This window comes from Olea europaea, chromosome 11, assembly GCF_002742605.1.
Source record: "Olea europaea var. sylvestris chromosome 11, O_europaea_v1, whole genome shotgun sequence".
NCBI classification, from domain to species: domain Eukaryota; kingdom Viridiplantae; phylum Streptophyta; class Magnoliopsida; order Lamiales; family Oleaceae; genus Olea; species Olea europaea.
This window is the reverse complement of record NC_036247.1, coordinates 13,369,836-13,431,349: the sequence shown is the minus strand read 5'-3', so window position 1 is coordinate 13,431,349 and position 61,514 is coordinate 13,369,836. Positions and strand designations below refer to the sequence as shown.

The 61,514-nt window shown below is 35.0% G+C and overlaps 4 protein-coding genes and 1 pseudogene across 8 annotated transcripts in view; 4 read left to right on the top strand and 1 right to left on the bottom strand.

The window, feature by feature from the left end:
• Positions 1-1,016: 1,016 nt before the first annotated feature.
• LOC111403473 (general transcription factor 3C polypeptide 5-like) lies at positions 1,017-7,895 on the top strand. Of its 2 annotated transcripts, none has more exons than XM_023031991.1 (8): positions 1,017-1,964; positions 2,090-2,188; positions 4,222-4,290; positions 4,795-4,933; positions 6,334-6,494; positions 7,131-7,243; positions 7,382-7,421; positions 7,620-7,895. In XM_023031991.1, the coding sequence occupies exons 2-8, from the start codon at positions 2,122-2,124 to the stop codon at positions 7,769-7,771; spliced, it is 741 nt and encodes a 246-aa protein (XP_022887759.1). In that variant the 5' UTR covers positions 1,017-1,964; positions 2,090-2,121; the 3' UTR covers positions 7,772-7,895. The 2 variants fall into 2 exon arrangements, with proteins under 2 accessions (XP_022887759.1, XP_022887757.1); XM_023031989.1 differs by having other exon boundaries at positions 1,028-1,964; positions 6,296-6,494.
• A 5,234-nt stretch (positions 7,896-13,129) lies between these two features.
• Positions 13,130-20,811, top strand: LOC111403472 (type I inositol polyphosphate 5-phosphatase 12-like). The gene is made up of 12 exons (XM_023031988.1): positions 13,130-13,882; positions 14,774-15,128; positions 15,543-15,795; positions 16,008-16,809; positions 17,804-17,928; positions 18,067-18,151; positions 18,444-18,609; positions 18,699-18,739; positions 18,831-19,098; positions 19,292-19,415; positions 19,500-19,860; positions 20,135-20,811. Exons 1-12 carry the CDS (start codon positions 13,367-13,369, stop codon positions 20,489-20,491), a joined length of 3,453 nt encoding a protein of 1,150 aa, XP_022887756.1. The 5' UTR covers positions 13,130-13,366; the 3' UTR covers positions 20,492-20,811.
• An 824-nt stretch (positions 20,812-21,635) lies between these two features.
• Positions 21,636-23,850, bottom strand: LOC111404904 (polygalacturonase). Its single transcript, XM_023033632.1, has 3 exons — positions 23,413-23,850; positions 22,163-22,452; positions 21,636-22,089 (listed from the first exon to the last, which is right to left on the bottom strand). The coding sequence occupies exons 1-3, from the start codon at positions 23,848-23,850 to the stop codon at positions 21,636-21,638; spliced, it is 1,182 nt and encodes a 393-aa protein (XP_022889400.1).
• Positions 23,851-39,436: 15,586 nt separating this feature from the next.
• On the top strand, positions 39,437-52,613 carry LOC111404488 (annotated as a pseudogene).
• Positions 52,614-54,305: 1,692 nt separating this feature from the next.
• LOC111403471 (integrin-linked protein kinase 1-like) overlaps positions 54,306-61,514 on the top strand; it is a 9,281-nt gene continuing 2,072 nt past the window's right edge. For all 4 annotated transcript variants that reach the window (XM_023031986.1, XM_023031987.1, XM_023031983.1 and 1 more), the window contains exons 1-10: positions 54,306-54,960; positions 56,594-56,668; positions 56,754-56,858; positions 57,259-57,344; positions 59,233-59,353; positions 59,959-60,038; positions 60,239-60,301; positions 60,421-60,539; positions 60,740-60,825; positions 61,451-61,514. The exon at positions 61,451-61,514 ends at the window's right edge or, in 2 of these variants, runs on beyond it. In XM_023031986.1, the coding sequence (XP_022887754.1) occupies positions 54,538-54,960; positions 56,594-56,668; positions 56,754-56,858; positions 57,259-57,344; positions 59,233-59,353; positions 59,959-60,038; positions 60,239-60,301; positions 60,421-60,539; positions 60,740-60,825; positions 61,451-61,514 (1,222 nt within the window). In that variant the 5' untranslated portion in view covers positions 54,306-54,537. The remainder of the gene's footprint in view (positions 54,961-56,593; positions 56,669-56,753; positions 56,859-57,258; positions 57,345-59,232; positions 59,354-59,958; positions 60,039-60,238; positions 60,302-60,420; positions 60,540-60,739; positions 60,826-61,450) is intronic.

Here is a 61,514-nt window from a genome sequence, read left to right as displayed (position 1 = left end):
TTTTATATTTCTTGTAATTTTTTCTAGCCTTGTAAATATTTTGTTCGATTGCATGCTTGCCTTTGGTACTCTGGAAAAGCAAATTTTGATTGAACCCATATTTACTCAATGGATACAGGAAAACTTAATATGGGTTCGGTGAATTCTTACTGCTTAGCTTTCAATTCGCCTCTAACCATGAAATGTGAATAAGCTGTCCTCATACAGTATTCCGAGTCATAATAGGTAGATTTATTTTGAAGAATACTATTTATTTGACTTTACCCTCTCTTTCTTTGTCTTTTTTAGCCAAATTGAAGTGGTGCACCTATGTTACTACTGTCAGATTTCAATGTCCTAAAATTGGACGACTCCCTCTTTTTTCCAATCTAGTTCCTTGCGAACCCTAGTTAGATTAGGCATGCTACACTTTACTGTTCTTGGGAGAACCCAAGTGAGTCTCTTTCAGATCCAGGAATCGTGCCTCTCGTGCTTTCAAGATATTTTTTGTTCTAGCAATCTCTAAATTCCATGCTTGTACTTGGGTCGGGCCGTGATGGCTTTAAAAGATTTCTTACTTGACAAAAATATAAACTTATCAAAAAAAAAAAATCAGTCAACTTAGAAATAGAATACTAATTATTTTCGTATCAACAACAACAATAACAAAGTGAACCTTAATAAAAATGGGGTTGATTACATGGATTCTATTTCGCCACTTTGTGCAGTTCATTTTAATGTTACATCTACCCAAAAATACATCGAAATCAAATCTTTGCAACCACATTAGGCCATGTTAATTTTGTAATTTGGATGCATTTGTTTTTGGAAAACAGGAAATGATTTGTTAACCATTTGTTTCCTATTTAATTCACTATTATCTCAATAGCAATTATAGATTTCAGTCTTCATGCAGCTTAACATTATTGACCTTCTAAATCTCTTTCTTTGATCGATATTCAGTTTCATCATATTATTCTTGTCCCCTTTAAAAAAAATTCTTGATTTTTCATTTTCATGATTGAATGGTGAAAAAAATTTCTTTGCAAATTCATATCTTTGCATCGCTAAAAATTACTTTAGATTTCCATAGAGAACATTTTATCCATAGATTCACCTTTAATATATAATTGTTATAATCATTCTGGAATTTGGTAGACATCTTTAATTTCAGTTCATAGACTGAGTATGTAGAATTGCCCTAAAGTACCACCCACTTCCCTCGTCCTTGAGGAACACTTTGATAAGCGACGTCTATTTTTATGTTGTTTCCTCTATCTTTTCTATGAAACTTAACTCTGTAGAAAGTGAAGCAAATTTTAGGTACCTTCAGAAGTTTAGAAAAGCGCATCTTTCATTTATCATTATCTTGTCGTTGGAAGAAATGGAACAATTTAGAAGTATATCTGATTTTTTCCTGACTTTGATTCCATTATAGTAGAACGAGTGTGGCCTTAAAGGTTTAAAGTTTCTTATAACTTTACTCTTTTAGTTTTTGGAAAATCGTATGAACACAAGATATTGGAAGTAAAGGGGAAAGATTATATCAATCTTATCACAGTATTTGACATAGTTGAAGTACTGAAAGATAGAAGGTACTTCATGAGGACTTCGAGTAACCACAGCTTCACTATCAAAAGGATAGTGGATCTTATATCTTTATGATGTTCAGAGTATCTGCTCCAGCAGTTGAGCATGCTTACTGCTGGACCTTGTTGATGAGTTTTATATGACTTTTAGGTGGCGGCAGATTGGAAGATCTGAACGCTTGTATTCTGCAATGCCTTGAATTGTTTACACTTGACATTCATACAGATTCCTAAGAAAGTAAATTGGGAAAAATTCATATCTCGAGACTCGGATCAGTGGAAATGGCAGACAGCTGTATGTGAATTGTTTGATGAGCGTCCGATATGGGTCAAAGATTCATTGGCTGAACGTTTGCTCGACAGAGGCCTGACTTTCAAATCTGATATGCTTCGGAGGTAGTCTTTGTGTTCACTGCATTGTTATATAACTAATGTTGCATAGATAGTATGTGATGAAATAAAGATTTGTAAAGAAGGTGGTCTTTCTCTTTTTTTATGTTAATCCATTTAACTTATTGCAGGCTTCTTTTCAGAGCAGCTTATTACTTCTCTAATGGGCCATTCCTTAGGTTCTGGATCAGAAAAGGATATGATCCTCGCAAGGACCCTGAATCTCGCATGTTAGTGTACCAACCAAATATACTATCTCATCTTTAACTTCATTGCAAGTTCCATATTTTAGGTGTGTGCACAGTTAGAGGTGCTTGACTGAAATAAGTTTGGCTTGGTACTTGGGAACAAACTAGCAGCAGCAGGCTCATCTTTTATGAGTTTATTTTATATTTTTCTTTGACACCACCCCTCACCTGAGTGTAGGGGAGGCATTAGGTTGGTTGTGAGAACATTGACAATTACAGACTCCAAACCTTTTTTTTTGATATGGCCTTGCTTTGTCTGGAGAAATCCACCCATCACAACAAAAAGCCGGTGACTATTTGACCATGGAGGAAGAGGTCATCACATGAAATGAACAGGATGACTCTGGTCTCTTGATTATGTATCTTCTAAAACATTTCTTTTGTGAATTCAGTTTCTTCATAATCGTAAGGGAATTAATGAAGTGGAAAGTTTGCTAAGTGCCTCAATCCTAAAACACTCCTCACTAATATTTTTGTTGTGATTATGATGTACCCAAAAGCTATAGCTGATGGGGGAAGTGCAATCCACTATATACTACGAGAACCAGGCCGAGGAATCCACCTCAAGCCCACTCCATTTGGGTGACACTTCAAAAGACACCTTACAAAGGCACAATTTGGCCATTTTCAAATAGCGACAGCACGTCCACTCGCATTTTAAGCATGCTCATGTATTACACACCCACTCCATAATAATGCTCCAGCATTGACTTGAACAAGGGATGTCTAGCTCTGATATCAACTGATATCGAGAGATGTGGTTACTTTGCTCGAAAGCTATAGATGTTGGGGAAGGTGCAATTAACACTATATCACCCAAAACGAAGCCCGGTAATCCACCCTGATCCACTCTGTTTGGGTTTCACTTCAAAGGACACCAAATGAATGTACTAGTGGGCGATTCCCAAATAGCAACAATAGACGCATCCCATTTCAAGCATGCTCCTGCATGAAATTAGGCAAAACAATTAGCCCAATCCCATTTTTTCTTGCAGTTCACTTCTGCTAAGGAATCTGGTTGAGGCTGTTTCTGATATTTGGGGGTTTGTTGTCCTCTGAATTTTTGTCCAATATATGCCTATAAAGTTCAGATATTCTGGAGTTAGGAAAGAGGTGAGAATTCTATGACTATGTTATAATGGCTGTAATATGGTTTATATGGCTTCAGGAATGCTAAATCTTTCACGATCATTCCTCTAATGTTTCACCATTTTGAGGACAAAATGGTGTGTTCATCTTCCTTGTCACCTAAGCAGCAGGCCTGTCTGCCTGCCTGCTGTTTTGGCTTCTTCACATCTACAACCGGTTGGAAAAATATACTCCTTTAGTTTTGTTTTCCCTTACATGCATTTGACTACTCCTTGTCCTCTACCTTTTCATCTCCATAACTTAAATTCTTTGTTTCACAAAAAATAAAAAAATAATAAATAATTAAAAAAAAATTGTAAATAAAGAAACAAACATCCAGATTGATTTATTAAAAGACCGATTTTATGGTTGTGATGGCAGAGATTTTTTATGATTTTTACCCCTCTAGATACTGCCTCTTCTATTCCAAATTGAGAGTTGTGAATGTGATTTAGGTAAAAGTTGGAAAAATTGTGTTCATATAGTTCCATGTACCTTTCTGAAGATCATTTGAATGCGAGAAAGAGGACATTTAGTTGGAAATGAGAATAGAAGAAAAATGAATCCACTCAGTTTGGGACCATGGGAGTGCTAAGCCTTGTTATCCATTGCAAATAAAAATAAAATATACGAAACTCTTTAACTAGAATTTCTTTCTTTGAATATGTTTGTACTAGAAAAAGTAATAGTTGTACTGATGTTAAGAGGATATTAATGTTTAGACTTTATTTCATCTCAATGTAATAGGTAGTTGTTGTCTTATTACAGTGGGTGATAGTTATGTTACATATTATGAACTCTTTTAATTGAATGGTATTCTTCCTTGACCAAAATGTTTAGTATATTGCAATTGACCTATTCTAAACTTCTGTGCTTTATTGGAATAGATATCAAAGGACTGATTTTCGGGTACCACCATCCCTACGAAGCCATGATGATGCTAATGTTGCATCTGAGTAAGTACTTACACAAATTCGTACCTTGTAGATATATTAGGTTGTCTCAAATATAGCAGCAAAATAAGCCAAGAATCACAATATCTACTTCTCCTTTCGTGGGTTATTAAGTTGAAATCAAACAATGGCCGACCTTGGTGCACTAAATATTTAAGTTTATTTTTGATTACCATAGTACATCTCATACTTATTGTCAGGAACATATTTTAGATTTTAAAGTTATGGAAAGTAACAACGATAACTTCAAATTATACATTTTCCTGACAGATTCTTTTCTACAATTTGACCAAGCTTTTATCATCAAAGAAGTATAGTTATCTGTTTCTGGTGTAATATTCTCAATTACTAAGAATCTTACCATCTGCTACTGGCGTCTTATTTCTGTAATATGATAGCTGAAATTCTTTAAGCATGGTGGGAAAACTACATTTCTGTAAGTAGTGATAAGCATTTCCCTCATTTCTTTCTGGCTCTACTGTACTTGTTAATGTCTCTTTTCTGCAGATCAAAGCTCAGATGGGAGGATATTTGTTCCTTTCGAGTTTTTCCTCATAAGTCCCAAATCTCATTGCAACTCTTTGAACTTAAGGATGATTATATTCAGCAGGAAATCAGAAAACATCCCAGTCGAACAACCTGCAGTGTATGTTAATTCATTTCTGTTTCTATTGTTTCGATGGTAGTTTTTGAAGTTTCGATTTTTTTTTAATTTTGTAGCCACTTTGTATCTGGACATAAGATTTTAGGACTTGTCATGCGAAATGATGCATAAACTATCTATTTTGAAGTGAGAAACTTTTGCATAAATCCTCAAGTCTCGGACTCAACTATGATTCTATGCCTTTGATGACGATTATGTCGTTTACTATGTTTAGCTGCTTTAGCTTTTCTACATAAATTTGATGTCCCTCCTCAGTTTGAAGTTATAATAAACGAAGTTATATGAAGTTATCCTACCTGTAATAAAAATGTGAGTAACCAGAAAGGGGAATAAACAAGAATCAAAATCAGTTAGTTATTCATAAAAAAATTTATCTATCATAGACAAGGATTGGATATTAAAAATTGTAAATCTGTTATGCATAGAATGGCTATTTGTTTTACTATATTAAAAATGAGGTTCTTTATTCCCAACCAACACACTTGTAGAAAGGGGGTCATTGAAAGCCTGAATCCTGATTTCATCATTACATGCTTTGAATAACTAAATTAATATTTGTGGTCAATTTAATCTTTCTTTAATCATTTCATGGTATTTGCATACTACTTAATGTAGCTTTGTCTCTAATTCGTACTGTCCTTCCTTAGGGATGAACATGAATTGAGGTGAGTCAGCTGCAATTTAGCCAAAAAGTTGATCAAAGTAACTCTCATATTTTGTTAAATAAAAGGATTTTGGATGTGGTCCAAAAATTATTATATAAGAGAAATTTTTATTTTTTAGCTTGACCCAACAGACGAAAGGAAAGAAAATCTGCCGAGCTTTCTAAAAATAGTATTAGATTTTATGATCAGGTGATTAAAACAATCCCTGCTATATCTACTCATATAACATATTCTTTATCGAATGTTAGACTCAAGGAAAATAATGTCTGGTTGGACTTCGTGCATAGCTTTAACAAAATAAACACGTCGATGCTACAAAATTTTTCTGTGTGCGCCATTATGTTCAGTTGGATTGCTTCATTCTTTGTTAATAAAAGTCTACCAAAGGGAACTTACTTGTTCCAAACCTTTGAGAAGCCCAAGTACTTCTTTGTTGGGAGATTGGATAGTTGTCAAGCTTTCTTTCCTATTACTTTCATATTCTTCTGCATTTTGCCTATTTCCATTTCTGTAAATTATTTCTGTACATGTAGTTCTCTCTCTCTCTCTCTCTCTCTCTCTCTCTCTCTATATATATATATATATATATATAGACACACACACATATACATACATACATACATACATACATACATACATATATATACATATGTATATTCTGACTTCATTTTGTTTATAGTTGGCAACTGGATGGTTTTCATCACGTGTGATTGATAGGTTGAGATTGTGTGTTGCGGTGAGGTTTCTGTCAGTGTACCCTAAGGATGGTGCAAAATCCTTGTTGAGATCTGTTTCTAATCGCTTCGAAAAGTCAAAAAGGATGGACATCAATGTGAAAGACAAGCGAGTTGATGAAGAAAGGCAACAGCCCGATAAAGGTGTGATTCAATTAGAAGAATCTATATTATACTTCGCTGATTCTTTGTGAATTCATTTCCATAGCTTCTCCTTGTTCTTGAGTTATTTTCAACGATGTTAAACATATTCTCATTTTTTTTTTCAATAAATTTGTGGAGGGTAGGGCATGGTGAGTATGATGGTAAGGCAAAGGACTAAGGCCATTTGCAACATGATCCTGCTGTCTGTGTATGCTCACTTGTTGAGCCGTCCTTTTTAAATTAAAAGTTTGTAAAGCTATAAATTCTCGCTGTTGAGTCTTTGACATTCGCCAGCTTTTTCTACAGTTCTGAGTTTATTAAGCCCCTGTTTGACAACCATTATCTGAAAACACTTTTTTTTTTTTTTTACATACTCATTTTCAACCATTATTTTCATAACAAAAATTTTCTGCAAGAAACCCAAAAACTTTTTTCTACTTTTTAATCACACATTCTTCTAAAAACCACTATTCAAAACATTGTTTTTTGAAAAATAATGGCCAACAAACAGGGGCTAAATTATTCAGATCATGCTATATATATAACTTTAAATTTGACTGCCATCAAGATATTGCTGCTATTAGCCACTCACATCTTTATCTGCTAAAATACCATTTGATGCATCTTAAATCACAGAAGTGATAGATAATGGAAGCAAAGAACCCAACGACGATGGTGATAATGAGGAAGATGAAAATGAAGATGACAATCTTGGAGAGGATATGGATGCAGACGAGCCATTTGACCCGGTCGGTATACCTTCTCTTTTTATGCTTTTGCCTTCTACTATTGTGCGTATGCCCAGTTACATTTACTAGTTCTTTGGTTCGTTCTTTTAGCGTCAACCATACAACTTGACACCTAAAGTTTCAATTTCATGTTTCCAGGTCAGTCTCGAAAGGAATTTATCGCTACAACCACGTACATGTATCCTCGCACCATTCTCTTTTTTTTACTCCATTTTTCTAAATACTTTTATTTTTGAGATATATATAAGAATGTGCTTCTTCCGTTCACTATACCCTCGAGAAATAAGGAGAAGAAAGTATGTTTTATGAAAGCAAGATCCATAATGAGTAAAAACAAACAAAGACTGCATATTCCTTTCCTTTACACGTTAATCAGATACAGATAATGAGAACGTCTCAAGGGACTACCTTCAGGACCTATTTGGTAGTTTTCCATTTGGTGTAGATCAACAAGAAGAAACTGCCGGGGAGTATCAGATATATGAACAATATAGCGATGACAACTATTCGGAAGATGAAGATTACTGAAGAATTATTTTAATTTTTAACAGTTTATTTCATATAAATGTCTATATACACGCCATAATCTCTCTTTTACCTGTAATTAGAACTTTTGGACTAGTTTTATTCAAATACATTAGAATTTTAGCCCCCGGTTGTTTTTCATTATTTATCCATTAAAATGAAAAATATGACTGTTATCCATCACATCAAACCGTCATATTTGACTTTCTATCTTTCGTGTGGAGTCCGTAACGACTATATTTTTCATTCTTATTTTCACATTAATTTGTACCAAATAGGGCCTACTCCTTGTCATAGCTGAAGATTTGGCCATCTAACAATTGCTATAAGACAAGAAACTTATTTCAACTGAGATGAACAAAATTGAACCAGTAAATATATGCAGTGCCAACCATTTAAACACGTGGGACAGTAGAGCTATTCGTATACGATACAGGAGGGAGTTTTATGTCCTAAGTTTTGATATCATCTTGATGAAATTGGAGCATGAATCAAATGGGAGCTGTCTTGTATTTTCCATCTTCATCCTAAACCTAAACCATCACATTACGCGGCAAAACTAAGATGTAAAATATGGAACTCAAATTTTTCATCCTTTCATCCTTCAGTCTCGAAATAGGCTGTGTCGAGACTGCAATTATTACTAGATAATCGTCCCTGTGTACAACTAAGAATCTTCCCCTTCCCCTTCCCCTTCGCTCTACCCTTCCCATTCATTTGGAAGGAAAAGGAAATCATTCATGAATTGTTATAACCCAACTTGTCGAACTCACACTTTACCAGATCCTCAGTTTCTAATCTCATTGCTTATCAATCAATACAAATGAGGAGTGGAAGGATGCACTTACGTAGTGCTTGTTTGGATTCATTCCACCATTTACTCATCTATCACTCATTTTTATCTATTTATCTAATTTTTACCTAAATCAAATAAGGGCTTAATAAATATGCCTGCTACTACAGATGTAACATTCCATTACTTTTCCACTCCCCTCTTGTATTGTAACTAATTTGGTTAACCATTTGTGTTGAAGAGAAGTGATCCTTTGCTCCAATAAGAATTTTGATGAGTGAATGTCAGTTTTGTCATTGTCGTTCTGACTTTATCCAACGAATTAGTAAATTATCAAAAATTACCAAACTTGCTAGAATTCTTCTGCTCAAACAGGGGCCTTTGACAGCCCCTGTCACAGGGGCTGAGGTGTCAGCATTTCAGATCAGGGCCTGTTAGTGTAGCCTCTCTCTACCGGCTATGGATGCTGTTATCTCAAATATGGTTTGGGGACATCAATCCTTCTCAATTTCACTGTGAGATGAGTTTATGCTTATCTTATTAATTAAAACTAAATATGACTTACTAAATCATATGTTTCCAAAGCCTGAATAAAATCTTGATAAATTAATAACTTTGATCAAATAATAAATTTTTTTGGTCATGGATCAAACATGTGTACTAAATTAATAATCTCGTTAAATACATAAAACGATTATTTTATTTACAATCTTGTAGGGTCCAATGAAAATATAAACTATTAATTGATTAAATAGGTGAAATTTGTTATGTACATTTGTTATGCGTAAACTATATTGCAAGTGCACGGTTGTCAAGTTTTATAATATAATAGGGAAGTTAGAATGTTGAACCCAGAGAGATTGATAATCAAATTCTTATTAAGTATTATGATTGAAATAACCTTTGTTTTATCTAGACGACCGAACTAATACAAAGTTTCAGGTGAAAGTATTTGACTAAATCAACAATTTAAACGCAAAGTTTTAAGGATTAAGCAATATGAGATAAACCTAGGGTTTTGATTTCATTTAACTATCAATTGTGTTTCTAAATTCTCTAATTATCTTCAATTGCTTTTCTCAAGTTTGTAAGCAGGAGCCCTAATATAATTCTACTCCCTCCCTTGAGTGCCGAGTGAAAACAATTAATAGAATTCAATTCCTGTTCTGAATCAAAAATCTAAAAATTATCAAGTTATATAGTTCTTCTTGGAAAAAGCTTCAAAGGAAATATACTTTCTCTCAAAATCTATAAAACCTAAGTTGTGTTATTCTATGATCAAGTCTGAGGTTCCCTCTCTTGACTGTCGAATCTTAAACATTAACTCAATCAATTAATGGTTAGTTAATTGAAAGCATTAAGAATAAATAAAACAAATAAACTCAATAGATATACTTCAAAGAAATAATTTTTGAAACTCAAAACATAATCTCAAGTTTAGATTCCTTGAAATCCTAGATGAGAGATTTAGTTCATAATTAGAGAATAAGATAATCTATAATTCATAATCAAGAACATAAAGAAGAATAGAGAAAAACTATTTTAGAGTTCGATTCAATCTTCTTTTCGTTGTTGCCTTCACTCTCTTGTTTTTGCCTCGTCGAAGTGCTCTTAAAGTGCCCAGTTGTATTTATGCTTTCTTGAGGTGCTAGACGAGTTGGGGTTGAATTGAACTAAAAAAAAATAGAAATCCTAACCGACGAGTAGCTCCTAGGCGCCACATAAGATTTTTTGCTAGCGCCGAGGCGTCGAGGTATGGTGGCTGGGCGCTAGCAATCTGAAATTTTCCAGCAATATGGCGGCTGGGAGCCTCATTTTTGGCGAAAATCTGCTTTGGCCTTTGGATGTAGCACCTAGTAATGTTTTCTTCATTTTTCTTTAACTTCGCCTCTTTCTTTGCATGATTTTAGTTACTCTTTTCCTAGGTTCATATCGACACTATTATTTGGTTATTTCTTTCTCATTTTTCACCAATTCACCTATTCTATAACACAACTCGAAAACATATACCACAATGTTTTAAAACTCTTAAGAACAAACAATTTTTCAAATTTGAATGATACTGAATGCAAGAATTACGCACACATCAATATTAATGAAAATTTTTACTTGATAACCTCTTTTTCTCAATTCAATTTTTTTTTTTTTTAATATGCACATAAAATTGCTTAATTTTCAAACTCGATCTTGTCCCTAATTTTTCTTTATATCACATTTGCCCTTTTTTTTAGAGAAAAAATGTTTGAGAGGCTTTTTGTGGGAGATGATTAGTGAAACACAACTATCACCTAAATCATGATAATAATTTTTAATAGTATTCAATATCACCTGAATAATCTCTTTGTCAGTAGGCATGCCATTATCTATGATTTTTATTAGGATAATTCAAGATGCGCTTGACACCTGTCACATTTTTGTAACTTTAATATTTATGTCTTTTTTTAGAGAAAAAATGTTTGAGAGGCTTTTTGTGGGAGATGATTAGTGAAACACAACTATCACCTAAATCATGATAATAATTTTTAATAGTATTCAATATCACCTGAATAATCTCTTTGTCAGTAGGCATGCCATTATCTATGATTTTTATTAGGATAATTCAAGATGCGCTTGACACCTGTCACATTTTTGTAACTTTAATATTTATGTATACTATCAATAAAATAATAATTATTCATTTATCAATAAATTAATAACTCATGTTAAGTAATATTTTTTAAGATCTCCATATTATTATATTATAGAGATTTTAGTGCAATTGCATTTCCTTCAAAAGTGTGGGCATAGTCGACTCTAATGACAAAAATGTATTGAAGTAACCTTAAGTTTAATTTTTGCACATCAAGTTATAACGAATCTTGACAATATTTTTTATTTGGATTCAATATAATATCTAGAACTAATTTATTAGACAACTAATAGATAAATAGAGATTGATAATTTGACATTTAGTATTCCTTTCTTTCATTTAAGTTGTCGTGGTTAATAATTGTATTGATGCTATCAAAAATTACTTGGGCTGGCTTGATCTTTAGTTAGAAAAGCACGAGCTAGCACGAATGGAACATGTATAATGAATTAGACATGAGTATATATAGTGAGAATAAGCTGTTTAATTCTACAAGGATTGAAACTCCCTTGAGATAAAAATGAGTAGACCATATAGAATTGGACTTTTGATAGTCTTAGAACTCCCATTGGGACCAGAGAGTAGGAGTCATAAATGAGTAGACCATGTCAAGACGGTGAACTCCGAGATGAAACCTTATTTGGTCGGGGATCTTCGGGATGAAGTGAGATAGAGTCACGGGGCTGATGATGAGATCATGGTCGTATTGAAAGTGTCCGCCTCGAGGATCAAGACAAAATTAGAAACTATAATGCGCGTGTTCGTGAACTTGGCACTTCAAGTCAAACAAGAAAGTTATGATATCATCAAGTATTATCAAACTTTGATGTTGAATATTTATCTTTGTCATCTTTCTTACAAACATTTAAAAAGATTTTGTTGAGCCTCATTTTTTGGAGAATAGATATTGTAATAGTGATTTTATGTAGAATGTATAGTTAAAAAGTAGAAAAAAATGGATTTGAGTGTAAAATTATTTTATTAAAAAAATGTGTCGTTGAAAATGAATTTCTAAAGAATTAGAATCAAACATGGGCTTAAATGTACATTTTTCAAAGGAGTTGTTAAATGAGAAATAGAATTAATAAATTATAATAATTGAAAATCTGATTGAGAAAAGAAAAGAAACAATCAATTTATCTTGAAATAAGAGACGACAAGATTGAATTTTTTTCGTTGGTTCTATAAAATGTTTTGACAATAAAGACAAGTATTTAAACTATAACATTTTTAGAAAAATATAGTATATCAGCCTTCTCGTACTAAAGTAGACAATAGTACACATAACGGGTCGAGGGAAGAGCTCAACGGAGTTAGACCTTGCCGTCCCTTTGAGTTGAGAACAAACTAAAAGCAACCCCTTTGTTAATTTCATGTTGCATATAGTAATTACAAAAACTTTTAATGAAAAGTTGATATGTTGTGAGTCCATACAAGTTATTGAAACTAGCTTTTCATAGTAATTTTCGAAAGAAGTAAAATACGATTACTACTCAAAGAAAGTACAACTGGTGGACTAACTACTTAACAATACATTCCATACCATAGTGGTGGAGCGATAGAATTACATGCTAAATCGAGAGTAGTTAGAGTTGGCTTCCGTTGATAATGTCGCACTTGAAGGAGTCCATGAAGAGTTATACATGCGCAGAGCATTCTCCCTTTCTCGATTTAGTGCCAAATAATAGTCGCTTGATCCTTTGCACCATTTCAAATTAATTTTGTTATTGAGTTTATTGCTATGCCTAATACTCCTTCAGTGTTTGCTAAAACATTTTTTCATTTGCATTATTTTCTTATCGATATCAGACTGTTACCTACTGATTATTGTCTCAGGTTCAATCTTTGTTAACCCTATTTTTTTTAATTTCACCCTCGCATGAAAAATAAAATTTATTTTAAATGAAAATTAAAATGTCACAATACACACGCTTCACCTTGGAAACTCAATACATTCCTGTCCGTGCATTGCCAGCATCTTTCGCCTCTCTCCTCGCACCCCACCTCTCTCCCATGCCACCTTACCACACACCAATGGTTTCTCTCTTTCGAATATTTCCTCTCATATTCCCATTTTCTTTCTCTCCCCAACATTGATGCTTTCTCTACGAATTTCTTGAATCTCTGTTATCACGTTCCAAGAATCAACACAAAATCTAATCAGAAATTCAAAATAATGGATGAACGTTTAGAAGACGATGATGGGACGGTGCTAGCGGGGTTATCCAACGTGCCTCCACGCCGGCAGGTTCACTCTTACAGCCACCAGTTGAGAACCAGCACCGGCACCCACCACAAGCGGCGGCAGCACCAGCTTCGCAAGCACAGCCTTGATGAAAACCACATCTTGAACAAACACGCAAATAATAAAAACAGTGAATTTTATTGCGATGGGACCAACGATTCTTCTGATGATGATGGATTTTATCCATATTTTACCACTAGTGCTAGTATTGCAAGTAGTGGTGGTGGTATGGGGTCCGTCAGCGATCACCGCGTAGATTACAGGATTGATGGGATGCCAATTGGAGATGGAGGGGATGAGTACCAGCAGCAGTTTCAGCAATCAATGCCGGAGTTTATGGGGAGTGGTGGAGGGGTGGGGGTATTTAAGGCGCCTAAAAGGGCAGCTGTACATCCCAGCCGGCCACCTTTTCTCGAGCTTAGGCCTCACCCTCTAAGAGAAACACAAGTATGATGAACAGACTTTTTTTAATTTCTAATTTTTTATGGGCCTTTGCAATATTCAGCATGTACGGTTCCATTTTTGAAGTTATGAAGATGTGTGTTTTTTTTATCTGTTCTAAAAGATGGCTGCCACAGGAAGAAGTGACATTTAAATGCAGTATGAACTCTTTCGCCTCGTCTGCGATATAGCATATGTGCCTTCAAGAAGCATATAGAAACTGTCATATAAAATGTGTACCGTCAATTAATTGTGTGTTCTTCATTGACTGAAATGCGTGAATTGTATTTTTTGCAAGTCATTAGAGATATTGGAAATGTATGCAGGTGCGTGTTTTTGTTACTTTGCTTCCCTTCGAGTCCCCTATTTTAAAACTCATTTTCAATCACATATTCTTCCAATAAATAAATTTTCACATAAATTCAAAACTTCTCTCTCTAGACTTTTTTATTTATGGGCTTTCATTTTTGCAAAAGAAATCAGATTTTAGGATAATTAGATTAGGGGATAATGAGGGTTGTATGTCCCTCGGGGCGAAATGAATTACAGAATTACTTTAAAGTTTATTTATTTATTTTATTTTATTTATTTTGTTGTTTACTCTTTTTCTTTTATGTTCTTATTGATTTCTACCTTTAGCGTGGTTTTGGGTATCAACTGAAGTAAGTTGTTCTGTAGTTGTCGTTATTTATTTATCAAAGTTATCAGCTTTAGATAAATTCCTCTTGTTTTTTGCATAATTATTTAGTTTTTCTATATGAAATAGATTTTTTTCCTTTCGATATTAGTTCTACAGCAAGTTCTTGATGACCAGTGACCACAGCATTACTTTGTTTATGTACTGCGTGTAATCATCTAGTTTAAGACATCAGTGAGAATCCTTTAATGTTTTTACAGGTAGGAAAATTTTTGAGGACTATTGTCAGTACAAAAACACAATTATGGGCAGGGCAAGAATCAGGGGTAAGAGTATGGAACTTTACAGATGCATATGAGCCAGGAATCGGGGTAGGAGGAAGGGCACGGAGAGGGGATGAGGATGCTGCTCCATTTTATGAATCAGCGAGCACATCTTCCGCAATATGTTTGATGGTTGACCCTGGAAGTAAGTTGGTTTGGAGTGGGCATAAGGATGGTAAGATTAGGTCTTGGAGGATGGACGAGCCTTCTAACAAGGATTCCACTTTGAAGGAAGGCCTCTTTTGGCAGGCTCATCGAGGTCCAGTTCTTACCATGACAATTTCTTCTTATGGTAAATCCCTTTTGACTTGGCCAAAAGTTTTATCATTTCTGATATTATAGATGCTCAACCATTTTATTGTGTTCAATGTTTAAGGTGTACATTTCTGTGATGATAGATGTTTAATCAATTGTATCTTTCCATAACGATGTCTTAATCCCACTTGATTATCTTTTCGGATGGAACTGTTTTTCTTCTGATAAAAGATGCGTTGTTTGACAAAAAAACTATTTCGTAATGTTATTTACCATCCCATGTTTTTATTCTGAAATGATATTCTGCAAGCTAGCTACAGACTTGCTTGGCGTGTGCTTATTGCATATTCTTTTGACATGAAATACAATAAACGTATGCTTTCAACTCTTCCTTTAATCTGAAATTTGTTTAAGTGTTGCCAAGTTTTAACTTTATATGGTTTCAATTCAGGTGATATTTGGTCAGGTTTTGAGGGTGGTATAATAAAGGTGTGGCCATGGGAAGCTATTGAAAAATCTCTATCTCTATCACCAGAGGAAAGACACATGGCTTCTTTACTAGTGGAGAGGTCATTCGTTGACCTTAGGAGCCAAGTTACCATTAATGGTGCTTGTAACATTTCATCTTCGGATGTTAAGAGCTTGTTATCTGACAATGTCAGAGCCAAAGTGTGGGCAGTTGGGTCGTCATCATTCTCATTATGGTATGTTTGTCAATTTTCTCACTCTGCAAACTGATTTACTGTTTAAGTCTACAACTTTGCTTTAGCTGTCATATTTATTGTTTATGAATTATCATTGAAATCTCAATTTCTCAATGTTTCTAGTTCAAAAAAAGTGGGAAGATATTCTTTTTGGGGGGAATGCCATGTTTTGGTAGTTATTGCTAATAATCAAGATAGTTGGGAAACTGCAGGGATGCTCGCACAAGAGAACTTCTAAAAGTATTTAACATAGACGGTCAAATTGAAAATCGAGTCGATATGCCATCAGTGCAAGACCAAGCAGCTGAAGATGAGAATCTTAAGCTCGTCTCCAAGTCAAAAAAGGAGAAATCCCAAGGCTTTTTGCAGCGGTCACGTAATGCTATAATGGGAGCTGCAGATGCTGTGCGCCGAGCTGCAACAAAGGGATCAGCTTATAATGAAGATACTAAAAAAACAGAAGCCCTTGTTCTAGCATCAGATGGAATGATATGGACTGGCTGTTCCAATGGCTTATTAGTGCAATGGGATGGAAATGGCAACCGTTTGCAAGATTTCAATCATCATCCTTGTGCTGTTCTATGCTTTTGCACTTATGGGTCAAGAATATGGGTTGGTTATATAAGTGGGATGGTCCAACTGCTGGACCTCGAAGGAAACTTAATTGCTGGTTGGGTTGCTCACAATGGTCCTGTTATAAAATTAGTGATTGGAAATGGTTACGTTTTTAGTTTGGCAACTCATGGCGGTATACGGGGATGGAGCATTGCCTCTCCAGGACCTGTGGATAACATTTTAAGGCTAGAATTAGCTGACAGAGAAAACATGTATACAAGACTAGATAATGTTAGAATATTAGTTGGCACATGGAATGTAGGCCAAGGAAGAGCATCTCAGGATGCTCTTATCTCATGGCTAAGCTCTGCAGTATCGGATGTCGATATTGTAGTTGTTGGGTTACAAGAAGTGGAAATGGGTGCAGGTTTTCTTGCAATGTCTGCAGCAAAAGAAACTGTAAGTTGTCAATAAACTTCTCTTATGTAATAATGCGTCCATTCATGCCTACAAGAACCTCAATTTTGTTGTTTGTTGAAGACAGCATTTAAATGTATACATGTGGCACCTCTCTATCAATCTAAGTTTTTAAATGACGTGGTTCAAATGATATCAGAGTTTGGAAAATTCCTGAGATCAATAGTCACCGCTACTATGAAAATTGTGCATATGTCAACATTTGATAAAAAAATGTATTCGGTTTGGATGTCATGGGGAATGTTGAAAACAAGATTTAAATCATATGGATGGCCCCTCCAACAACGTAAGCTTTTACATGAGATGGTTAACTTTGTATTTGATTGCAAGAAAAGGGGAAAAAAAAAAGTATGAAGAAAGAAAGAAGAAGAAAATCAGGTGCTTTAAGCATGTCCAGCTGTTTATTCTTTTCTGGTTTTCTCTATTAATTCATCTTATGATACAAGTTAGTGTTCATGGACTGCCTTAAATTCAAAACATGCAATTTTGATGTTGCAGGATATCCATATGTAGCATTAGATTTTTTATTTTTTTCTTTTTTTTTTTATCATATCTGGGTAATTCAATTCAGAAAGTTATGTATTCTGAAGGAGTATTTGTACTAAAAATGAGAAATATAATTCTTCTTGCTGTCCAACTCTTACTCTCCTGTGCTAGTGCTCTTCGAAATATTTCTCTCCATCACCTGCGCACATGGATATTTATGCAGATTAAATTGCTACTTAAACTTTAAATTGCTAAATGATTTACATACAATCCTTAAAAAAATGTTTAATTTTGGAAAGTGAGATCTTCGTTCTCGATTTTTAAATCATTATTTTGACAGGTGATAAACTAGGATCTTATTTTGGAGATGCCTATTTTAGTTTTTAACGTAGACTTTAAAATACATTCCCATATTTAAATTTTTCCATTTCCACATCCGCGCAGGTTTCATTCATTTGACTTTCTACCTGCTGTTGTGTATCCATTGCAGGTAGGACTTGAAGGAAGTTCTATTGGGCAATGGTGGCAGGAAAATATTGGCAAGGCTTTGGATGAAGAATTCACTTTCGAACGCGTAGGGTCCAGGCAGCTGGCTGGTTTGCTCATAGCTATCTGGTAAGGTCTTTTATTGGGACTACCGTAGTTACAAATTCTCATCCACTTTTTCAATGTCAAAACTCCACGATCTGAACTGAACTTCTCAATCCTTTACCTAACATACATTTTGACAGTTTGTTAATATCCTTCATTCAGGGTGAGAAAGACAGTTAGAACACACGTTGGGGACCTGGATGTTGCTGCAGTTGCGTGTGGTTTAGGTCGTGCAATTGGGAATAAGGTAACCAACCGATTTGTTGCAAATCTAAGGCATTGGGCTTTGACTGTTTAGTATTGTTTTTGTGATAGTCCCCTCTACCCAAAGTTGGGGTTATTGAATAATATTGTCTTTGATCCCACCTATGAGATTGGGTTGTAATGCAGTCCTAGCTCATTCACTATCGATTTGTAGTATTTTCTTGGATACATTTGTAGTATTTGATTTCCACAGTAAGTTTCATACTCAAAGTCGATCAATCTGCTTCCTGTCATTTCCGCATATCGTGATTTACATGGCTCGATTTTGTATGCAGGGAGGTGTAGGCTTGAGGTTGAGAGTATTCGATAGGATAATGTGTTTTACAAATTGTCATTTTGCTGCACATTTGGAAGCAGTTAACCGCCGCAATGCTGATTTTGATCATATATTTCGAACCATGACTTTCACCCGCTCATCTAACCTTCTTAACAATGCTGCTGGTATGCTGTCATTCCTGTTTTTGTCTTGCTCTCTTGTCTTTTCTACATATTTGTTTTGGTTGCTTTGTTATTCTGGCTTCTCATTGCAGCTGGTGTCTCATCTTCTACTCAGACGCTTCGTGCTGCAAGTGTATGCATTTGATTCAGAATGAGTTGTTCAAATATGTTTTTTCTCATTAGACTATGTCTCTGATTTTATGATGGTTCTCTTGGCCTAACAGGTTGCTGCATCCAATCCTAACGAGGGGAAGCCTGATCTTGCTGAAGCTGATATGGTCGTCTTTTGTGGTGATTTTAATTATCGTCTTTTTGGCATATCTTATGACGAAGCAAGGGATCTTGTTTCCCAAAGAAGTTTTGACTGGCTTCGAGAAAAAGATCAGCTTAGGGCTGAAATGAAAGCTGGTAGAGTTTTCCAAGGAATGCGCGAGGCACTCATCAAATTTCCACCAACTTACAAGTTCGAAAGGGGAAAACCTGGTTTGGGAGGTAATATCGTAACTAATAACAACACATGCAAATCTGTTACTTGATTGTTTCATTGAATGTATTTCTAGGAGGTACATCTGGTTTCTCCTTGAACACGATTTTGACGAGTAACTTTTTTTTATTTTTTTTTAAGGAAACCTTTTGTCTATGACTCGTGGATAGCAGTAATGACTTATGTAATTCCTTAATTTAGGTTACGATTCGGGGGAGAAAAAACGAATACCGGCTTGGTGTGATAGAATCCTATATAGAGATAGCAGGGCTGCTCCAACAGATGAATGCAGTTTAGAATGCCCTGTGGTTGCTTCCATAATACAGTAGGTCTCACAAGATTATTTTCTCTGTTAGTCTTCCTTTTTCATGTTTGTAAACAAAACTTTTTTGTTTGATGTGTATGGCAGATATCAAGCTCGTATGGATGTTACCGAGAGTGATCATAAACCTGTACGGAGCAAGTTTGATGTGGACATTGCCCGTGTTGACAGATCAGTGAGAAGACAAGAGTTCGGAAAAATTATGATGTCCAAGGATACAATCAGGTCTTCCCTTGACGAACTACACTTTGTTCCAGAAACCGTAGTCAGCACAGAAAAAGTAGTGCTGAAAAATCAAGAAACTTTCAGTTTGAGAATCACCAACAAAAGTGGTACAGAATTTGCATTTTTCCAAATCATCTGCCAAGGTCAATCCGCAGTCAAAGAGGACAAAGTAGCATCCGACTATCGGCCCAGAGGATCTCTTGGTTTCCCTCGTTGGCTTGAGGTAATAATTTTTTTTATTATTATTTTCAAGTAAATTTGTTTTTGTTAATTCCTATGTGTCGATAATGTATCTCCCAGCATGTTGGCAATGTTTCGACTGTACAAAATAAAAAATATTTTTATGTTCCCGATGAACGTCAGTTTCTGACACGTGTCAGACATTGACTTGCCGGCGCCAAGAAGGTGTCAATGCATCCTAGTTTTTGATGCTCTGATACAAAACTTGACTGAAAATACTCTCTTCCGCAAAAATAAAATCATCAAATATGATTTAGGTGACACCTGCAGCTGGCCTAATCAAAGCTGATCAAGTTGTAGAAATATCCATACATCACGAAGAATTCCATACGTTGGAAGAATTTGTAGATGGTTCGCCACAGAGCTGGTGGTCTGAAGACAGCCGGGACAAGGAAGTCATTTTGCTGGTGAACGTAAAAGGCAGTCACTCCACTGTAACAAAATCTCATCGAGTACACGTCCGCCATTGCTCCTCGGGAAGTTCGGTTCACCTTGATCAGAAATGTAACACTTCCAAGAAACACCAAGGTAGTTTCCACAACAGATCTTCACTTCGGAATACAGGCAGTGCCTCCGAATTGGCTGATGACCACCGGAGCTTAAGGGATCCTTGAGGCTACATGCATATTACCACCAGAGAGATTGTCTAGCTTACTGCGGTACACGTCATTTTCATGTACATACTCAAGGATTTTATTAGTTTCTTAAAGCTTGATCTTTACTACAAAATTTGAGTATGCATGGATCCTGCATGTTTTTCGTGCGTACCCTAAAAAAAAAGGATCATTTTCTCTAATCGTCTTACCGCTCTAGTTAAGGATGTTGTATAAAAAGCATCTATATAAGCGCGATCTAATCATCAATTGTAATGTTTAGATCAGATGATATTCCAATTTTAATCGAAGGACAAGTGATGATGATTATCAGTAAATAATTGTTTTCTATTGTAAATTTTCACCTAATACATTGTATATCCCATTTGTATTAAGACGATGTGCTAGATAATAAAAGTAATTTCTACACAGGGCTCCAGAATCAAACTAGACTCATCCATTGCATACATTTTGCTCTTACTAGGGTGAGCAAAAATAGCCAGAACCTATGGAATTGGATCGGAATCGAACTTCACACTACGTTTTAATCTTTATTCAATGTGGAATTTATCTCTTAATGTGCTTCTTAAAGATGATGGCTCATTTGAGCAAACCGATTTTGAAATTTGCATGCCTATTTTTTAAGTCTTAATCGAATATAATTGCTCGTTTGAATTTAATGGACTTTGATACCATATTAAAATTCGAGATTCTATCTTAAAAGGTCAATCTCATTAAGAGGAGTAATGCAAACCCTTATAAGTTATTCTATGTTTTTATTTTCACTTGATATGAGATTTATCCCTTAACAGTAAGGTCATCGAAAGAAAATAGAGCCAGATCGGAACAACATTGAAAATAGTCTAGTCGGTCCAGTTCCGATTTGGTACTAGCACTGGAAAACGGAATTTCAAATTCTACTTGTATAATTCCTATTGGGAATGTTATGATGAAGTTGCGAGCTTAACTCATGGCTTATAGTCTTATAATATGAGGTGCACTCACTTTATATATTTGCACATCTCAATTGTAAGAAATATAGGAAGTTTGGATATTGGAGTGGAGCGATGTGAAGGCGTTGAAATACTTTACAGGTGCCAAACTGAAAACATGGTTCAAACTGAAGTATACACGAAGTCAAAAAAGAAAAAAATAAAAAGGTTAATTATAAGCAATTATCTGGCAAAATGACACCACTGGTCCTTCCACCAATGTTTTTGCAATATGATTTAGCCTTTGTTCTGCTGTTAGCTAAACTGATTTTGATGTTTCTTAATGAGATATCAGTGCATGGATTGGTAGGGCTGCAATCAAATATCATAGCCACCTCAGTTGCTGATGTTCCTTGTACATTTTCGTAGTTAATTGAACTTATCTTTATTCCTGAACCCTGGTGGGGACAACCTTGGTTGGCGGGACAATAATTTTGATCGATAATAATTGGATTATGGACATTCTTCATAAGGATATTTCGATAGTGAATGTCTCTAACGAAACCATTTGAGGGTCTCGCCCATGTTTTAACCCGTAACCCATTGTCGGATCCACTGAAAACCGAATCGGTTAAAGTCAGATTTTGTACTCCAGCTTCATTATAATCCCTTCCTAGACTGCCAATGCTGCAAACACATACACCAATTAATTACTTCAAGATTAAGATAAAATAAGTAAAAATCCTAGAAAGTTAAGTACCTAACACCATGTCCAGGGCCACACTGTATTTTCTCCATCCACAAATTTCTGGTCCCAGGACCAATTGATATACAGTCATCTCCAGTTTTTATGCTGCTGCCAGTGATTGTAACACCAGTAGAGTACTGAACATGAATCCCGTCCGTGTTAGGGCTCAAGTCGGGAGCTACAATTCTCACATTACGAACCATTACGTTGTTGCAGCTATTAATTACGAGGTGCATTAACTGGCTATTTATCGATGTTAATCCACTTATCACAACGTCGTTAGCCCAGTTGAATGTTATAGACTGAAAGTTAAAAAGTAAAATTGTTAGTCAAATAGTAAGTCGATATTGAGCCAAGCATACCAAACACATACTAATGAGTGCAAATTTTGCACATAGATAAGCTCTTAAATCGAGGCTTTTAGGCCATGTTTGTTGTGCTATATTTTCCATGGAAAATGGTTCCATTTTCCATTTTTATGTGTTTGATGGCACAAATTTGGCATGGAATTCCTTTTCCACCTTTTGTTGCCACATAAGCAAATTCCACCTTTTGACATCTTTTTTTTTTATTTTACAATTGAAATAAATTTGAAGAATTATTGTAATAAATTTCATCCTTTTAATTGACAATTTTCATGTAAAACAAAGTCAAATGAACACCAAAAGATAGATGATTTTCTTGAATTTTTTTTGTGACAATAGAAACAAATTTCATCTCCAATACCAGTAAATTTTATCCATTTAATTGACAATTTTCATATAAAATAAAGTCAAACGAACACTAAAAAATACTTTTATTTTAACATTTTTTACGTAGAAAATTATACCAATCAAATACAATAATTTACAATTCCTTGGAAAACAATTTTTAGATAATTCAATTCTCTAGAATTCATTTTCTTTCCACCCAAATTTCATCTTTGCAATTAAACGGACCCTCATAGTAATTTAAAGTTGATATTTATATATTGTTATTTGTTTTCAATTGTTTTAGGAAGCCAACCGCGGACTCGAGGCACATGGAGGAAAATGAAAGACAAGATATTTGGCCTTTTAAAGTGGATTTCAAGATGAAAAACAAGAGCCTGAGACCCGAAGATCAAGAACAGAAAATGAAGGACAAAAAATTTGAAGGAATTGAGCACTCGCTTGAGCGCAAAATGGCCTCTCTCAAGTGGAGGTGAGGCCAAACGGTAAAATTTTAGTCAAATATTACAGAGTATCCAGTCTAAAATGCTAAACATATACATTTATACGTACATTAGCTCCAACAGGGCAGTTCTTTCCTGATCTTCTACATGCCCAAAAACCGGCTCCTTTGGCATCGAGAGTTCCACCAATGATTGAAATGTTGTTAATCAGAATGAACAATATCCAGTAGTTTGAATTACCAATAACACGGTAATTATCCGGAGCAACTAGAGTACCGTCAATTTGAACTTTGATTTGGTTCCTACACGGTCCGGTAAACGTGACTTGTTTTAGCAAGTAACGTCCTTTAGGGACGTAAATTTTCGACTGTTGAAACGATCTACATGCCGATGCCCATGCCTTGAGGAATGGCTGAGAGGCATCAGTTTCACCATCCGATTTAGCACCAAATGTGATGACATTATATGTGGTTGCAGCTGCTTCTGTAGTGCACATGGAGGTTGCAACCAAAAGTAACACAAGCCAATAAACCATGTAATCAGCCATTTTCTTGAATCAATATGGAGACAGACAAGGGCAAGTATTTATAATGCATTGAAATATGATTCAATTACTATTAAATATTAATGCATTCCCTAATTATTTAACCTTAAAGTCAATTAATTAATTAATTAGTTGGGCACGTTATTGCTCTGATATGTACGGTTACATGTGAAAAGTCATTGTGGCAACTGTGTCATGTTTCCTTCAATTTAATTTAATAAAACAAATGATTGGTTAAGAAGAAATTATCAATAGTCAACCTTTGGGACATATTTGATTCAAATATTTTCTGAGAATATATTTTGTGAAAAGCGATTATTTTGGGGCAATTGTGGTAAAAGAATAGGGGGAAAAAAGTGATGGATCATTGTACAAAATTATTTTATTGAAGAAATATGTGATTGAAAATAACTTTAATAAAAAATTATTCTTAAAGAATCTGTACCAAACTTGAACTTAAATATTTTAAAACAAAGGGCAGATGGGAGCAATTTAATTTTTAAATTCTAAAAGTAATTTATTTTATTTTGAGTAATATGAATAATGCTATATGTGAACAATGGTGTGCTGCAGTTCTCTATAGGCAACGATGAAGCTTACACTTTAATAGTGTGAGTTCCACTACCACCTAATCTGTTGTTAGCATTACTCTATATTTATTGATCTCGTTGAGCTTTTATGTACATATCAACTAATTTTTTTTCTTTATAAACAAAAGTTGAGATTCACTTATGTAAAACTCCAATTTTAGTAAAGATAATGAGACCCTAGATTAATACGGACCTGCCAATCATGTGGGTAAATGAAATGCATGAACAATTACGGGATGTAAATTTTTTTTTTAATAAATTCATTAAATATGGTAAAATTAAAAAAAAAAAAATTGATTATATGTGTTTTCAAGCTTAAAATCCATCCAAATCTTTTAAATCATTCTATTAATAAATTTTTTATAAATTCATTGGTTATTGAGGATACCTAAATTTTAAAAGAATTCATTGAATTTCATTAAAATCTCAATTAGAGACACCTAACTTTTAATGAATTTCATTAAAATCACAATTGAAAATACTTAAATTTAAAAAATTTTAAAAATCCATTAATAACACAATTGAGTGTTACGCATATAAATTGACTTGAGATAGTTTGTAAAAATAGAAACGTGCCACGTGACACGTGGAGTAAATACGGAGAACTATTAGGCGAGATAATAGCCATTGTAGTAGCAATTCAGACTATTATGCATTCAATGTGCGGAGAAACCTTTTATCACAATATATATATTTTTTATTGTATTGTTTAATTTATAAATGTATTTTTTTCGCATATTATGATTCATCGGAAATTGTTGACGGCCAAATGACCCCTGAGATATTTCGCCGGAAAACATAAAGGGCCGTAGAAAATTTTTAACCGAAACAAAAAGGGTCGGTGAAACTGCCTATTAAAAATAAATGGTTGTTGAAAGTAGTTTACGAAAATATAAGCTTGGACTAGATAGTCTAGATCGACACCCATGTCGTGTCTCATAAATATAGTCATGACGAGCGAAGAGAATCAGAAACCAAAGGAGCATATTTACATTTTTACATATAAGTTAATAGTATTATTCTTGTATCGTAGCTACCCTTCCGTCAAAATATTACGTCGACTCATCAGAGTGTAATATGTATACAGAGGGAACAATCGATTTACAAAAGGCTAGGCAGTGCCAACTAATCTTAATGTCAAAATGTTGGAAGATAATATTCAATGAAGCAAGTTATTTGTAGAGTTTTGTTGTCTAAACCAATGGCTGGTAGATTGTCTTTGTGTAAATAATTTTGCGGTGAAAGTGAAGTGATTATAACTTATTTTTATTTTAAGTCCTCAAATTAGAATTTTTTCCCCCCACAAAACAAGCTATCATGACATCAATCAAGCCATTGTCGCCGCCGCCACCTGCATCAACACACAGTCCAACACAGATGCACTAGAAAATTGCAAATCACACCACTGCAATGCCACAACCTTCGTATCATAACTTTGTTGAGGCGAGGTATGAAATATCGAATACCGATCTTGCAGGTTGTTCGTGATCCACCAATCCACAAAAAGGAGCGTGTTAGTCAAAACCAAAATTTGGTCGATGGAATAGTGTCGGGTCAGAATCATGTGCCCAAGTTGCAAACGACTTACTGCTCATTGAAGCTTGCTATACGTACATTTAATTTTACTTTAATTTTGACATTCTTCCACGAGGCACTTATCATTTCCTTTTATTTTTCCTAACACCCTTTCACATCACTAATCAAATTTTGACATATGGGAAGAATGTTATCTATAATGTAAACTAGAATGTACATCTAGAATAATTCCTTCTCATTAGGTCACTCTTCTAAAGCAGCTTTTCCGTGCTAATTAGCTACTGCAATACCTTCGTGCTTGTGGTGGTCGATGGAAAAAATGGGTACGATCACTGTGGCAGTGGACAGTGGGGTAAAGATGGAGAGTTGAATGATTGTGGATTTGTGAATTTAATTAGGGGAGAAATTGATTTATAAATTATAGGTGACGTGGGGATGGGGTTATATACCTGATTTTTAAAATAATAAAAAATTGTGATTTATGAATTGAAAACTTAAAAAGGACTATTCTATGTAATTTCTTCATTATATATAGCATATTAAGCTTATTCACGATTCGCTCTAATTTGAGTTGCAAAGGAACATTGGGGTCACAAAAATCCATCCTCAGCAACCGACACAGTTGTGCTGGCAAACTATTACCAATGGATCCTATTCATTGGTCATGCTGTTGTCATAAACTATTTGAACGTTTTCTCATTTCTTTTACATTAATAATATTTTCTTCAAGGATCCTTAACATTCACAAAAAGTGCAAATAGTTCACTAACCTTTAAATCTCAGTAGTGCTATATTCAACCATTTATATCTGTAGTAGCAGAGGTTCTTTCAGATGGATTTAGTTAAATTAGGCATTAAATCAGTAAGTGAATGCCGCCTTTTTTAAAACATTCAAAAAATAATGGTGTGTTCTCTTTGCTGTTTTCAGGCCGTTTTCGGTTTTCGATTTTTCAAAACGGTAAAGACGCGTTTTCTTTCCCATTTTCAAAAACAAAAAAAAAATTGCGAGAAAAACACAAAACGACATTTTGGGTGTTTTCAGCACAAAACTTGAAAAAATTGAAAACACGGGAAATAATTTCATTTGAGAAATAGTTTTCCAAAATGGCAAAAAGAACGCATTTTCAACAATTTCAAAATAGGTACTCAAAACACAAAATCCAAAATGAATTCAAAACTCAAAACTACAAAATTGAAACACGAAGAGAACATTCCCTAAATTTTTACTTTCCAAAATTAGATAAAGAGCATTTTATTTCTCCAAATAATACTCAAGAAGGGGTGTATGGTTTTTATATGGAGTTGATGAACAATTACTCAAATTTTTTACTCATTACTAATTGCCCAAAATTATAATTTTTTTTTATATATGTGTTACTTCACTTTTTAATGTAAATTTTTATTTGTGGTTTGCCCAAAGCGATAAATAAAGGAGAAATATGAAGGTTAACGATGGTTGGCATTGAGAAAGGCAGGACATTAAGATGGGAAGAAGGGTCAAATTCGAAAAAGTGACCATTTGTGATCAGTTGGGATTTTTCATTTTCTTTTCAAGCAGTTTTCTAGAGAAATAAAATTTAGAGTTGGTAGACCAACTTGTCCTCGTAAAAGGTGGACTTGCTTATTTAACCCCTATTTGGTAGTTATTGTTTTGAAAAAAAAAATTGATGTTTTGAATCGTGATTTTTTGAAAAATGTGTGGTTAAAAATTATGTTACAGTTTTGAATTTACGTGTAAAATATTTTATTTTGTGAATACGTGGTTGAAAATGAGTATGATAGTTAAAGTGTTTTGTTTTGAAAGGAGACAAACAAGGAGCTAAATCCTAATTGGATGGAAAGAAATCCGTCTAGGATGACTTATGCCGGTTGAGGATGGCATTGCCAAGATTTCAAGGTGGGGGACCCATTTGTAATTTTTGAATAGGTATAGGGATCTCCTCTGCGATTTACCCTTTTAACATTGGAGGAATGCTATTTAACACCCGTTTAATGGTTACTGCATGATATTAAATGATAAATTCATTTAATATACAATGTTATATGATTCATTTAATTGATCATATCAAAGTGAATCGATGTCCTCGCACCATTGATGTAACATAAACTATATTTGGCAACTAACCGTACACACAAATTGTGTGGCCATAGGGTGATTCACTCGGTGTGAAAAATAAAAATGTACTTACTGTTACGCCTATAAATTACCACTTCATATTGGGCTATTTTATTGGACTCGGACGAGGCCCATCAGAATTGGGCCCCCAAAGCCGAGGCGCTACCTAGGCCCTAAGGAGTTCAGCTGAGGCGCTCGCCGAAGTGCTTATTATTATGTTCATATGATCACCTTCTTATTGGGCTTAGACTTCGGCCCACCAACTCGTTTGGCCTATTTCACTTCCATTTCTCTATATATATAGATTCACTCATATAACTAAGGAAGGTTATACACTCTCTAGCCAAACCCCCATCTCCATACTATTGCACTCTATATATCTATTGTCCTCCGGTCGTTGACTTGACCGTCGGAGTGCAAACGGTGGCCGAACCTTTTTTTCGTCTGGCCGCCTTTGTCTCTTAACGAGGTGCTACTTGCACAGGTTTCAAGGGGACGAGGATAGGGAACCTGTTGGAGCCATTTTTGAAGGTCAACATATTGGCCCCAATTTGTGGGAATCGCTACATTAACCATGTTATACCACGTATAAAATGCCATTGGAAAAATCCATTTTTCCGGTAAGTTCTTTACCAAAAAGAGTTCAAAACAGCAACAACCAACAATAGAGGAAAATAGCTACTGGAAGGGATAACAGAGGCATGAAAAATTCCTTGAAAAAGGAGATTTCCAGCAAACGCGAGATGAAAAATTCGTGAAGAACAACTATTGCCTATTACTGACAGGCCTGGTCCTGGGGCGAGGCCAGTGAGACCCGCGCCTCAGGCCCAAGACCATTAAGGGGCCTATTTTTTGCCCTAATTATTATTATTATAATTATTATTATTTTCAAATAATAAGAGCCGGCCCAAAACTAATTATCCAACAACCCACAATCCATTAATCCTAAAATTCCAACCCAACTCATATATCCAAATCCAATATCACAACTCATTTACCCAAATTCCCAAAATCTGAAATATGAATTATACGATTTAGGGCTGCTGCTGCTCTTCTCGACCCACTCGATGTGCTCCAGTGCTACTGCTCGTCTAAGTGTCTGTGTCTGTGTCTTCTCCGTCTGTTCGTCACGTCGTCCGGTCACTCGACTCACCACAGTCCACCTCCACCCAGGTGATTTATGATCACTACAACTAGTATCTTTAAGGGAAATGTTGACATTTTAGATTCTCCTATCGTTGTATCATATATGCATCACAGCCTCAGACTTTAATGATATTTTTGCTAAAAAAAAGGGAAAAAAGTGGTCTTAGTGTTTTGGTTCAACTTCACAATGTTTAGGTAGTGTTAGTCTAGCATCTTATAGATAGTTTCTGAATATAGGCATTGTTTGGATTTTAAAGAACATGATTTTAAAGTGGTCTTATTATTTGGATTTTAAAGAACAAGTTATTTCGCGGGAAATCAGATGAAATCTTCAGAATGTGGACGAGTATATTGAGTAAGGAGATTTTCTTGTTTTACGATTAACAGAGATAGTGGTGTCTTAAGCAAGTTGGAGGAGTTAGTTATCTGCTGTAGATCAATTACTTAGTTTGTGGAATTGAAAGAGCAAGATGATTCAATCTATTGTGGGAAGATTTTGACTTGAGAATATGGAGCTTGACATATTGTGAAAGTAGAACAAATGGGTTTGTAGAATTATCTGAAAATCTATCTAACTCTGTTCAATTCTGCATAAGGGTTTAAAGCTATGACATCACTCAGTGTATTTTCATTCTTTATCATTGTCAACCATGACTTTTCCTTAGCCCTTTCTTTCCGCTTAAAAGGAGAAAATAAAAAACTTGTAAACATTCTATGTTATAGAAAGGCTAATGACAAAAAAATAAAATGCCTAGTGAAGTTAAGACAAATGGGTGAATGATTTATTCGCCACGAGGCTTAGTCTTGATGCATAAACCTCACTTAGTCAAGCTGCAAGTTTCTGATAGCCTCACATGAGACAAGACTTGAGGCATAAACCTCAATATTTTTTAACAATTATAGATTCTGTACGAAATCATGCCATAAATTGTGCAAATATTCAATTTTTGTTTTGTTAAATTGTTAATATCTTGATACAGAGTTGGAGTAAAACTAGCTGACTATAGTTGGCACAGAGAATTAATCAAATTATTCTCACCTTATGGGAATTATTTGGATTCGCTTTGATCTATTAGGAACCATCACGTTAAATAAAAAATGAAGAGGCAATAACCCTGCACACTTTTACATATTTGTTAAATTTGCACTTGGTACCCTACTGTTGACACTTGAAACAAATTATTTCTGGCTAAATCATATACCAATTCCTATAACTACCCTGAAGCTCATGACATGGAAACAATAATTTAAAATCTTTTCATTTAAGAGTTGTGTTTGTTGGAGAGGAAATTTTTGAGTGCTGAGGTTGACAGCATAAAGCCTTTACTAAGATTTAAGAGAATGATTTCTACTGTGCTTAGCCTTGGAAAACCAAGATGAAATGTTGTTATCTTGCTTGTCAATCACGTTATTCTTTGCTAGATTTATATGTACTTGAGGTGATCATATGGGAAAATAGTTTTCTTTGCCTTTTATATTTTTGTTTGCCAATTAACCTTAATAGAGCTTTGTATTTTGAGTGCTTGTCTGTCTGCCATCATTTGGTCAAGGCAATATTGCAAGTTAATGCTTTTCAACTTTGATGTCTATGGAATGCGGATTATGGTATTTTAATTGTCTTGTTTTCTTCTTTCTTAATTTTGCCCCCTTAATTTTAGTTGATTCTAAGAGATGTCTCTGTCTCAATTTGTAGGGGTCATTGTTAATGCACTTGGAGCTATTATTAAAATTTTTAAAATTGGGATCGGCTTACTCCTAGTTCAGAAAATGGGATCATTCTCAACGGTATAATTCCACAATCTTCATCAAAATTCCACTTCTCAAGTAAGTAATGACTTGCCCTGACTTGTTATTGAAGATATTGGAAATGTTTGAAGCCTTGTCGGCTTATATAATTGTGCCTGGTCGGTTTATATGATTGCTTATTGTACGATAAACAATTGCACAGGCGCACGTAGTAACTATATTTGAAACTATAATTGTGAGATGATTGAGATATTGTGTAATTATTTTTTAGGTTAATCATTGGACATTAGATATTCATTCCTATATTATGCCTCATAAACATGAGTCTGGTGCTCAAAAGAGGAAAAGGAAACGAAATCAAATTGCATTAATTCAAAGTCAAGCAGGAGATATTAACAAATACTTCAAAAGCAACAATATGAATGTGTTGAATGCGGATAAAGTAGAGATTCAACATGCCCATGTTAATGAAGTAGATGATAAGTATGAAGAAGTGAGTTAACCTACCAATGTTAACGAAGTAGATGATAAGGAAGAGAAAGTAATGAAGCCCGCCTCTAATAATGAAGAAGATGATCAGGAAGAAGAGGGTTACTTTTTTCTAAATTTGGATGATCCCGGGAATTGGAAAATTATTGATCAAAGAACAAGGGATTACTTAATTGAAAAAGGTCCAAAAAGAGTTGATGACATATTAGTTCCGAAAAACTATACAAATAGACATTTTGATTCTTCACAATATAAGCGATTGCTACCAAATGGGAAAACAGATGATAGAAGATGGCTAGTATATTCAATATCTATGGACAGAATCTTCTGCTTTTGTTGCTAGTTGTTTAAAACACCAATAAATGTGACCAAAGTTGGCCAACTAGGTAATGATAGATTCAAAAATTGGCATAATTTGCATCGGTCTATTAAAAGTCATGAAGGAAATGAGGAGTATTTACGTTGCATGACTAGATGGATTGAATTGGAAAATAGGTTTTGATCAAAAACTACAATTGATAAAAGCGTTGAATTGTTGATTGATCCTGAAAGAGAACATTGGAGACATGTATTAACAAGAATAATCACTATTGTGAAAAGACTTGCGAAAAACACATTGCCATTTCGAGGAGATGATGAGAGGCTATTTGTTGAGAACAATGGCCTATTTTAGCAAATGGTGAAAATAGTTAGTGAATTTGATCCAGTAATGCAAGAGCACCTTTGGCGGGCTAAAGCAACAGAGATTCAATATACGTATCTTGCCAAAAAAATTCAAAATGAGTTGATACAATTGTTGGCTAATCAGGCGAGAAGTTCAATTGTCAAGAATGTTAAACATGCAAAATATTTCGCAATTATACTTGATTGTACTCCAGATGCAAGTCACGAGGAGCAAATGTCTTTAATTGTACGATTTGTAGATGATTCGACAAATTTACCTACAGTTGAAGGACATTGGCTAGAATTTTTGAAGGCAGATAACACAACAGGACTTGGACTTGCAATCGAGCTTCAAAAGGCTTTGATAAAAATTGATCTCGATTTTGATGACACTAGAGGGCAAGGGTATGACAACGGATCTAACATGAGCGGGAAGCACAAAGGTGTGCAAAGAAAAGTCTATGAAATGAATCCCCGAGCTTTATATACTCCATGTGGCGCTCATAGTCTAAATCTAGCATTATGTGACAAAGTGAACTGTTGTTCCAAAGTTGTATCCTTCTTCAGAGTGATACAATGCATCTACACATTATTTTCCTCTTCTACCAAGCAATGAAAAATTTTCAAAGATAATGTACAAGGGTTGACTGTGAAGCCATTGTCACAAACACGTTGGGAAAGTCATGTTTAAAGTGGGAAGCCTATAATGGAGCAAACTGCACAGATAAGAGATGCATTACTTGATTTGGCAGAAAGTAATGAAGATCCTAAAGTGAAGAGCGAAGCCGAGTCGTTAGCAACACATAAACTTCAAAATTTTGAGTTTTTACTTGGCATGGTAATCAGGTACAGATTGTTGCATGCTGTTAATATTGTGAGTAAATTTCTTCAAAGCGAATCTATGGATATTAATAATGCTATCGACATCTTGCAAGGACTTGTTTCATTTCTTGAAGAATACAGAGAAATTGGATTTGCTATTGCCAAAGATGAAGCGACAAAAAAGGCAAGCAAAATGGGAATTGAAGCTGTATTTACAGAAAAACGCATAATTCGAAGAAAAAACAATTCGATGAAAGCGGTAGTGATGAGGTAAAGCAATTAGCAGAAGAATCTTTTAGAGTTGAGTACTTTATTTTTATAATTGATCAAGCTCTATCTTATCTGAGGACCCGATTTAAACAATTCAAACAATATAATGACACATTTGAATTTTTGTTTAATTTGAAGAGGTTAAGGGATGCAACTTTTTCAAATTTGTTGAACTCTTGTTTGAATCTTGAGAAATATCTTCAACGTGATGAGCGTTTGGATATCAATGGGGATGATTTATATTCAGAGTTACAAGTCTTGAGGTGTTATATACCAAGTGAAGCAACAAGAGCAATTGAAGTGCTACAATATTTGAAGACATTGGATGTTTGTTTTCCAAATGCTTATATTGCTTACCATATTTTGTTAACCATACTGGTTAAAGTTGCATCTGTGGAAAGAAGTTTCTCGAAATTAAAGTTGATCAAGACTTATCTCCGATCAACTATGTTGCAAGAAAGATTAAACGGGTTGACTATGTTATCAATAGAAAAAGAAATGGTTGAGCAGCTAAGTTATTCATATTTGATTGATATTTTTGCCTCTAAAATAGCAAAACGAATAGTATTTAACTAATTGTTTGAAATTTTTGGTTTGATGATTTATAATATAAATCGTTTTTATGATATATTTCGTTGTTATTTTAATGTTAGTTTTTTAAGTTAGCAATGAGTCGCATAATACACCTTTTAATTTTGTCGCTGGGGGGCCTAATTTTCATCGTTCGCCTCAAGGCCCATCAAACACAGAACCGGCTCTGATTACTGGTTGCAAAAATTCATCATGAAAATGGTCAAGAAAATGTGGATATATCCAACAAAAACCTACAAAAGGCTTACTCCCAAAAAGAAGCTTTGTTTTGCTCCTCCACTATGTCCAGTCATTCCCCATTGAAAACCCAAAAACATCAAATGAAAGGTACAAACAGCCACAAGAAAAAAAAAAGGGGGTAATGGAGAAAAAGGCATATAAGAATGGCCAAGCGTATCCAAGAAAAATTGAGGTATCACCCTATACTTTCCTTCTCAAAATTCTGTCTTTTGGGAACACAACATAGAAAAAAGTTTACATTTTCTAAAAAGTTCTATTAAGTGGAGCTTGGATCCTTCTACTGCTCTCTTGGCCAGCCCATTTGGCATGGGAACCCATATGAAATGTCTTAGCTATAGAATCCACGAGGATGGGAAAAGTTTCGGCCAATATGTAGTGTTACAATCAATACAATGCTGTCCATATTAATTGGAGATTGAAACTGAGATTTTGAGGCCCTGGTGAAAAACTTCATGTTCAAGAAATTAGGTTTGTGAAAGTGCTAACAGTTTGTTTGATGAAATGTTACAAAGAAAAAAAAAATCTCTCCAAATTTCGGTAAACGCTGCAGTGGAACTTGTTCTTGGTTTGTCTTACTGTGCGCGTATTAATTGCTATGGAGACATATTTTTTGTGGTGGCGTGCAATCCCATTTCCTTGTCTTGTCTACTTACTTTTTTCAGGCTAAATTGACTTATACTTTCCTAGTTTATGCAAAAGATATTTTATTTTTAGTAGCCATAAGTGACCTCTCACAGTTTCAAGAAATGAATCAAGCTACATGTACACCGAGCTTGATAGCTCGGTGTACATGCCTCTCACACAAGGGGCTGGACCTGCGCATTAAATGTGTCGGGGCTCACTCCCTCATGTGAGGGGAGTGTACACCGAGCTTGTAAATGGCTTAAGCCTTCACGAAATAGATTGCAAGAAATGATTATTTGGTGGGCCAATTGTTCATTTGGGCCTGAGTAATGGCTCATCTCTATTGAGCCTATAGATTTATTTTATATGGCCAATATTATTCTTTTTGTTCCAACAGTTTATCATCTTCAAAGGGCCTAGATTTTATTTTCATGGGCATTAATTATTTGCTGCTTGATCTTCATAATGGGTTGTTATTTCTTCTTCTTTCCCCATCAAGTTATTTCTTGAGTTCTTTCACAATAAGCACAAGGGAAAGTAGTAGCTCCAATGTGATCTTCCGTGTCATTGAATTATGCTTGCTACGTATATTTAAGCGATAACCTGGACATGTTTTCACCTTTTCTTTGGAAAGCCAAAGGGTTGATTTCCTATTAGTCTATAATTTGCACCGCTCGGTATTTGGTTATGATCCTGATTCTGAAACTCGAGGTCCTTCATGTTGTCTATTTGAAGCATTCTCTGAAACTGTTAGAAATGTTGAGATCAAGAAGAATTTAATGGCTTCAAATGATAATACGGAATTTTATGGCCTATGGGATAGCCTCTAAGTTTACAATAAAATGCAAGCTAGAAAACTAGCATGCCACTTGCTTGGCAAAGTGTCCAACGATATAGTTAGCTCAGATCTCCATTATTCAAAATCTCCTTTTGATCATCATATTTATTATCTGAGGCTAACTTGTAAGGCCTTGTATTGTTGAAGATGAGTCCTCGCCCATCGAGGCTAGCTCGTGGCTTTCTTATTTATTAAATGTACTTTTGGAATCTTTGTTCCTTGAAAAAGGCAGAGGCTAATGGTCAGACGTGTTAGCCCTTGCTAAAGGAGCCTTTCTTGGCCTTATTTGCGGGATGTTTATTCCCCGTCTTGCCAAATGTTTATCCCTGGCTTCGCGAGATGCCTTTTCCTCGACTCACTATTGTTGAGCTTGGATCTAAGTCCTCTTCTATTCGAGGCCAGCTTATAAGATTTTGATAGTTTGACAATTCGCCAGATGTTTATCTTTGGCTTCGTGAGATGTCTTTTCCTTGTCTCACTATCGTTGAGCTTGACTCTAAGTCCTCCTTTATTCGAGGCCAACTTATAAAACTCTGACAGTTAGACAATTTGCCAGATGTTTATCCTTGGCTTCGCAAGATGTCTTCTCCTCGCCTCACTATCGTCGAGCTTGGCTCTAAGTCCTCTTCTATTTGAGGCCAGCTTATAAGACTCCGATAGTTCGACAGCTCGCCAAATGTTTATCCCTGGCTTCGCAAGATGTCTTTTCCTCGCCTCACTATCATCGAGCTTGATTCTCCTCTTCTATTTGAGGCCAGCTTATAAGACTCAATAGTTCAACAGTTTGCCAGATGTTTATCCTTGGCTTGGCGAGATGTTTTTTCCTCGCCTCACTATCATCGAGTTTGGCTCTAAGTCCTTTTCTATTCGAGGCCAGCTTATAAGACTCCGATAGTTCGACAGTTCACTAGATGTTTATTTCTAGCCCCGCGAGATAAGTATGCCTCGCCTCACTATCGTTGAGCTTAGCTCTAAGTCCTCGTCTATCCGAGGCCAGCCTATAAAATTTCGATAGTCTGATAATTTGCTAGATGCTTAGCCCTGGCTTCACGGGATGCTTATCCCCTGCCTCACTATCGTCAAACTTAGCTTTAAGTTCTCGTACATCCGAGGCCAGCTTATAAAACTCGGATAGCTTAACACTTCGCCAAATGTTTATCCCTGGCTTTGCGAGATGTCTTTTCCTCACTCCTCACTATCGTCGGACTTAGCTTTAAACCCTCGTCTATTCGAGGCCAGCTTATAAAACTCCGATAGTTCAACACTTCACTAGATGTTCATCCCTTGCTTCGCGAGATGTCTTTTCCTCGCCTCACTATTGTCGAGCTTAGCTCTAAGTCCTCGTCTATCCGAGGCTAGCCTATAAGACTCCGATAGTCTAACAGTTTGCCAGATGCTTATCCCTGGCTTCGCGGGATGCTTATCCCCCGTCTCACTATCGTCGAGCATAACTTTAAGCCCTCGTCTATTCAAGGCCAGCTTATAAAACTCCAATAGTTCGACACTTCGCCAGATGTTCATCCCTGGCTTCACGAGATGTCTTTTCCTCACTCCTCACTATCGTTGAGCTTAGCTTTAAGCCTTCATCTATCCGAGGCCAGCTTATAAAACTCTGATAGTTCGACACTTCACCAGATGTTCATCTCTGGCTTCACGAGATGTCTTTTCCTCGCTTCGCTATCGTTGAGCTTAGCTTTAAGCCCTCGTCTATCTGAGGCCAACTTATAAAACTCCGATAGTTCGATACTTTGCCAGATGTTTATCCCTAGTTTCATGAGATGTGTTCTTTTCACTTCACTATCATCGAGCAGAGTTCTAAATCCTCTACATTTCGAGACTGGTTATGGCTCTGATAGTTCGAGTTACTCACGGGACGTCTATCCCCTACCTTACCAGATGTTGTCCTCAGCATTACAAAACTTAGACGCACCTGACTCGGAGTCCTTTGTGGGTCATCGCCTCGATCGCTGCGTTTCCTCCTAAGCTTTACAAAGCTTTAGTCATCTCCTAATGCGTCGACCCCTATAGGTCAGCGCACTAGTGGTAGATGAGCTCTCCACTCAGTTTTACAAAGCTTAGTTGCACCTGACACGGAGTCCCCTATAGGTCGTCACCTCGATGGTTGCATTCCCTCCTAAGTTTTACAAAGCTTTAGCCATCTCCCAACACGTCGTCCCCTATGGGTCAGCGCACCGGTGGCAGATGAACTCCTTCCTCAAGCAGCATCGAAGCTTCAGCGCCTCAGTCGAAGATGTGTTCCGACCTTCAGCTTCACAAGTTTCAACATCCCCCCGCGCATCGTCTTATGAGTTAATGCTTAGGTAGAGACAGTTGAACTTACAATCGTAGCAGCAACCATACACTCAGCTGATCTTAAAAAGTCAACGGCTGATATACATCGGTATGCTTCAGTATTAGTACAGCTATTTATATTTAGTTCAGAGCATCGCCTCTGCTACTGTGTCCAGAGCATCACCTCTGCTACTACATCTAGAGCATCGCCTCTGCTTCGCCTCTGCATCCAATGCATCGCCCCTGTCGCCTATGCTACTTACATTTAAAGCATCGTCTCTGCATCAACTTTATCACAGTAGCTTACATTTCAAGTTCGACTCGTATATAAATAATACGACTTGGACTTGGGGGACTACATAGTACTGCTAGCATACGCATCACATTACTACTAGCATACGCATCACATTACTGCTTCCAAGCATGAATGTCATATCAATGCTAGCATACGCATCACATTACTGCTTCCAAGCATGAATGTCATATCATTGCTAGCATGTCATACGTACGTATGTCGTGTTATCATCATTTTCATTTTATTGTCAGCATCATGTTACTTGCTTCACTATAGCACTATTGATACACTGAGTTGTGTGAGCACATGATTTATCATATTGCATGACAAATCCTCGGCACATATCTTGGAGAAATGTGATATGTCACACCTTATAGTTATGAGCATTTGAAGGGGCAAAAGGACCCCAAATTTATTTGGTAAATGTGTTGTGGATATATTGTATTGTATTACATGATTAGTTTAGTCCATATTACAGATGAGATGCTGTCGAAATTTCGAAAAAAATATATACAATATATCTTTCGAGGCAATTCGTGAGTACACACTTATTTTGACTCGAACACATTTTCTGAGGCAGTTCGTAAGTCCTCACTTATTGGAGCGACTCATATTTCTCGAGGCAATTCGTAAGTCCTCGCCTATTTGGGATCGATGCATATTTTCGAGGCAGCTAGTAAGTCATCACTTATTGGAGCTACCCATCTTTTTGAGGCAATCTGTAAGACCTCTCCTACTTGATAGCTTATATTTCAAATTCAACCTGCATATAAATAATACGACTCAGACTTGGAGGACTACTGTTACGCCTATAAATTACCACTTCATATTTGATCATCTTATTGGACTCAGGCAAGGCCCATCAGAATTGGGCCCCAAAGTCGAGGCTATGATGAGGCCAGCCAAGGCGCCACTGGGGCCCTAATGAGTTCAGTCGAGGCGCTCGTCGAAATGCTTATTATTATGTTCATATGATCACCTCCTTATTGGGCTTGGACTTCGACCCACCAACTCGTTTGGCCCATTTCACTTCCATTTCTCTATATATATGGATTCACTCACATAACTAAGGTAGGTTATACACTCTCTAGCCAAATCCCCATCTCCGTACAATTGCACTCTATATATCTATCTCCGTTCGACCGTTGACTTGACCGTCAAAGTGCAAACGGTAGCCGAATCTTCTTTTCATCCAGTCGTTTTTGCCTCTTGAGGGGATGCTACTTGCGCAGGTTTCAAGCGAATAAGGCTCGGGAACCTATTGGAGACATTTTTGGAGGTCGACACTTATGTTTCTCCAGAACCAGAACGACCTAGAGCTACAAGAAGCAATGGGATTAGAGAAAGTGGCCCCAAAAGAATCAGACATGTCATTGAAAACCTCGAGCATCAAACTCGAGGTTCCGATGTATTCTACAAGTGCAATTTTGATGAAAAATCTCTATTTGTCTTGTGATCCTTACATGCATAATCGCATGCAAAAAATTGAGAGGAGTTTCATAGAGTCCTTTACACTTGGCACGATAAGTCACTCATTTTCACACGATCTCCATTTTCATGCTCAATTGTGTTTGATGTATTTGTTCGTCGTGGAAATTGGAAACAGTCCCTTGAGTGATATTTGCAAATTGTGATTGAACGATTTTGCTAGGATTTTAAGGGCAAGATTTAAGATATATATTTTCGAGCGGTTGTACTGAATATCGAAGCAAACAAATACCAAACTTAAGAGATTTATAGAAAAACTCAAAGAAATACATAAAAGCTTTCTCAAACTGCAGCCATGACACTAAGAATGGAGATGTTACAATTTTGAGGCTCAGAAACAATGAAATTAGGATTTTACCCATCTGTATGACCAAGAACCCTGACCCGTAGACCTAAAGCATACCTTTATCAATTAAAGGAAGCCACAAGGTTAAAAGACTCACACCAACCCTTTAACAGTACACTAAGTATTTGTTGGAGGAATTTTGTGAATAGTGACGCCAAAATAAGTATAATAATGGTTTGTAAATCCGTGCCAAAAATTGGACAGAGTAACGGCAAAGAAAACACAAACAAGAAGAAGAAGAAAGTAGGGACAAAGTTGAGGCAAGAGTTGGACTCTTTGTCCTTAAGTCGAATTTGCCCCGCAACGGTGCCTATGGATTTCGGCAATCAACTCCCAAGATACAACGGCTACACTTGTGTTTGTAGCACTCCAAAACACAAGTATAACGAACCAAATTTAGACTTATGTACTCCAAGGATGAAATGAAGGAAAATCAAAATAAATGAAATGATTTTGATTTTGGATAGAAGAGAGGATGAGAGATGTTTTGCATATCAAAATTGTTAGGAATAGGACACCCAAAGGGTCCTATTTATAGACCATGAAAGGGTGTGGACGAAATGGTTGAGGCCAAACCATGCACCCTTTCCGTAGGTCGATCCCCGCTGCCCCCTCGACCCCCGCGACTTGACCGGGCAAGTCGATCCCCGTTTGTGCGCCCCGAAGCGGCGAAGTGGCAAACAATTTTGCCTAAAAGGATTGAGTCGAGCTTTTGAGTATTTGGCCGAAGTCGATACGAAGTCACTTTAATCGATTTTCAATTTTCGATTTATTTAACCAATATCCAACAGTATCAAATTTCACAAAGAAAATTAAAATGAACACCTCCAATCAGAGATTGGAAGAACACACAAAAGAGAAGAAAAAGAGTCTCGAAAGGAACCACTCAAACGGCTGAAATAGTGATATTAATCAATAGTGCAACCAAAGGTGCTATTTATACACTAAGAGTTAGCCATTGACCAGAATATCATCTAACGGTCCAAGTGGCTCCTTAGAGAACAGAGAAAAGTACATTTGGGCTGCAACCAATGCCACGCCCTTAAACATGCTTTAATGTTTGGGCCTGGGTTTGGATCATGTCACGTCACTGGGCAAGAGCCTAAAGTTGAGAAAACCGATTTTGGGCCTTAGCCCATTGTTTCATCATTGCCTCCAAAGAGATATTTGGCATCATAACCCAACAAGAGCAAGATGATCATGCTCTAATATTGGAAATGTGTGTATTAAATTCACTATATTTGTGAATCTAGTTGTTTCAAGACACATGATTTAGGGGAAAATAATATTTCGTTAAAGACCACTCTTGGAATTTCATTGTACAAGTTATGAAGGTAGCAGCTAAATTTGCAGATTATTTTTAGCTATTATTCAAAAGAGTTTTGCTATTTACAATCGTTCACTACCGCAATCGTCCTATGTGATATACATGTGATTATTAGTGATTTGATGCACTAATGTGGTAGTTTTTTATTGTATCATGCATCAAATCATTAATCGCCACATGTATGTCAAGTAAAGCAACCGCGGTAGTTAGCGATTGTAAATCACGTTATTCTATTAAAAATCCATCATGATGACTTCAAACAATTCACAGATTGTAAGAAAGATGGCATTGCTATATTTACAGCCAGTTACCTTACCTGAAGGATAAAACTATCTAACTATTTCAGTTACCTCAATCTGTTCAATTAATTTGTGTTGTTATTGAGCGTTTCCATTTATCTATTATCTAGCTTATTGCCGGATTAGGAGTGTCCAAAGTTGTGGACTCATCTGATCTCAAGTTCAAGGTGGGTGCCCTGGTTTGGGGAATGACTGGCCGGGAATATTACAGCCTTATTAAAGCTCCAGAGACCTTTTTCAAAATTCAGCACACAGATGTGCCTCTCTCCTACCATACAGGAATTCTTGTTAAGTTACTGTCTTAAAAATTCCATCATCACTGGATAGAGTTGTTCTGTTTTTGGTGCAAAGATAAAGAGGTTTACTTGATAAGTGGAGATCGTTTTGTTTGAGTACTCGTGCAAGCGCAGAAAGAATTACTGGCTCCACTGTCAAAATCAGCTAACTTCTAGCACTTGCCTATTGATAATTTGATCAAAACCTTTAGCAGGACGAATATAGCATCGGGCTGGATATGACCGGTATTTTGGTTTGGTGATACTGACACAACAAGGTCATGTTTCTGGGTCTATCTTTTACTTTCAAAGACAAACAATGGTAAGTTTATTACGGTGTTGCATCACTCTCGTGGATGATTAAGAATATTTAATAGAACATGAAATTTATAGTATTTATTGAACTAAACTTTGGCAGACTTTTTTACTTTTATAGTTGATAACTGCTCGACTAATTTACTCTATACTTATTCTTAGTTATGCCTGGCACGACTGCTTATTTTGGTTTTTATGAGGTTTGCTCTCCCAAAAAGGGTGAAACTGTCTTCATTTCTTAGTTGGTTGGACAGCTTGTTGGCAGTGGCGGATTTAGAAGGTGGCCGGCGGATTTAGTAGGTGGCCCGCTAGGGCGACCCGACTGGACTCGCCGGTGAGAATTATTATTATTATTATTATTATTATTATTATTATTATTATTATTATTTTATAATAAATAAAAATTTTATGTTATATAATTAGTAGTTCATTTTACTTTCAAACCTCTCTTCAGCTTAGTTGATTAAAGCTTCCTTTTATATATTGTGAGTTTTGGGTTTGATTCCTTCCCCTCCACTTCATTGTGCAAAATTTTTATTTCTACAATATTTACCAAAATTAATTCCTTATAACTTCTAAAATTAGGATAAATGGAAGCTTAACCATCATGTCAATGGTTGAATTTTAAATCTAAATTTAACAAAATAATATATGTTAAGACTCTAGGAGAGTTTTTTCCCCTCTTTTTTTTTTGGTTTTTGTCGTTTTAAATATTTTATGCTTCAATAATTTATAAGATATGACTTATGAGTATTGAGTTTTAATTTATATATTATTTGAGAATTTGTCTACTTTGAATTATGATATTAAAAATTAATTTAAATATCGTGAAATGTGAATATGTGATTCATGAAAATTGAAAATGAGAAATTGGGCAATTTATAATTTGTGATGAATTGGTGTTGAAAATTGGAAATTGAAACTTTAATTATATTTTAAAATTAATTTTAATTATGTTTAATCTTTAATTAACGTTCAATTCTCGTACTAATTATGGAATGATTTTTTCAACTGAATTTCAATCTAGTTCTTATAGTGATATATTTAAGCTCTCAAATACTTTTAGTCAAGCAAACGATTTGTTAAGCATTGATAACACAAAAAAGTTTTATGTATCATGTAATTTATATTATTTCAGATTGTATGGAAATATAATATGATATAAATATACGATTTTTTACGTTTTAGTATATTTACATACAAATCGAAGAATTTTTAATATTATTTAATTTAATATTAATAAATGATATTGCTATGCAGTCGTTGACTATGGACAGTCAACGGTCAACGATCACCCTAGTTGAGTTGCAGTCCTGGATTCGCTCTTGCTTGTTGGGCAATTTGCAAAGTTGCTTGAGTGCTACATCATCGGAAGTACCGAAAGCAAATATAAGGTTAGTGAAAAATATAATGCTGATAGGTAGCTTTACATAAACAGAGATATTAACAACAAAAAGCTTGATTTTTCCTTAGTTTGACAGTGATCAAGTTATCTGGGCTCATATGACATCTAAGTTTAAGTTTCTACAGAAAACTTGAAATAAGCTCGAGTTTGCTCTTTGGGATACTGACGTGTTCTATCAACAATATAGGAGCTAGTAGAGAAGCTCGAGAAACAGAGTCCTTCCATGCTATTAAATGTTCTTTTTGTTGGAAGATTAACGCCATCAGGGAAATCAAAAAATAAACAACATAGAAGTGATATCAAGAGGATGAAATAAATGTGAAGAACAAACAAAAAATGAAAGGCTCAAACACGACAATATCGTTGTCCTCAAACGATATTTGCCCCCTCTCGATAACAATTTTGGTGCTTAAAAGGTATCGCGGCAAATGGTTTGTAGGAGTAATCAAGTCTTGTAGAGAATTAATACTTAAACATTTGTATAAATTCTCCAGAACTTGAAGAACATAAAGGGAATATTGAATATGGATGAAGAAAACTTTGATTTCTTCTTTGTGGAATGAAGATTATGATAAAAAATAGTTCTTCAAAGTGATAATGATGCTTCATTGTAATTGGATCACGAGAACGGCAAGGACCAACCTTATATAAACTTTCTAGATCGGGTATCTCAATATCATGTTTTGAGCAAAACTTTTTCACTTCCTCAAAAATTCTTCCCAATCATCATCTCTTAATTTGTGGTGGAGTTTTGTTGTAGTAGAAACGAATCTCATAGCTGTCCGAATGTCTTGAGATTTCCTTTGAAGGGCTTGACAAAGAACATCGGTTATTCTCATGATAGTATGCATTAAATGCAAACTGAACATGAAATCAAAACTTTTCATATGTTTGTAAGTACCATGAACTTCACCTCTAGATTTTCCATTTGGACAATGAACACTAAGATTTTCAAACACAACGCAAGTTGCATTATACATATCTATTAAGCTCTTTTTATAGAGTCATAATGAAAACTCCAACGAGTTGCTCCTGATCGTTGTAAATTACCCACTTGATTTGCTCCACTTCTCGACTCACGCTCCCCAATAGCTAACATATGCTTAATTTCAATTCTTTGAGCAGATTGTAACTCCGTAACGCGCTTAGGAGAAGAAGTAATAATGTTGATAATATTATCCAAATGAGAAAAGAACTCCCAAATAATATCAACTTCTTTAGTTGCATAAACCAATACCAACTGTAATCGATGAGCGAAACAGTGGACATAATACGCATACGGACGATCTCTAAGAAATAATGCCTGAAGTCCATTCCAAGCGCCCCGCATATTACTAGCACCATCATATCCTTGGCCTCTCATTTATGACACTTCAAGTTCATGTTGAGCAAGAACATTTACAATCTCATTTTTTAGGCTTGATGACGTGGTGTCGTTGATGCTTTTGATATCAAAGTAGCGTTCCGTCCAAATATCCTGACCATTCACAAACCTCAAAATAATAGCCATTTGTTCTCTCTTAGATGCATCTTGTGCTTCATCAACAAGAATACAAAAGTATCCATCCCCAACTTCTTCACGAATCATCCTTCTTACTCTATTCGTCATTATGTGTAAGATTTCTTTTTAAATACTCGGAGCAATGTATTAGGCATTTTTTGGAGCATTTTTCAACACAACTTTATCAATTTCTGTATTTGTTTCTGCTAAAATTTTTATCTTCTCAATAAAATTCCCACGATTTAATAAAGATGAAGATTCATCATGACCTCTAAAGGAACAACTTTGAAATGCTAGCCAACGTGCACTTCGAATTGAAGTCTTTAAATGTAGACGATGTTTCTCAACTTCTTCATTCGATATGGTATGTATCACTTTGTCAATATGTTGAGACGGTTTCATTAAATCTTTAGCTCTTCTCTCACACATATTATGTTCCGATGATCGCAAATGAGTAAGAAATACACATTTTGCTCCGTCATTGACCCTCTTCCACTGGTTATATCCAGAAGTTACCAATGCCAAACAATTGGACAGATTTCCATCATTCCGAAAAAGATAACAATAAAAGCAATATGCTGTATCTGTTGTAGGCGAATATTCTAACCAAGGAAACTGGTTGAACCATTTTGCCTGAAAGCGATGAGATTGAGATTTTCCTTGTGTTCTAGGATACTCAACAAGTCTTGGTTGATAAGGCCCAGCCTTTAGATATGACACTCTAATTTCATCCCGCAGATTAGAAGGAAATTCTAGTATTTGCTTTCTTTTTCCTGGTTCTCGTTCAATGCTAATATTTGAGGATGAATGATGTTCAACTTCCGAAGGAAATGAAGGTAGATCTTCAGTTACTCCATCAGAAGTTGTACTTTCAGTAGGTCGACTAGACCTTTGGAAGAATGAAAACAAGTTCTTATTCTTCTTGAAAGGAGGTTGACCTTCCATTTTCAATTCTTACAATTGCAAAAAAAGGTAAAAAAGAAAAAATCAATCATCAATGATATTATTCTAGGAATAATAAAAAAATAATCCACTAAATTGACAAGACAACAACAACAATCATTAAACCAACAAGACAACAACAAAAATTATTAAGCCGACAAGGCAACATGTCAACAAGGCAAAAACAAGTTATTAAGCCGGCAATGCAACATTTCAACAATAATTAATTCAATAATTCAATGTTTTGCCGGCAAGGCCCCAAGTGGAGAGACGAGGGCATTTACTTACAAGTGATGAGGGAGTATATTAAGCTCTTGCAATTTGCTTTTCCTACATGTTCGTTGGACCGGTATGCCTTGATAATGATAAGTTTACTGCATTTTTGAAATTGAAAAATAATTCAATTAAGCATGTTGACAATCAAAATCTAAGAAAACTTCGATTTTTAAAAAACTCATACTCAATAATCAATATAATATTAATGACAAATATATATAAAAAATGGTCCAAGTTATAAAATCTAACTTACAACTGTACAATTATACATTTTTTTAATATTTTTTATTTACTTTACAGTTATTGCATTTGTTTCATTTTTGTATTTCGTAAAAATCAATCAAAATAATTTAAACAATATAAAAATAATCACTTAAAAAGATAGACATGACTGAGATGAGATAATATCTATAATCTATTTGTACTTTAAACCACATGCCACAAACAGACAAACAATTCTTATTCTTTAATTAATTAACTTTTGACTTTATCAAAATCTTCCCATCCCTGTGTCAACAATCCATATAAATTAAAAGGTCGTTCTTCTTCTTTTATTTTCTAAGTTCCAACACTTCCAGCATTCGGGCCTCCCGTTTCCAGTTCCGTTTTTTGGTTTTCAAATTTTAGATTTTCTAATCCTATACAACTGTGGTCTATAAACTCTACATAATACAAGCATAAATGGACATTCAAAGAGAGAGAGGCTCACAGACATACAAAGAGAAACGGAGAACAGCAGTGGCGCCGGTGGACTGGTGGTTTGGACTCTTACACGGCGGACTGGCGGTTCTTCGCGGCACGCCGGCACCTACTAGAAAGTATTGGGCTATGAAATCTTTTATTAGGGTAATGAGTCCCTTAATTTTATAGAAATTTTGGATTGAAAATTTGAAAAAATAAGTTGGAGCTGGAGAGACCGAGAGAGTCTGAGTCTGAGAAAGGAATCGTCGTCCAATCTGAAAAAATAGGTTTGGACCTGTTGTTGGAGATTAATGTTGGATTAGAATTAAATTTGGTTTGTGTTTGGTTGTAGTTTTGGGTTTAAATGGAAAATAAAATTTATGTTTTGTTTGGGCTAATAAATTAAAGTTGGGTCATTTGCTCATTTTGTTGCAACTAAAATTGGGTCATTTGCTCATTTTGTTGCAACTGGGTTTACACCACACGGGCTGGTTTTCAATTTTACACGGCCTGATTTTAAATTTTACATGGGCTGAACTAAAAAAAAAAGATTGACGGCCTGGATCCGCCTATGCATGAAGCTTTGAACCAATTGTTCCATGTGACAATACCGGTAAGAATACACACACGAGTACCACATGTTCTTAAATTCCTCATAACTCGCTTAGCGCTTTTATGGTTTTGCGCTTATCCCTTTCAACAATTTTTTAAGAGAGAAACTCTAACTCTCTATTAAGACTGTACCACCTTGAAGATTGTTTAGGTGAAATTCTTCTAGTACCTTTGTTACTTTTAAAGGTATTTGTGTTTTAGCACTGAATTTCATTAAGAGCTTAAAACTCAACCCTCATTTCAGTAATAACCAGCATTATTTTAATTAGGATACGATTATTGTGAATTTATATAATGCTGCAACAATCCACATATCGAATGACTTGTTAGTACCTTTTGAACCCATGAATTGCCTTTTGAGTAATGATAGGTAGGGTTGCCGTCATTGGTGGACCCTTATATTTTACGAGTTTCAACCCCATCCTACTTCGAGTAGATGCCACTAAAATTTTATTTAGTGGTCTTGTTAAATGATCTGCTAATATTTTCTTGAAAAATTAGAAAATTATTCCATCTTTGATAATTTCCTTGTGACGTCACTTCTAAGACTTATATATCTTTACTTCTCATTTCATGTGACGTAGTATCTTATCAAAATATAGCTAGCCAATGATCGATTCATTTGAAAGATACAACTCATCACCACCAAGAAGCCACATGCTTCTCACTCGCTTTATTTAAAGCCTTATTAATTTTCAAAACACCATTGGATGATTTTCATCAAATCATTACACTAGTCAAATTACTTTAATGGATTTCATTCGTGGGTATTCACTTCTCATCATTGAGTCATTACAATGATTTTCAATAATATGAATATTCTTTAAATATTCAAATTGTTTTGCAAACGCCATAATCGGCTTTTACTCAATTTATCCACCTTAGACTTGGTATATCTATCATTATTATTATATATAAGGGTTTTCCACATTTTCTCCTTCATAGATATATTTCTATGATTAAAAGTTTTAAGGAACTTTAACTTTTATATTAACTTACCCCCACAATTCCTTAATTAGGAATTCATATGCAATATGTTAGTATTGCATCCGCAAATTTTTGAACTTCTCATATAAGTTCACTAGCATTTAATGTTAACCCCCACATTTTGTGTTATTTTAGAGCTTATCAACATAATAGCCCTCACATTTGGGATTATATTTGAACTTAGAGTTCATCAACTCTTTCATAGTTCAATTCATTTATCACTTATGATAAAGTCCGTGAAAGTTTAAGTACTTTCTGATAATGGTTGTTAAGTCATAATATACTTCAAATCGACTATTTTCAATTTGATCACATATCTGAATAGGGTCATTTCATAGACCGTTAATGCCTTTCAAGCACAAACCAACTCAATTGGTTCCTCACTAAAGTCCGATTCAACAACGAACGAGACTAAACATATTAATCTCCAATAGTTTGCAATTTATCACTTTCGTGACCTTCACAAGATAGCATCATATCACGTTATGTGATAAGCACCTTTTTTATATTTGGACAAAATCACATTTTATCGTGTTCATATGAAATCTCACTCAATTGCATAGAAGTAATTTAGGAGAATTAATTGAAGCTATCAATTCAATCAAATATTAAAATTTAACCAACTAAACCACCACATTCAAACTTTTAAGATTTGAATGAGAATGATATTTGGCACCACTGCCAACTATAGACACAATTTTTGTTCTATAAAATATTTTCATGTCTTAAATAGTTGCTCAAGCAGCTTCCGCTTTAAAATAAATTAAGACAAATCACAATTTGTTATGCTTTTATCCAAATATAATTGGCATAGGATCGTCTCACTTAATTCCATAGAATTAAATGAGGCTATGAATATTAACCCAAGCTAATTTGAGTTCAGCAAGACATAAAATCAATCGGACAATTAGTTGGCATTTTCACAACATTATTATTCCATGCATATGAACCTTATCATTCCCATATTGCACTTATAGCATGCATCAATTTATATTCCTTTTGATAGGTTCATATTTCTTTCACAAAATTCATATAACCGAATACAAGGAAAGAGACACAAAAGTTATCACATGTAATTTTCCATTTCCTTTGCATTACCGAATATTCACTGGCCAAACTAAATTAAATCACATGTATTTGTACAAAACCAACTATCACGTATAGGGTTATCCAGTTATGCTTTACTTTGAGTCTCAAATTGTTTGCATTCTGATAGATTTAACACGGAGAGTAATTTATTATTTTCTCCATGTATTATTTCAAGTAAGTTCAGATTCATATGCCGTCAATTACTGAATAGTCATCAACTGATTCAAATTTCATTCAAAATGAGAGTCCCCAACTTGTAAACTACTTTACGAACCAGAACCGCATGCATATGCAAATAGACAGACAATTGCAAGCAATATGATTATATAATACATACTGATCTTCAAAAGTAGAATACAAAATGCATGGCAAGCTTTATTTTTGGGATTTTCTGTGATATCTTAACTTATTATATCTCTTGCAAATCAACACAACCCAATTAAATGTTTAGGCATGAAACACTTGTATTTTACAAAGAAGATTCCACAGGACTTGTAAATATGCAATTTCAGATTCTGCCTTAATTTTGATGGGTCATCTTTCATTCACAGATATACTCAAATTTTGAATTTCACAATTATTCACTTTAATATGTACGAAACATGAAGGCATACATACTTATGAGTCATGTCCTTTCATAAATGAAGACAGATGACAGTATGCCATTTTATACACCACTAAATGATTCCAAAAGAGTATTACTATATCAGAAAATAATATGAGTACATGCAGAGACTAATGGACAGAATATTCTATTTTTTCAATTCAAAAATACATGCAATCCATGAATGAACTCATAATTACAAGTTATTTCAATAACAGAACCTTATCATACAACTTTAGGCCCCAACCGTTATCATATTAATTGAAAAGCTGTCATATTATTCCAATTGTTTTCCAATTATTATTCAACATGCTGAAAATGAAAGTGCATCCCAGGATATTATTTGTTTTTTTAAATAGAGGCAGTTTAACACAACGATTGGCATGTGAGTCTTAAATTTAGAAAATTTATTCTGCCAAAAGGACGACACTCCTTCATAAGTTAAAACTGGATATAGAGGACACATGATGATCAAATACCAGTATTTTCTTAGAGAAAATACCCAAGTTGAATTCCATATTCGAATTAAAATATAAAATGCACAACGAACGCAATAATCATTTTAAGGTTGTTGGAATATAATACTGATGTTTTGCACACATTATATTCACAAAACATGCTGCACGTATATGTGAAATCGAAACGCACTTTGACTTACTAAATTTGGAGAAGGCAAAATTTACCGTATCCTAATGCGAGAATCTGGACTCATGTCTTTCTTCCAATTGAATCTTCTTGTAAAGTTCGTCTCATCAAGCAGTCCATACAAACAAGAATCTCGATCCATCAACTTGATTGTTGCCATATTTCATTCTCCATTGCAAACAAATATCGTTTTAGATTATTGGAAGATTAACGCCATCGGGGAAATTGGAGAAGAAACAACATAGAAGCGATATCAAGAAAATGAAATAAATGTGAAGAACAAAGAAGAAATGAAAGGTTCAAACACGATATTACATCGTTGTCCTCAAACGATATTTGTCCCCTCTCGATAACAATTTTGGTGCTTAAAGAGTCTCGCAGCAAATGGTTTGTAGGAGTAATCAAGCCTTTTAGAGAATTAATACTTAAGCACTTATATAAATTCTCCAAAACTTGAAGAACACAAAGGGAATATTGAATAAGGATGAAGAAAACTTCGATTTCTTCTTTGTGGAATGAAGATTATGATAAAAAATAGTTCCGAGTGGTTTTCTTATTATTTGTAATATTTTTTCATTGATTATCCATGGCCTATTTATAGGCCTCAATCAATGCCACAAATTGGTGTCAAAACCATGTTGAAAGGTTGCATGAAACCCTCCAAAAGCCGCCAAAAAACTAACTAAAAACGACCTCCAACGGTCACTAAATTACTACCATGTGACCGCATGGTGTATTCCCATGCGGTCGCATAGCATGGTTTATACAAAACCCAGCCTCCATTTTTCGGTTAATGGCTATGCGACGCATGGCCTGTTGGCCTATGAACAGGCCTATGCCGTCGCATAGGCTAAAGTATTGGCTCCCATCTTCTCTTTCGTTCCACACTTGTGTTTATTGATTTATTGAACAACATTTTTCCATCACTTTTGACATTTGATGATGTATATTTCATGTGTCGGAAGAGTTAATATGGTATATCTCTGAATATCACAAGCATTTCCGCTCTTTACTTACTTTCTCTCTTCTTGTTGAAGGTTCATCTGTTAAAGAAAAAATCGTATTTGATGATGCATTTAACTATGAAGAAGAGCAAGATTTAACTGCAGCTTTAAAAAGGTGAGTTTTAACTTCTCTTCTTCCAGAGATGAACTGTGATTGCACTATGTGGGGTTTTAAGTCTTAATAAGTCCGGCTGCATGAATAGAATTGAGTTTGTGATTTGTTTAGTTCCTATTCAGTATTAGTGCCTCGTCAGAGGAAAAAAGACAATTGCAAATATTTCAAATTCTTGCACGGTTGCTTTAGTTTTACAAAATTCATTGTAAAATTGTTAATGGAATCGATATTTACTTTGAGAATGTTGGAGGAAAGATGCTTGATGTAGTGCTTCTCAACACGAAAATCAAGGGTCATATAGCTGTTTCTGGAATGATCTCATGGTACAATCTCGAGCAGCCGGAAGGTGTACACAACTTATTCTACACTGTAATTAAACGTATTCGTATGGAAGTATTCTTTGTTACTGATTTCTACCACCTCTATCCTAAGTTTTTGGAAATGATGCTTTCACGTATAAAAGAAGGAAAGATAACTTCTATAGAAGATATAGTCGAAGGCCTTGAAAGTGCACCGGCTGCTCTTGTGGGGCTGTCATCTGGTCGCAATGTTGGACAGCAGGTGATGGTGGTTCCTTGTGAGGAGTCGATAAGCTAATTCTCGTGGATGTCGGTCCAGATTGTCTAATATTTTGTGTAATTCACCCTTCCAAATAACAATTTATATCTCACATATAAAAGCGCATAACCAAATATAACTAATAATAAGAAAATTATAATCAGATTTTTGAAAGGAAAATTCTCTCCCATGTTCCCCAAATATTATCACTTGTTTCACTTGGTTTCTCATTTATTTTTGTCAAGCTTAGGTCTTCAAACTAACGTTTTTGGTGCACGTAAGGGTAGATGGACGGAAATTTTCATCAAATAGTCACTCGAAAAGCACGTGATTCATTCTTCCAAAATGTCTTTATAATTTAAACTTTTCATTATTTCACATGACTATTTGACAAAAAGTAGACAATTTTCGGAGATGGGGTGATAATTTCCCGCAAATGTAATTATGAAAAGAAATTCAACATTTTCGCCATATTTTTATCAAAATGGATAAGGAGAATACTGAGAGATTTAACCACACACATTACGTTGTTAGCCAATTGAACAATAAATCCTCTACACTTATTTTTCCATCGATTCTCACATACTTTCCAAAGCATTGTACATTTGACTTTGTTTTCACAATAATCTGACCATATTACTTGGATTAATCAAATATTAGCACTCTTATGGGACATCAAATCAAATAGATTAAAAACAATTACCACATACCTTAACTGAGATAATTTCAATTCATTCTAAACAAGTCCGTACACATAAAGTGGGATATATATGGACGTAAGAGTACATATAAAGTTGCGGTCCGAATTATCGTTGGATGGCGGAGTTTGGGGAACAATAGGGAGCTTGGGAAACTTGGTTATTTTTGGTTAATCTAACAATTTTAAATTCAAGTAATATTTGATTTCTTTTCTCCATTTAAGATTTTGCCTCCCCGTCTGTTTCCCAATATTTTCTCATAAAATAAAAAAATATGATCGTTATTCATCATATTAAATCATCATATTTAACTTTATATATCTTATGTGGGATCCGTAATAACTATATTTTTCATTCTCATTTTTATATTAACGTGTACCAAACGAGACATTTGTCTCATTAGGGAATTGGAACAAGGACGGTCTTGTCAATATTCACTCGAGTTTTATTCTTCATTTAAAATTGGACCGCATATTAAGGAGCCTAATGGATAAGAGACAGGATCTAGCCCCCACTTTTATCCCTACTTTTTTAAAGTATGTTTGTCTCATTACGGGAGAAATTATAAGGGTATGTTTCATTACATTTATTTTTCATGAAAAATATTAATTTTTCACCCAAATTCCTACTTTAATTGTTTGGTTTCTAATTTTTTTCATGGAAAATATTTTTCAACTTTTGAAAATATGCGTATTTTTCCTTATTTTTAAGGAAAAAAATTTTCTTAGGTAGATGTGGTTTTTACTTTGTACAAAAGAAGGAAAATATTTTTTTTTCTAAATGATATTTTCTATCTCAATCAAATACACTCTATAGTTTTGAATAATATGTTTTTGAGAATATGTGATTAAAATTTGAATTTTTTTTTATTAATTTATGTATAAAATATTTTATTGTGTGAATGTATAATACAGAATGTTACTATAGTAAATAATTTAATTTGTTAAAGAATGCCAAACAGGCCTCACAGAATGCAAAGGATTTCTTTCCACAAAATAACAAACTGTAGTAACGTCTTTTCCGGGCCATGTGTGGAATAAAATATACAAACAATTTCCCAATCTCTATCTACTTTTCTCAGTCACTCAGATCCATTCCTCTCCTCGCCGTCGAGAGCTCCTTCCCAGCTCTCGATAACAATCCGAGGATTATCAATCGTATTACGTTGTACGGAAAATGGGTATTCTTTCATCATTCAATAGAGCCAGCCCCGGAAAAATCGCGTGAAGGATTTGTTCTAGAACTGAAAGAATTTACTAACTGACATGGATACTGCCGCCCAATTAAAGCGCGGGATTTCGCGCCAATTGTCAACAGGATCGTTCAAGAAGAGCGGAAAATTCAGTTTCCAGAGGCAGATTTCAATGGACCCTAAGCGGAATAATTTCCGGTTTAGCTTCGGTAGGCAATCATCCATGGATCCAATTAGGAGAGGCCCATTGGCAGAGGATGATGGATTGACGGTTCCAGAGAATTTGGATTCCACGATGCAGTTGCTGTCAATGGCATGCAAAGGTGACGTCAAGGGTGTGCAGGATTTGCTTGATGAAGGAATTGATGTCAATAGCATTGATTTGGACGGGAGGACTGCTTTGCACATTGCAGCCTGCGAGGGGCATGTTGAGGTTGTCAAGCTTTTGTTGAGTAGGAGGGCGAATATTGATGCCCACGATCGATGGGGCAGCACGGTAGATTTATTTTATTGTTATTAGTCTAATTTTGGTTTATTTGGTTCATCCATTTTGCTTCTTGTAATGTGCATTTGTGTGCTAACTTTGTGAGTTCGTTCCCCTTTTTTTTTGCTCTGTTGAGGACATTATATTGAACAGAATGGGGGCAGCAGTCAATGCTGGATTTTTTTAATGTTGGTATTGTTGATTCCTTTGGTTTTGATCTGTTCAGGATATTTTTTTTATATTGATTAATATTGTGAAATTTTGATGTGATTTAGTCTTGAAAGTCCATTTTTTGTTACATTTGGCTCCTTAATTATGCAGGGATACTATGTTTCTATATGCCTGTTAGTGTATATTCCTATTGTTTTTCTTGTTCTTATCAAAGAAGAATCGTATTTCCTTGTGGTTTTGAGATGTAACATGTTTATGTGTTATGGCTGAGCAATATGTTTACACTTGGTGTAATAATATAGTTTTGAAATGTGAAAAAACTGAAATTTCAATTAAACTGAAGAAATAATTTCAAGTGTTGATTTCTATTGACCAATCTTGGGATTTATTTAAATATCCAGAAACAATGGCGATGATGGAAACTCATAATCCACCTTAAAACACCATATGAATGATTTACCATCTTATTCCTAACTAAGGAAGTTGCCAAACACCTAACATAAGGATTGGTTAGAGTTGGCAATCACGGATTGTTATTGAAACAAAATGAAGATTTGGAAAATGGGTCCTTGGAGAAATTGGCTTCAACCTAATCATCAAGTCATGTGCTTCTATTTGTTAATCATATGTAAACTTGTCGTTTCTGCTTTGCTTTTGCGATAAGGATGATATGGCCGAGGACATAAATCTATAAAGTTTCTTGTATTTGATCCCTTAAATTTCTGGATTGTTCCTTCAGAAAAGGGGAAAGTGGGGCTTGGAAGTGTTTTGTGGATGAAAAAGTAGTATATCTGAGCCTTTGCCATGAAAACAAAGAGATTTTAAATCCACTCAAATGAGTTTAAAAGAAAACCTGCAACCTGGGCCATATATCTGCATAGATCTTGTTTTTCTTTTCATTTCAAGTAGGTCTTCACTGATTGAATTAAAAAAACAACATAAAACAATCTATATGAAACTACCTGGAGGCACTCATTCTTGGGCTAGGTTAGTGAACCTTTTGCACTTTTCCAAAGGACCCCATGTTCTGCTTGGCGGTGACTCGTAAGCCAGACTTTATGTTTTCTTTTGTCTAAAGGGTTACTCTCCTCTTCACATGCTGTAATTTCACATTTGTCAGTTGTAATGACTTCAGGATTAATATATGCTCATGAACATAATTTTAGGAAGTCTGTCAATTCAAAATTTAGGCAATTGAAAAATGGAGTATTGTCACTCCTCAAATCTCCTAGTGGACAAAGTTGGTATCGATGGCTGTTGTAATGGACACTAGTTTATAAACCATATACACCATGCATGATACATGTATCTGCTGGATGATGGACGTGAAGGACTAAGAAAGGTCCTAAGTGTAATGTTTCTTGCTTCCTCTTGTTATTGGGCTGTCAAACCAGTCCCCATCTTTCAAACTCTTGTCATTTTCTTCGTTGTCTTGCACATATGTCTTCGTGTAAAAGTTAATTCATTGTGACAGGCTGCTGCTGATGCAAAGTATTATGGAAATGTTGAAGTTTACAATATTTTGAAGGCCCGAGGGGCTAAAGTTCCTGTAAGTGTGAACATGATCCTCGTTTAGGTTGGGAAGCTTCTTTCTTCTTTCATGACACTCATAGAAGTGTATGCTATGTTCCTAGAAAACCAGAAAGACGCCAATGGTGGTTGCAAATCCTCGTGAAGTTCCAGAATATGAGCTCAGTCCACTTGACATTCAAATCCGGAAAAGCGATGGCATCTCTAAGGTGTGATCTATTTCCTCTTATCTACATATATTTCTTTTTGATGGAAAAACTTTTGAGAGAAATTTCATTTGCTTCTACAAATGCCTTAATCTATTCCTTGCTAAATTCATTTGTTCAAGTTTTCAATTCTAATATGTTATAATGAAACTTTTTACTGCTGAAAGTCAGCTTTGCAATTGTCATTTATATCATTGAAAAGAGACTATGATATCCACAGATTTGCATTTTTATTGTTATATCCACAGATTTGCATTTTTATTGTTACCTTCGCTTCTAATTAATTAGACTGGAATCTGTCTAATATCCATGCCACCCCTGTTACTGTTGTTACTCTCGTAGTGCCCCATCAATTCAACTATGACATTTATATTATTCATTTATTTTTGATAACTTTGGCCAGGGATCATATCAAGTCGCTAAATGGAATGGCACAAAAGTTTCTGTTAAGATACTTGACAAGGAAAGCTATTCAGACCCTGAAAGCATGTATATTCTGAATACCTTCTCTTCAGCTCTTTGTTTGCTGAGAATTCTGAAACAGATTGTTACTTTATGCTTTTATCGTAAATACCAACTGATTAGGTTTGGAGCTTATAAATTAACGTGCGAATAAGATGTTTATGGAGAAAATCTAAAAGAACCATGACTATATTGCATTATTAAATTCTAGCATGCTGCTTAAGTTCTAAAGTCCCCCCTTTGCCTCCAACAACATGCACTTATTACATCAGTGCTAATACGAATAATTTTGGACCTACCAGTTCCGAGAAATCATACATGACTAGTTTTGATTGCAACAGGGGGAGAGTCGGAAGGGGTTAAAAAAATTAGGCTGGGCAAATGTTTATTGAAAAAGAATGTTTCCACGTATTTAAAAATAATAATAAAAAATAAAATAAAATAAAAAATTGCTATTTCAAATTAGTTTTTCCAAGTAAAATTTCTCTCTCCCCCCCCCCCCCCCCCCCCCCCCCCCCCCCCTCTCCCCCCCCCCCCCCCTTCCAACACACCCTTTTGCGTCTAATTGCAGCATTGCGTCCTATGTCATTCTTGTGAGCTCGACATAAGTAATGTACTTTGTCTAATTGTTAGGTGAAAAACCTTTCCATTATCGATTCCTAGAGTGAATTTTAGTTGAATATTATTCATCTTTGTAGAATGGACTCTTCAACTAGGGTAGAGTGTCCTGTGTCTATATCAGAGACGTGTTGAATACGACACTCTTCGGACACTCTGTCATGGTCATTTTTCCTTTTTATCAAAAATAATATATTTTTTTAACTCAAAATTATTATTAAATCACAAATAGGCATTTCTATTTAAAAGATTTCAATAAGAAAAATTAATAACAAGTATAAAACTAAATTTATACTATATAAATGAAGAATTTTAGAGAATTTAATCAATGTTTTGAAGAAGTGTCGTGTCAGGATTTTTTTGAAAAATCGCGTTTCGGCGTGTCTGACACGTGTCTATGTCAATGCTTCATAGTTAATCATTCTATCGGGTTATGTTTGTATAAAAGATATGAAAAATTGATCTATCTTTTTGGAAAAATTCTATGTTATTGCTCGCAAGAACTCAGATTTTCCAAAATCTGTTTCCATTAGTCTATATTTCTGTGTCAATAGCTGTGCATAATGATAGTCCACCGTAGTTATTGATTTCATGGGAATGCATTATCTTTATTATTGGTCTCACAACACCTGAAAGTTAACTCTAAGTCTGTGGTGATAATGAACAAGTCTAACAGCTTATAGAAACTAATTATTTGTGGAACACTGGATTGCAAAGAATATTAGCTTGAATTTGACCGTCCATATTTCAATTATTAATATCAATATGAAATTACATACTAAAATTAGAGTCAGCATAATGCAACGTGCATTTGAATATAAAACTCTCAATATTCACTGATGTATGTAGTGATAAATCCCTAGTCAAGTACATCAAAGGCTCTCGTACCTTTTCCATTTTAGGTACTTGACTTATAATTATAGAATTTGCTTGCTTATAATCAAGTATTTTTCAGAAACTCTAGTGTGAAACTTACCAATGGTTCTGACAAAGAGATAAATTTAAATTTGAGATTTTATTTAGAATATCTGGGTCCTTACAAATCAGAGTGCGGTTAATTAGTAAATTGAAAAGGAGTAAGGTATTTCCAAGTCCCATGCCATTGTAATAATTAATAACACATGTTTTTCTTCTTAAGCAGTTTCTTCTTGATTCCTGTGTAATTCCTGGAGCTGTAAAGTTTGATTTTGTCTTTTGGGATTGTCATGCTAACACATTTCTCAATTACTAGTTTTTGGGTTTGTTTAAGTTTATGGTTTACACATTCTGTATATCTTTTATATGCGTTATGTTGCAGAAATGCTTTCCAGCATGAGTTGACTTTGTTAGAAAAGGTCCGACATCCTAATGTGGTTCAGTTTATTGGTGCTGTCACCCAGAAAATGCCTATGATGATTGTTTTGGAGTATCATTCAAAGGTAATCATCTCTCTCTACATGTGTATATATACACCCCACGGCCACAGGCATGCTCTTATTCTTCTTATTTGGCAAAGCGTGGATATGCATGTGTTTGTGCAAGTTGTAATTGGTTTATGTGGCTAAATTTGTTAAATTTATGGCAAATGCTGACAATCAATCAATTCATGGGAATAAATTTCCAGATTGTCCACTTTTCTTACTTTTCTTTTTGTTTATTCTCTTTTGAAGTTTCTGAGTCGAATATGAAGTGGATTGGTTTCTAGTATCTAATTATTCTTAGCCTGAATTTTTTCTTTGCAATGGTGTTGATTAACCTGAGCATTGAATAGATGTGGCTAAATTTGTTAAATTTATGGCAAATGCTGACAATCAATCAATTCATGGGAATAAATTTCCAGATTGTCCACTTTTCTTACTTTTCTTTTTGTTTATTCTCTTTTGAAGTTTCTGAGTCGAATATGAAGTGGATTGGTTTCTAGTATCTAATTATTCTTAGCCTGAATTTTTTCTTTGCAATGGTGTTGATTAACCTAGCATTGAATAAACTATAAATTCCATATTTGTTTGGCTTTGCTTTGCTCATATATGTTATTAATCTTCAGGGTGACCTAGGTAGCTATCTTCAAAAGAAAGGACGGCTATCTCCATCTAAAGCATTAAGATTTGCTCTTGAAATTGCCAGGTAATATGGTTTTGAAAAAATATATGGAAAATATAAGAAGTTGAATTGCTGTTTATTTTTCATTATTTGCATATGATCCTCCTTTTTTCTTCTTCTGCTGCTGCTTCTTTCTTCTGTTTAGTGTTTGTGTGTTGTTGGGTGCGGGCTGATTCTGTCTAGTTTGTATTCTGATGGTTCGGGCAATTTAACCACCTTGACAGGGGCATGAATTATCTTCATGAATGCAAACCAGACCCAGTTATTCATTGTGATTTAAAGCCAAAGTAAGGAAACTAAATGCTTAAGTTGGTTCTTTTATATAGAAAAAATATATATATATTCTTGAATTCGACTTTATGATTGCTTGCACTTTTTAATATTTGAAGTCTTGGTAAGGTGCCAGAAATATTTTGCTGGATTGTGGAGGGCAGTTGAAGGTTGCTGGATTTGGTGTGCTTAGATTATCCAAAGTTTCAGAGGACAAATTTAAACTGGAGCGTCCTGAAGCCATAGATCGTACAAGTAAGACATGTACACAAAATACTTGTGTAGCATCATACATTTGAGGAGTTCCTTTATATAGTTTGAAGATAAGATATGATATAATTATCGGGCATATGCTAGAGGAATCTGGTTGAATTTACATTTTTCCATCCACTGCTGGAAGAGATTTGGTCCCGAACTGCTGTTTGACCCCAAATTTTTTTCCTTGCTAAATGTAGGTTTGTATGTGGCAACTGAGATTTTTAAAGATGAAATATTTGATAGAAGTGTGGATGTGTACTCTTTTGGTCTTTTACTTTATGAGGTAATATTTTTCATCCTTATAATTTTGTTTGACTATGGAGAAAATTATAATGCAAGCAAGTATATTTCCCTGTCCATAACTTCTCCTGCATTATTATTTTATCAAATATTTCTAAATCTTTTTGAGATGATTTTTCTTTTTCAAATGGTTTACTCTCTCATGTTTGCTTTACTATGTAAAAGAAGCATGTTGATTATTCAACTCTCTTTAGTAAGAAACTCTATAATATACTTTAAGAATGTTATGGAGAATCTTTGTATTCCACTGCAAAAGATAACCCATAGGTCTATTTTTCCTCCTCACTTCACTCCTTTAGATCCGTATTTCTAAATCTTTTTGAGATGATTTTTCTTTTTCAAATGGTTTACTCTCTCATGTTTGCTTTACTATGTAAAAGAAGCATGTTGATTATTCAACTCTCTTTAGTAAGAAACTCTATAATATACTTTAAGAATGTTATGGAGAATCTTTGTACTCCACTGCAAAAGATAACCCGTAAGTCTATTTTTCCTCCTCACTTCCCCCAGTACTCCTTTAGATCCATCATGATACCATTGATTTACAATTTCGCAAGATGTATGATCAACTTCCTGTGTTATGCATATGTCTGTATATATTGATTCAGATGGTGGAGGGCGTGCCACCATTTTCAAAGTCTCCTGAAGAAATTGCTAAGTTGATGACCTTAG

Bases quoted from the DNA above. Each gene is read 5' to 3' on its own strand.
- LOC111403473 (XM_023031989.1), top strand. The intron at 2,189-4,221 runs GTTAGTGTACCA...TTATTGGAATAG, and splicing joins AAGGACCCTGAATCTCGCAT to ATATCAAAGGACTGATTTTC. The intron at 7,244-7,381 runs GTCGGTATACCT...TCATGTTTCCAG, and splicing joins CAGACGAGCCATTTGACCCG to GTCAGTCTCGAAAGGAATTT.
- LOC111404904 (XM_023033632.1), bottom strand. From the start codon at position 23,850: ATGGCTGATTACATGGTTTATTGGCTTGTGTTACTTTTGGTTGCAACC. The intron at 22,453-23,412 runs GTACGTATAAAT...TTTAACTTTCAG, and splicing joins ACTGCCCTGTTGGAGCTAAT to TCTATAACATTCAACTGGGC. The intron at 22,090-22,162 runs GTACTTAACTTT...ATGTGTTTGCAG, and splicing joins GGCCCTGGACATGGTGTTAG to CATTGGCAGTCTAGGAAGGG.
- LOC111403472 (XM_023031988.1), top strand. From the start codon at position 13,367: ATGGATGAACGTTTAGAAGACGATGATGGGACGGTGCTAGCGGGGTTA. The intron at 13,883-14,773 runs GTATGATGAACA...ATGTTTTTACAG, and splicing joins ACCCTCTAAGAGAAACACAA to GTAGGAAAATTTTTGAGGAC. The intron at 17,929-18,066 runs GTAAGGTCTTTT...TCCTTCATTCAG, and splicing joins GGTTTGCTCATAGCTATCTG to GGTGAGAAAGACAGTTAGAA.